This window comes from Carex rostrata, chromosome 28 (assembly GCF_964058835.1).
Source record: "Carex rostrata chromosome 28, lpCarRost1.2, whole genome shotgun sequence".
Taxonomy (NCBI): Eukaryota; Viridiplantae; Streptophyta; class Magnoliopsida; order Poales; family Cyperaceae; genus Carex; species Carex rostrata.
The window spans coordinates 5,142,039-5,210,634 of record NC_135945.1 but is presented as its reverse complement, the minus strand read 5'-3'; the positions used below and the strand labels follow the sequence as shown (position 1 = coordinate 5,210,634).

Genomic DNA, 68,596 nt, shown 5'->3' with positions numbered 1-68,596 from the left:
TACTGGGCAGTAACGGAAATGTTGAGTTTGAAGTTATGCCGAGGGTTGGAATTGGTGCAAGCCAATGAACGGACCTGATATCAACTCAGAGTTTGAGTTACTTTAGAGTATGGGACTAAAATTTTCTTCAAAATTAACGCAGAACTTAATTTTGTGTTACTTTATTTAGTTTTATATTTTAATTAAAGAAGAAACACCACACCATTATTGCAAATATTGGTGCAATTAATTGACAATCATACTGATCTGACGATTAATTAATGTTTTTGATCAATAAAAGAAATTACTATTACTTCACATTTGTTATAAATATTTAACTTGCGTATATTAATTGTCGCATTGCATGTGTTGGTTACATTCAATCTGATCAGGGACGTACAGTATTGAACAATTAATTAATATTTAATTATGTGACATAATTAAAAAACCTGGATTGAACATTGAGTACTAAACTAATTGGGTTTAATTACCCGTGGCCGTCTGCTATGCATTTATCCAATTACTTACTGTATCCAAATTATTATAGACTTTAGATAAATAAACGGGTTACTCTGGGTTCATACATTGCATTAGTCAAAAAAACAGTCTCAAAGAAACCAAACAGTAGGTAGAATCTCAGCACTTGAGTTTCCATTTATTGGAACTTCTAACACTGTGATTCTAAACAATTGTTGAATCCTCTCAGCCATAGCACTGAGCAATCCATGCTATGCATAGTATCAAAGTCTCAATAACTCATAAATTCACAGCCAAAGTGTAGAAAATCACACAAAAAGAAATTCTAGTATTATTCCTAATTTGTATATTTCTAAAGATAATACTAATTAAGGACTTGACCTTCATTCTTAATAATTTATTTTATTCAAATATACACAAGAAAATATGGTTAGATTGCATCAATGATGTCAACTTTTTTTTTTTAAGGAATAATTGGAGAGCGAGAGAGAATAATTAGATTATTTGATTATTGTCAACATATATCATTTGCTTGGAGATAGACAAATGAACACAATAAATAGTAAATGCATTTTAAAATAATTATATGAATCATTCTTGAATAATCCCTTAGGCTATTAACTAAACAAAATATCGATCGTTGTATGCCTACTGTTGAACAAAAACTTAAATTGAATTTTTGAGGCACTAAACGACATTTTTTTGAAATTTTGATGCTTCGGATGCTTGGGTGTAATCCTCCGGATGATATTCGAATCCGTCTCATCCCTCCCTTTCCAAAAAGTGGTCACACATGCAAATCCGACTTTTCTAGCCAAAGTTATGGCTGTTTAAAGTTTTTTCGAAAGCTAAACTTTGGAAATTCATAACTAACTGTAGAAAAATCCAAATAAATTGAAATTTATATCAATTATGTGTATTTTTGAATGCTCGACATGCTGGTGTAATAACTTTTGCTATTTGATCCATGTATCAATCCATACTTTCTTATTTACCAGCAAAGGTCAAATTGGATGTTTTTAGTGTATTGCACTATACCAATGGCCTTTGCCTAGTGCTTGGCTGCTGAGTTTGGACTTGGTACCATACCAGAGGTCAGTCTTGCATGGACAGAGATCTAATTTGAGATTTGAACATATTTTAGTAGCTCTAAACTACTGTTTTAATACCAGAAATAAAGAGAAGAACAACAAGCTGTGAGAGGTTGGAAATTTTGTAATCAAGGCCAAGTCCTTAATTAGTGTTAAAATTAGACTTGTGATATTCCACTGACAAATCAAATCAAAGTTATAAAGCGTTACGACATCACTTCATAAATATATCAAATGTCTTATTTTTTGGCATACAAGAAAACTTTTTTTCACAAAATTATTTAAATCAAAATATTAAGATCTCTATAAAAAAAAAATTAGAGGACCGCCCGGCCCCCAGGTAGTCTGGTCCCTAGTGGACCTCCCCTGACCCGGGCGGTCTGCTAGAGGATCTGGGCCGCCCGTGGGCCTGGTAGTCGGGACAGTTTAAAAAAATAAAAAAAAAGGATGTAGGGGCATTTTTAAAATTAAGTTTTTTTTAAGGGTATTAATAAAAATGGCCGGATATTTTTAAGTAACTTTTTGTTACATTAATCCCATAAAAATTCTGAAGCCCGTATAATCTTCATCTGAAAATATGCTTCAACATTCATATACAGTTTTCAATATGAAATGGATGCAAACAACCTGTTGCTCGTTGTGATATATATATTTTACCGTCTCAAAATTAAACTTTGTGTCTTTTAATTAATAGTTTACAACATTAATTCTAAAGAAGTTTAGAATTAAAAATTATCCAAAAATAAATTCATAGATTTTACAAAAAAAATATAGAAAAATTATTGTTTTGTTCGAAATTGAAAAATAATTTAGAAAGTCACTACTAGAATTTCCGTTTTTTTCAAGGGTAGCATCTATATTTTCAAGGATAAGAAGGGCCCTTGGAAATGAAATTGAGTTTGCTGACACATTTAACTATTTTCAAGGGTAGGCCATTGGAAATAGTAGCGCATGGAAATCCCTGATGCCAACCCTTGAAAATGCTTGCTATCCACCATTGGAAATACTTTTGCATGACCCATGACCCGCTAAACAGAACGAATACTATATTTTATTGAGAGCCCATATTATTTTCAAGGGACTACCCTTGAAAATGTTTTGGTAAGTCTGTTTATACTATTTTATAGTGAGGCTCATGGAAATGCTGAAGCACAATACCCTTGAAAATACTTTGTTGATTCAGTTTATATTATTTTATGCTGAGGCCCATGAAAATGCTGGAGCACACCCTTGGAAATGTTTTATTGATTCAGTTTATATTATTTTATAGTTGGACATAATATTTCCAAGAGACTACCCTTGAAAATGTTTAGCTCCTAGAGACAGAAACATTTTTGTTTATTTGAGATGCCCCTTTGAATGATGAAAATAATAAATCACAACAATAAAACTAGTACAATAAACACCCACAATTCCAATTAATAATACTAAATTATATAAAAAGATTACTAAATAACACGATAATAATATCATATTATCCAAGTATCATATTTACAAAATCAAAGTACCTCATTATTCAACACACAATTTCATGTATCTATGATCAGAAAAAATCCACCTACAATTTTTCTCAAAACAATAAAAAGTGTAAAAAAATCCACTACAATTTTTCTTCGTAATCTGATCATTTGTTCATTTCCTTGTATGCTTCCATCTCCAATTACTAGACTAAGAGGCAAAAAAAAAAAAAAAAAGCAATGTCAGCTCTCTCTCTTTTTTGAATAAAATGAGGTCATGGATAAGATAAGTTATTTCACCATGTACAAGATAATAAGAAGAAGACTTAAATTAGTAAGACACTAGTTTACCTTCTTTGGAAATGGTCAAATCTACAAAATTTCATACAAGTAATTCAATTGATTTTGCACAATTCTCCTTTCAAAATGACAAAATCTGTTTGTTGGTAAACTGCAGTTCTCTATTCTGACAGTCTGATTTGTGATTTTTGCTGAGAGCAATTGGCTGGGCCAAATTTGGAGTTTTTTATATGGAAATGACCATCAATACTTGAACTTTATGCCTAATTAATTTCAGAATGTTTATGGCTCAGGGACTATGATGAACAGGTGGTTTTCTAACTGACAAATTTCAGGCTGGTAGCAATTTTTCTGAACCAGTCCCAATTTCAAAAGATGAACTTCTAAAATCGATCATAAATCACAGAAAATTCCAAATCAAGAAATTCATTTTTCAATATATTCATATGAATGTCCTCCACATGTAGATGTAGCAGTTTGAACATATTTGAATTAGAGCTATGCTTTTCTATTTGTTTAGTGCATAGTGACTTGTAAATAACCAATGAGACAGTACTGGTACTGGCTCCTTAGTTGTCTCTCCTTTTATATCTTTATTTGTGCAAATGGCAAGTTTGAGATTCTGTTCTATACCAAAATTTTCTTCCTTGTCAAAAGTAAAATAATAAAAAAGAATATATAATAAAATAAACTTGTCTTGTGTTTCTCTTCAAGTTTCTCAGATGAATCAAATGACAGCTGATCTGTCAAATGGACCAAGGATAATTTGTGATAAAGTGAAAATGACCAACTTGTCCTTGAGGCATCCTCTTGCAGGTAGTAACAAGAGCCTCGCCAAAACTCCTCTAGCTGAGACTTCATAACAGCATTCATTTTGGTTTCTTGTGATGAATGTATAATATCTACTAAGTTCAGTAATCTCTCCATATCCTATATAAATTCAATTCAAAGCATTACAGTAATATTCATGGCAACTTCCAGTTTCTTCCTTAACCCTTCTTTGCAAATATTAAAAAAGATGGCAGACCATTTGATAATCTAGGCACCATTTGCAAAACTGTAATTTACATATTTTACTTGGTAGGCAGGGTAATTAAATATATTACAAGTACTGGCAAGGTATATCGTATTTGAAAGAGAAACCCCTATTTCTTCTCAAATTTGTGTAAACACGAAATGTTACAACCCTTGCAATTTATATACACTGGTGTAAGTAAAACAAACTTTAGATTACTTTATTACCAAAGTATTTCTTTTCTCAAATATGTTTTGAGAGAGAGAGAGAGATTACCCTTCAGAAGCAAGGATATTAACACGTGCCACAATTTCAAAATGTACCATAGCACCATGAAATCATCCTTTGGAGGTCGTCATCAGCCACTGTAACATTCATGAGCACCAGTGATTTGACAGAACGAATGCCGGTTAATTCTGATGGCACCACCAGCCTATAGGTGCTGATCTCCACCTTTACAATCGTGTCGCAAGCAAACACTGGAGAGGGTATCTGGTAGCAGCTATGGAAACCAGTGTTGGAGATAGGCAGCTCCTCCACACCAGCAGAGCAGACAACACTGCCAGGTAAAAATCATCAACATATAGTTCGCGTATATTTACCTCTGTGTCAAACTTCTTAATGACAGTTTCTCTCTCTCGGCTGAGACCTCTCCCTCCCTCTCTCTCTTTTTTCTTCTCACAAAACTGAGTTGGGGTGTTTCCACCTCTCTCCTCTTTTACTGCTCATTTCCATTTTTCTCTTTTACTGGTAAAACCCTAATTCAATTAAAAAGCCCCAATTAAACAAAAATTAATCAATATCAGTGTATAACAAAAAATGGTTAAAAAAATAGAGAGAAGAGAGTACCAGTTGCGGAGGAGGTGAGTGAAAGCAATCTCGGAGGGGGCGGTGTAACAGAGCTGCGGCGGCGAAGGATGGGACCGACGGAGAGGGGGAAGACAGCAGGGAGGGGACAGAGCGCATGGTGTCGACCTTGGGTTTCAGGCTGGGATTCGTCGGAGGAAGGGGAAGGGAAAAAAAGGTGGCGGTGGAGGAGGAGAGGAGGCAGAGGGAGGAGAAGGGGTGGTGGGAATGAGGATCGGAGGGGAGTAGAGAGAATGGAAATGCGGAAAAAGAAGAAAAAAAAGAATCGATATCGCTGAAGAAAGGGAGTCTGCATCGTCTGCAATAACTCAAAAAAAGAAAGAATCGATACCAGCCGTCCGATTATAAACGGAGTCCATCCGACCCTCCCCTAAAACATAGGGGTCTTTACTTTTAGTGCGGATCTAATTTTCACGACTATCAAAACAAATCAGACGGTCTAGATACTTAACTCAAAAGATTCATTTTTGAGTTAATGCAGAGGATACGAATTCGAAGAAAGGGACCCATTTGTCAGAGACGCTGTTTAATTCATTATACTGTAGCAATCATCAAGGATTAGATACATAGTATAGATTGGTCCGGATCTCCTGAGATAATGGAGATGTCCATTGACAATCAGGATGACACATTTTTAATCGAACGGCTTAGATTTACAAATGTTCATAGCCCTTCGATATCTCGATATTCCATCAGCCAGATGGATAAGTAAATGAACATGAAATCAGATCAAACTTTGCTATAAGGAAATAAATGCAGTGCTCTTTAATTTCAACGGTTCCGATCGACCAACGAACAATGTGTTTACGTGCGTCTTCATTAACTCACAGAGCAAGAGTTTATGTTCTATGAAACATATACTCTTGCTTTGTGAGTTAATGAAGGCACACGTATACATGTCGTCCGTTGGTCGATCGAAACCGTTGAAATCAAAGAGCACTGCATATATATTATTGCAGAAAATTTTGATGAAATTTTATATTTATTTACCTATCCATCAAGTCGACGGAATATCAAAACATCGAAGGGCTATAAATACTTCACGTTGGATCAAGGCTCAGATACAACAAAATTTCAAAACTTTTATGTTGGTTGTGTTTAATATATCTCCTTGATCATTTCAAAACAAATTTAGAATCATTTCATTGAAAATCAACCGTCGATCATTTATGTGAAAATGAACGGTCCGCAAATATTTGCTAAATTTGAAGGGGCAAATAATGATGAAAGTCTTTAAAATTGACACTTATAAGTATAATTTGGCCCTAAAAAACATAAGTAATTTTAATTTTAATTTTTTTCATATTATTTGATGTATATGCATTACATAATTAGCAAATATCAACCTCCAAGCCGTCTGATAAATAATAAATGGTGATGATGTACTTATTTGAGGTGATTTTATTAGCAAAGCAGTTTTAAATTATGCAGCGCACAACCTATATAATTTAAGGAGCTTCTAAAATATCTGATACACTGCTTGAAGCTAAAACTGCTCTGTTAAAATCTATACTTCTCAAATTTTTTGTTCTCCCATTTCATCCAGAGAAGATTTTTAGGCACCTACTCTCTCTAAAATTTTCCATTCCCTCCAATTTTATCCGCCATTTTCCTCTTCTTTTTTGGAAATTTCAAATGGAGTTGCCGCTATCACCAAACCTAATGCCGATCTTTTTCACTTACGATCTAACCACTAGACCTTACCTTCGCCCAATCCCACCACCAAACCCTTTTGCACACGCAAACTTCCATCTGTGCTCTCCATCTTCTACAATGCAGCCGCCGCGACGAGGTAGCAGAGGTGGCGACTAAGATGGCCGCGATGAGCAGTGGCTGAATTTGTGAATTTACGCATCTGATTGCAATTTAAATTAACACAAGTCTCTCTCTCTCACACACACGCACACATATGCGCACATAGAATTCTAACGCAATTGACCTCCTTCTGCCTAATAGGAACTCTGAAGAGGCCCAAATTAGTCGTGTCAGCACAGAAAATCTCGCTTCCTTCAGTGACAACAAGTTTAGTAGCATAGCAGGTATGCTACGGGGAACTGATGAGTTGATTAGTTATTATTGTCTTTCTTGTGGTGCACTTCAACTGTTTGATGAAATGCCTCTTTTGCTTGCTTATGCAAAATTGACAGTTTTTTACTAAATTTTTTGACAAACTTTATTAGATCTTCTTCATGATTTACAGTCTGGCTGTTATTTTTGGTGCTGGATTAGTAACCAGCTTATCCCCTTGTACATTGAGTGTTCTGCCATTGACTCTAGGCTACATAGGTAAAACAATTTCATAATGCATGCATTAGTTAAATGATAATGTTGAATGCAAAGTACATTTCCCTCTCATGCATTTCACTTTTTTTTTACTTTTCAGGAGCCTTTGGTGCTGGGAAAGATTGAGGAGAGGTAATGAAAATCTTTGTTTAAGAAAAAAAAATACCTTAATGGAGGCCCATATGAACCTCTAGTGAAAGAATGATGATATTAATATGTTTAGTCTAGTTTTCATAAAACTAGCTACTGGAGCACATCGGGTTTATGTGATAAGCTGCAAGAACAGTTACTTTATTAGGCGCAACAGTAACTGTTCTTTCTCATATTATTTCCAAAAAATTATAACGGGCAAGAACAGTTACTTTTAGAGAGAAAAAAAATAACTTAGGCGCAACAGTAACTGTTCTTTCTCATATTATTTCCCTATTTCTCACATTGTATCAATTCCACATTGGTTTTCATTATTAGGCACTAAAAACTGAATAAATGGTGAATTGCAGTGCTGAGGGGCTAATGGAGGCTCAATTGGTCATAATTGAATATTATTGTAGCCTTTGCCATATTTGCTAATATGCTACTATAACTGCTTGATTTTAGCTCTGGTCGAGTTGTTGTGTGCAATATTCATCTCCTACATGGGGTACGTATTTTGGATTTACTTTTTTGTTGGTATCCTTGTTTCATCATGTCAATTAGGCCTGCAGTTTGCTTGTGGAAGAGATGAATGCACACTTGGTTTTACATGCTGGCCTTATACTTGACTTCTATATAGGTGGCAATAGCATTAAGAGTGAGGCTATGGTACTATATATGCATAGTGCATATTGGTCCGTCCTACGGATCAATATTTTCATTTTTAAAGTCCAAATGTCAATCTGAGTTATTCAACATGATTTCTATATAAGAATGTACATGCAAAATTTATATTTTAATCCTTGGGGGATTATCTTTTGTATTCTTGGCATTTGTTTGATTAACTAATGTTGAATTGAAAACTAACTAATATTTTGGTTTTAGCTGAAAAACTTTAGTTCGATGATGACAAAAAGCAGTCCAGATTCATAAGCAAGTTAATGAACTTAAGGTACTTTCATATATACTTGTAGTTATTTATTCTATGCTTTTGGTGCTTGTAGTATTTGTTTTTTTATTTTTTAACAGGATCTTACCGATCTATTAAATTTTTCCACCTTCTTTTCATACAATGACTTGCTTTTTGAAAATATTTTGCTAAATGACTTGCAAGGTAACCTTCTCTTAAGTATTTTTTTTTTCGAAATTTTTGGCAAAGGTTGTTCCTCCATCTAAAGTAACTTCTCATTTTTTAGAAGTTAAAGCCTTAGTGATGTTTCACTTGTGCTTTTAATTCTCAATTGAAAAAATGCAGGTTTTGCTTTCTGACAATCCATAATTGTAGTTGTCAATTAATAGTAACTTATGCTTTTTTCATATTTATTATTTGGATAGGTAAACTTTATTTCATAGATTTGAGTATGGCTCATACAGTTACAGAGGATACAACATTGAGAATCATTTCAATGAATATGCTGGTTTTGATTTCGACTATATACAACCAGTAAGTTCAAAAATAATGATGAACTTTCTAGTCTATAGCCCAAAATTAAGAGGCTTTATTTGACAATTAATGATATTTGTAACTCTGCTTTAGATATCCATATAAGGAGGATAGTTTTGTCCTTTTTCAAAAGGTATCAGAGATTATATATCTTTTCAAGTCTGCTATTTTTTTATGATACTGGTATCAATATTGCTTGCCTTCTCTTCTATTTTCTATTATTTAGACATTGGTACAGTACAGGTACACTGATACAAATCACTTGATTAAAATTGTGAAAATGACGAGACATTGGTACAGTACCAGTACAGTACAGGTATGCCAATTTCTGAAAATGTTTCCTGCTTTGGTTGCTTAATCAAGTTTAAACTAGTATTTCATTATACCTATCCTTGCTTGTATGACCATAATTATATGCAAAGCATTTTTTATTAATTCAAATTGCACCTCATATCATTATTGTATTTGCATTGATGCCTACTAATTGTGTTTGTGATCATCATCGAACATTGGTTTATCTTAGCAATTCTAGTTTTAAAATTGCATATAAAGTGGTTAATTTGCCTCAAACATTTTGAATTAATTGAAAACTAGCCTCTCCACAAGCAGTTGATGTAAAGAACAAAAAACTATTATTTGGTTGACATCTGGTTACTTTTTTATCAAATTTACACTAGCAAGATGGTCAAGTTAAAAACACAACATGGAGTGATAATAATGAGATTCATTCTACCATAATTAGATACTACTTTGACAATTGACACACTGATCATTATAACCAAAGATACCCAACAAATTAACCTTGTCAATCTATTGTCTGTTTATAATGGTATGGCCATGTTAGTCCTGGGTACCAACATGTACTTTACATCCAAGATTTTATTTATTATTATTTAATTTTAATTATTGAAATTTTAGCAACTGAGATTTAACTTATACCTTCTACAGTGAGGATAAGTCAAACTATATGTCCAGGCAAAACTTACCATCGTCCATGATAAACAGCAGCAAGGTAGAGTACAATTTTTAGTAACTTATCACATTTTTGCAAAATGCATTTCCAAGCTAATAATAATAATATAATTCTCATAATTTATTTTCTTAATATTGTAGGTAACAGACTCGATAATTTCACATGGATGCTCACATGGATGTTTTCTTAATATTGTAGGTGGCAATCTACCTTCAACTTTAACCAGACCTTTTAGTGTCCGAAAGTGCACATTTTGGTGAATTTACAACCTCTAACATATCAACAAACTAGGTGGTAACTTATTATGTGAATTTTTGTTAACTCATAGCATAGTGGGTATATTTTGGGTATATTAGTAGTGTGCAAGTACACAATACTGTGTTGTAAAGGGTTTTTCACTTTCTTTTGATACAATGTGTTGATTATGCTATGTTAATGATTTATGCTTATTAAATGCTTTGCAATCTCTTTTCTCAATGTGTTTTTTATCGATTTGTAAGATGTGTTATCAGTTTGAATGAGAATTGGGAATTGTAAAGGAATATTGGGTTGGTACCGGGAGAATAATCCAATGAAAGCATTCTGGTACAAAAAAAAAGGAGGCTAGTATTTCCAGAGGTATTTCCATGGAAAAAAAATGCACGAACTCATTCAAATAATAGCACCAACATTTGACCAGGTGGGGCCCACTTTTGTTGGCCATGAATTTGCTGGGGTGGGTCCTCCATAAACTGCCCTTGAAAATACTCAAGTGGGTCCCAGGGGTGTCACCCTTGGAAATGTTCAAGTGGGACCCATGTTCCCTCCCTTTGAAAATAATCTGGTGGGCTCCACAATGCTTCCCTTGAAAATAATCTAGTGGGCTCCACGATGCTCCCCTTGAAAATAATGTAGACAGAAGTCAAATTTGAAAGTATTTCCAACGGTCCTTTTTTCAAGGGTAGTCTCTTGAAAAAAGCTAGAAAAGAGTATTTCCAACGGTCCCCTTGGAAATACTGACTATTTCCAAGGAGGGTATTATCAACGGTAGTATTTTCAAGGGTAGCGCTTGAAAATAACGATTTTTGGGCTTTTTTCAAGGGTAATCCCTTGGAAAAAGCCATTTTCGGGAGCATGAAAAAAGAGTGAATTCTAGTAGTGTTAGTCCTCTTTTTAAGTAGAACGTGTGGTAGTATCTTTGCTTGATATCAGGCCATTGTTCAACTAACGGGTTTGTTTTGTGCTTTCGGTCTTCATAACAATGTTAAGCTCAATTAACGGGTCTCTTTTGAACCAATTTCGAACTGAACTGGTTTGATTCAAAGTAGGGTTTCAAACAGGAGTTCGAGTTTAGTTAGATACGATTCGAACTAATTCAATTTGGTTCGTTAATAGTTTGAATTGAGACGAATCAGAGAAGAATAGGAAGAGTTAGAGGTTTTAGAACAATTCAGGCCAATTTCGAATCGAGCCAGACCAGTTTCAAACATCAATGAAATTAAATAATTAATAAATACTAATAGTTATATTATATTGACATGCGGGGCTAGACTTTTTTTTTTTTGCTTTCCGTAATTGAAAAATATTATAAATACTTAAAAATTAATATTTCTTGACATGATTTTTTAACTCATGTTGATTATGTGGCTCCTAATTAAGTGTACCGGTAACAGATGGCTCATGCATGCATGCCTTGGTGAACCAATTACGCTTAATTTGTACATTTGCCTGCTCCCGTGTCAAGCATGCATGAAGCAAATTAAGTCACCAAAAGATAATAAAAAAAAAGAATTTTGCTTTATTTGTTCATATTATTAAAAAATAAAGAATTGTTGAATAGGATCGAATTACAGAAGCATGAGTTATTGAAACTTCAACTCTAATTTTGTTTTTGTAATCTTCATTTAGTTAACAAATAAATATAAAGCTCAGTATTAAAAAACAAGTCAGAGTTGGAATGAAGATCAACATGTGTCAATTTTTTACTATTATTTATGATCTTTTTTTTCAAGACCATGTCATTCAATGAAAAATTTAATTTGGGCCATTTTACTTTTTAATTGGGAAGATCCCAACTCATGGATCTACATATTTCCAGTTTGACAACCAAAATTAAGTAATTAATCTCTTGCTCAACATCTTAACTACATTAACATTGTCTAACCAAATTAAACACAAAAATAATTCAAATATGACTATGGCTTGAAATTATCATCCTAAGTTTGACAGTAACATTTTTATCGTTGAAATCCCTAAGCTAAACAAGATTTTTAGGTCGAATTCCTACCAAAGCCCTAGACATTTTTTCTATAAAATTTCAACCTATCAACAAATTACTTGGCCAAGATATGTTTAAAGATACTCAAAATATAGATGTTGTAGATTCCTTTACAATTTTCCAGAAATTTTTTATTTAGCTAAATCCGAGTCAGTTTGAGAAAGATATGACCAAAATACTAACCTTTGATAAATCTGTTCAGGTTGTGTGATTTGTTTTTTTTTTTTAAATTCAACAAACTTCTTTACTTGTAACTATAATCAGAATATGAACTTAGTGGGCTAAACAAGGCACGAATGAGCACAAAAGAGTAAGTATAAAGGAACAAATATAGAATAAATATTCTCATATCTTTGTCACTAATCATCTCTTGCTGAGCATGCAAGGAACTAATATTTTACGTGTTAATTACACACTACTTTGAAGCCTTGTTTCATTTATGTTCCCTATCAAAGACTTCCTCAATAATCATCATCCAAATTCTTGATTTGTGCAATACCTCAACAGCTCTTTTCACCTCAGGCAGCATTCTATGGGCTCATTTTATGAAGGATTGTATACTTTCGAAACAAAGGAGGTTTCAACGCTTGCACCCCAGGGTCGATTAAATCAAGAATTGTTCAAAATAAAATCCTACGAAAGAATGTATACTATCAAGTACGGTCCCTTTACCCTGGGTAACATCAAATGGGAGATCCGCCTATTTCCGTTCGGAGAATTGTTGATATATTATCTCTGTTTGTTAGATGATGCAGTGGTAGTCAAGAAGTTTGGCTACATATGCTTGGTGCAGGATCACAGTAGCAATGGTGATTGGAAGATCCACAGATGGACAAAATTAAATGAAGAGAAGGGTTTCGAAGTACTCCCCTTTGCCAAGGTATTGGGCCTCCCCATGGTACAGTTAACATACTTCAGCAAATCAGAGCAAGAGAAATATTGTAAAGATGATTGCTTCTTGAACAAATTCGTATTATGGGTCATTGCTGACGATTTCAGGAAGGCGCCGGCAAATGCTGTGCACCTTCAACAGCCTCATCAACCCGAGTTCATATCACCAAATCTTTCTGTGCCTTCGACAGCCTCATCAACCCTCCTGGTAACTGGTGATTTTGCAGATATTATTTTTCTTGTGAAAAAAGACACATTTGCTGCCCATAGGTGTGTGCTTGCGGCTCGTTCATCTGTTTTCCGATCAGAACTTCTCGCCCTACAAAAGGATATTAATATGAGCATGAATAGTTTATGTGTATCCGTACGGCACATTGATGGACTCACATTTAAACACTTGCTCCATTTCATTTATACCGATACCTTGCCGCCTGACTTCGAGGAGGTTACCCCACCAGAGAGATACTACCGCATGTTTGTCGCAGCACATCGTTTTAAAATTGAAGGGCTCAAGTTAATATGCGAGCACAAGCTTACCAAGGTGGTTGCCGATGCCATGATAACCACAATAGATCTGTCGGAGTATCATGAGTGTGATCTGCTCAAAATTGTTCAGCATGATTGAAATAATTGCTTCAACTGTTCTGGGTACAAAAGAAGTCGACCACCTATGTCTATGTTAGGAGTAGTTGCAAGTAATAAAAGGGATTAAAGGATTGATGAAATAGAGAATGAATATTGTATTAATCTTGTGTATCAATTACAATTACAATGAAGTTCATTTACAGACTATATTATGGTTTATTTCTGAACATCTCCAATTAATCATCTCCTACCTACCACTCTTGTATTCCTAATTATTTTCCACATTATATACCCACTTAATCTCTAACAGGGATCGGAGTTTATCCAGTTTTTTGTTTTTCAAAGGTTTTGTTGTGATCTGTGTTTTTGTTAAGTTGTTCATGTTCTTTTATTGCTTGTATCATATTGGCAGTTTCCTTTTTTCTCATTTTAATTATATATATATATATATATATATATATATAGAGTAATGCTACGTTACTTTGCAAATTAATTTGGCTATTTTAATTCGCGTTTCTGACCCTCCGATTTGCTTCAAAAATAGTGTTGATCAGATCTAAAATTTGCGGAACTGGACATCTCCTGTAGGGCCCCCTTTACATATCCTTTTGAAATTATCGGAAATGGAGATCTCCAATTTAACCCCAGACCTCCCGATCCCTCTTCTTCTCTCTAACACGAAAAAGAAAAGAGGTGATCAGCGCCTCTCTAAGTCGCGAAGTCGCTTAGTCGCCTCTCTCTCTGAGTCGCTCAGTCGATCTCCCCTCTCTAAAGTCTAAACCTAGCTTCTCCTACCAGTACTTTCCAACTGTGATTTTTAAGCTCCTCAGTCATAGAAGGAAGGAGATCGTTTTTAATCTCGAATCAATTGCTCAATCTCCAACTGTGATTTTTCCAACCGAAGGTAAGCTAATATTGAGACCCCATGATAAAACACTTCTATTTTTAAATTTATTTATTCTCTTTATTGATGGATAGATGGATACATCATTTTGTTCAGTCATACGGGGATCTAAAGTCTAAACAAATGTATTTAGACCCCTCCATCCTTTTTTTTAGCTTCATGACTGAAAATTTGATAGGAATTTAAAACGGTGTCTAGAATATTTTAATAGAAAACACTTATGGGTACGGCCCTAGTACTTAGCATTAAGGAGCATAATTGCCCAAATTTTGGCTGAAACCATAACTAGCGGAGGAAACAAGCATGCTGTCTAGTTTTGTGCTGGAAACAAGCATCCTGTTATTTTCATTTATACATCTCAATTTTTATGTATGTGTTATTTGTCTTTTTTCTTCTGAAAAATAGGTGGGGCAGAACAACTGATTGTTGATGCGGCATGTGAGCTTGTTTCACATGGACATGATGTCCATGTTTCACTGCACATAATGATTTCCTACCACGGCATATCTTTTACCGCTTTCATGCCATATGTGCCTACATTCGTTGTATTTTTGTAGCTTTATGTGTAGTATTCTTCTGGTCGTCATTTGATGTAGTATTAGTAGATCAAGTCTCAGTTGTGATTCCTCTCTTCCGAATCAAACGAGCAACAAAGGTGCAACCAATCAAGCTAGTCTTGTGAAAAATTCAGTTTCATAATTTAGGAATTCTAGGTGTAAGCATAGCTTAGAATTTGAATAATACAAGGTTTCTAGGGTATATAACCTATGTTTTAGGATCTGATACCAGTTTGTGGTACCAGTAGCAATTGGAGAATTTTACAATATCTCTGGGATGTTTGCTATGATGTAAGGATACTTGTTTAATATTGTCCATGGGCTTTGAAATAATAAAAAAAAGTGTTGTGTATTTCTATCTTTTTTTTGTCAGAATTTAGAGATGTATTTGCAATGGCAGTAGAAAACTTGCACTGTGTGAACAAAAATTTTAATGGAAAGCATGCACTGTTAATTTGGCTTCTTTTTTTTATTTGTGACAGTGATGAAAGAGATTATTTCATCATGTAGCCTTTTGTGATTAATTGTATTGGTATGTAATCGATTTCTTAAGTGAAAATGATCTATGACAAAACTGGCTGGTACAGGAAACTAGCATAATTTTAAACTGACTGGTACAAAAATAAAGAACATAATGATTGAGCCAATGTTGACCGACAAATTTCATACATCAAATTGTCATACACAAGCACTACAAAACCTTACAGCATCTCTAATACATGAGAAATAACAATTATATAGAGATATTCTTCAATGCCCAAAATGAAACTATGAACTTTATAGATTCACATAACAGTAATACAGCAAGTTACAACATCAAACAATAATAGTAACAAATAAGAAGTGTTTTACATTAAGCTGACTTGCAAACTTCATGCAGATAATTATGATACATAAAAGCTGACACTTTACAAAAAAGAACAAAAAATATGAAAACCCAAAAGATTCCTGTACTATCCATCCCATCAAAACCCGCAGATAATACACACAAGTTACAACATCGACATCAAAATGTGCAACCCAATCAGTATGTCCTCTTGGTCATGTCGTTGCATCAGTTGGTTGAGTTCCAGTTCTGCCCCTACCTTGCTTGAGCCAATGACATGAATTTCCTGATCTAGTGCCAATGTATACAAATTTGGGTATCTTTTGCAAATTGGTCCCTGTAATCATGTTTCTTCTAGGATATGTTATCTTTGTATTTATTACACTTCTCCATCAGATTCTCTTGAAATGGTATTTTGCAAAGTGCCAATGTTCACTGTGCTGCCCCAAAAGCTCCAATTCAGCAACATCTATTCTCTGCATTATACCGTCACAGCTTAATAAAAGAGCCAATGAAATCACCAATTAATAGATCCAATTTATTTAGTATATAAAATTTCACAATTCATTCTTTCTTTGGCTTCAAAAGTTTGAAAAGGGCGTCTTCTCAGTAGGTCTAGTGCAGAGAAATTGGTGATTTTGTTGGAAACTTTGCTGATTGCAGCAGCCTTTTTCTGGTAAATTTTCTGGTACAAAAAACAGAGAACAACTACAATTTTCAACTATAAGCAACAACTTGTCATTCCTCACATTCGATTACAGAAGTTCAGTATTTAAAGTAACACAATATCTAAATTTAGAACCAACTACTCCCACTACAGACAGCTATATTTAGAACCCACTAATCCCAAAATAACGCTGCTATAACTAGCCTATAACCAACCCACTGCATGACAAACTAAATATAGAAACTACCCTTTTCTGCACACGTCTAAACAGAGAACGTGTCTGACTAAGAAGATTAACAACCTGGTTACAACTAATTCTTAACAGAAATAGACCTACAACTAAAAACGTAGCTTCTAGAAACTGCAGTTCTTATGCACCTTGCTGACTTGGCTGCTGACTTGGATTACATTCAACACTCCCCCTTAATCCAAAGTCATCTACGTCCATCATTCTTCGACACCAAATAAACTTCTCTCTTGCAAGAGCCTTGGTCATGATATCTCCAACTTGTTCATTTGTATTAACATACTCCAATTCGATTTCCTTTTGCTCAACCAACTCTCGGATGAAGTGTTGCTTTGTATCAATATGCTTAGTACGACTATGAAACACTGGATTTTTGCTCATTGCTATCGTTGACTGGTTGTCGCATAGTATTATTGTTGCTCCTGTTTGCTTGCAATTTAACTCTTCTAGCATGCGTCTAAGCCAGACCCCTTGACGTGCAGTTGAAGTCACAGCATTGTACTCTGCTTCAGCTGTGGAAAGTGCAACGGTTGATTGCTTCTTTGAATTCCAGCAAATTGCATTGTTGCCATAAAAGAACACTTGCCCGGATGTGCTCCTTCTATCGTCTAAGCTCCCTGCCCAATCGCTATCGCTATACCCAATTAAACTTGGATTCTCCACAGATTTGTACCACAGTCCATAGCTCGTTGTGCCTGCAACATACCTTAATATCCTTCTTGCTGCACCCATGTGTTGTTTGGTCGGTGTTTGCATGAACCTTGAGATGACCCCAACTGAGTGCGAGAGGTCGGGTCATGTGTGTGTTAAATACATCAAGCCTCCAACCAAACTTCGGAATCGTGTTGCATCAATATGTTCTGTGCCATCCTCTGCTGTGAGTTTTTCGTTGACATTAGATGGTGTTTGCACGAGATTGCATCCTTTCATACCGAACTTCTCAACTAGATCTTTGGCATACTTCCTCTGAGAAATGAACATATGACCTTTTTCTTGCTCAATCTCTAGCCCTAGAAAGTAATGCATCTTACCCAAATCTGTCATCTTGAACATACGCATCATTTGTTCTTTAAATGTTTGAACCATTCCTTGATCTGTACCGAAGTAGATCATATCATCAACATATAAAAAAACAACCAGCAGACCTGTGTTATGTTTGATGTAGAGATTCGGCTCATTCTTGCTTCTCGTGAACCCCAAGGTCTGAAAGCATGCATCTACCTTGCTATACCACACTCGTGGGGCTTGCTTCAAGCCATAAAGTGCTTTGTAGAGCCGATACACCCAGTTTTCTTTGCCTTTGATTTTGAAACCTTCAGGTTGCTCGACATACACCTCTTCCATTAGTTCTCCATTCAAAAAGGCAGACTTAACATCAAGTTGAAAGATTGGTTGCTTTAATTGGACAGCAAGTGCTAACATGAGTCGAACGGTTTCAAACCTCGCAACAGGGGAGAATGTTTCATTGTAGTCAATTCCCTGCCTTTGTGCATATCCTTTCACAACTAATCTTGCCTTGTATTTGAGCACCTCCCCATCAGGACCAAGCTAGGTTTTGTAGATCCATTTGACCCCGATTTGCTTGTGATCCTTTGGCAGCTGTACTAACTCCCAAGTGTTGTTTTCCTCAATTGCTCTCATTTCTTCTTTCATCGCTGTAACCCATTCTTCCTTTCCAGCAGCTTCTTCAAAGCACTCGGGATCAGCCACCAAAAGCTCTTGTGTTGTTGCATATAATTCTTGCAAGGTTTTGGTCTTTTGCTGTGGCGATTGGTTGCTTCTTCTTGTATAAACTCGTGATGGTGTTGGTATGTCTTCGTTTAGGTTTGTTTCAACTTGAGGCTGCTCGGTGTTTGGTTCAAATTGAGGCTGCTCGGTGTTTGGTTCAAATTGAGGCTGCTCGCTGTCCTCATCCTCCTCATTTTGTAAAGCAATCGGTACTTCAACACCTTCCGAATTCCATCTCCAACTCGTATTCTCATCAAACATCACGTTGCGGCTGACAATTGTCTTCTTTGTTTCAGGGTTGTAGAGTCGATATCCCTTCGATTGAATACAATACCATATGAATATGCACTTTTCAGATTTGGCATCCAACTTCTTTCGGTTGTGCGAGTTGATAAGAGTGTATGCAACGCATCCAAAGACTCGTAAGTGCCTCACGGTTGGTTTCCTTCCGAACCACGCCTCATACGGAGTTTTGTTCATGACTGCCTTTGTTGGTGAAAGGTTGAGAATGTAGACTTCTGTGGCTACGGCTTCTGCCCAAAAAGAATTCAGTATGCCTTTTGATTTCAGCATGCTTCTTGCCAACTCAACAACGGTTCTGTTCTTTCGCTCAGCTACACCGTTTTGCTCGGGGGTGTAGGGTGTGGTTAGTTGCTGCAAGATGCCTTCTTGTTCACAAAATTTCTTGAATTCGGTTGATTGATACTCACCACCCCGATCTGATCTTAACACTTTCAGTTTCATGCCGGTTTGCGTTTCAGTCATGGCTTTGAACTTCTTGAACATCTTAAATGCTTCGCTTTTATAGGTAATGAAGAATACCCATGTCATTCTACTGAAATCATCGATGAACAACATGAAATATTTACTTCCTCCCATTGAACTCGTCTCCATGGGCCCACATAGGTCGGTATGCACCAGTTCAAGTACTCGAGTTGCACGGAGAGATTGATCCTTCGGAAATGGCAATTTTGATTGTTTTCCAAGTATAGAACCTTCGCATAACCCGACTTCCTCTATCTCTGGTAGTCCTATCACCATATTTTTCTGGTTTAGTAATTTCAAACCATTAATATTTAAATGCCCATACCTTAGATGCCATAATCTGCTTTGACTAGGTTCTGTTATTGCAAGTGCAGTATCATCAACCTCTGTTATTTCCAGGGGAAACAAGTTATTTTGTGTCTTCCGGATGGTTGCCATCACATGCTTTGTTGATGACTCCTCAATTTTACAAGTGTTGCCTTCGAATTTGTTTGCATAATCGCTGTCCATCATTTGCCCAATGCTTAGGAGATTTTGTGAAAGTTGAGGGATGTAGTATACATTGTGTAGATACCTTGTATTGTTTGCAGTTTGGACAGCCACCTTGCCGATACCTTCAACTTGTATTTGTTTGTCGTTACCGAGACTCACAGGCTTCTTGTATGACTCATCCAATTCTTCGAAGAGATACTTGTAACCGGACATGTGATTAGAACATCCGCTGTCCAGGAACCAAACTTGACTCACGTCTGATTTCTCATCAGTTTTTGCCATGAAGAGCATGGTTTCGGTGCCTTTCTCCTCTACAACATTGGCTTGCTCTTCCTCACGCTTCTTCTTGTAGCAATTAGCCTGCACATGACCAATTCTGTGACAATAGTGGCATTCAACGCCTTGCTTGCCTTGTCCGTCTTCCCTCTTCTTCTTATAGCAATCTGCCTTGACATGACCGAACTTGTGGCAATAATAGCACTCGATATCCTTTTTTGTTGTTTGTTGTTGTTGACGGTTGCTGCTCGTGTCTCTTCCACGACCTCTACCGCTGCGACCTCTTCCTCTACTTGAGTTGCCTTTGGTGAGGAATGCCTTAGAATCGTCCTTCTCTTCAGATCTGAGAAGTCGTACTTCATGGGCTTGCAGCGAACCCATCAACTCGTCGAAAGAGTTTGTGGAGAGGTCCTTGGACTCTTCGATTGCTGCCACGACATGGTCGAATTTTGCTGTAAGGCTGCGGAGCACCTTCATAACCACGATCTTTTCTGTGAGATCTTCGCCACAACTCTTAATTTGGTTGACGATGGATGTGACTCTTGTTAGAAATGCTTGAACAGATTCGCCTTGATTCATGTTCAGCGTCTCAAACTCTCTTCTCAAGCCTTGTAACCTTATCTCGAGAACTTTTGAATTTCCCTGGAATGCGGTTTTCAGGGTTGTCCATGCCTCCTTTGCCGATGCCGCTGCTGCTATTTTTGTGAACACCGTGTCAGCAACGGCTTGTTGAATGAAGAACAGCGCCTTCGTATCTCACTTCACTGTTTCTGTTGGTGCGAGATCTGCGGTCGGTGCTCCCGTCTCCACCAATTCCCATAGACCTTGCGACTTGAGCAAAGTTCATATCTTGATGCTCCAGAACTCGTAGTTGTCTCCCTTGAACAGCGGAATCGATGGATTTGAAACGCTCATGTTCTCTGCCATGGTCGGATCTGCCCTGATCTCTAACCTTTGGCTCTGATACCAATTTGTTGGAAACTTTGCTGATTGCAGCAGCCTTTTTCTGGTAAATTTGCTGGTACAAAAAACAGAGAACAACTACAATTTTCAACTATAAGCAACAACTTGTCATTCCTCACATTCGATTACAGAAGTTCAGTATTTAAAGTAACACAATATCTAAATTTAGAACCAACTACTCCCACTACAGACAGCTATATTTAGAACCCACTAATCCCAAAATAACGCTGCTATAACTAGCCTATAACCAACCCACTGCATGACAAACTAAATATAGAAACTACCCTTTTCTGCACACGTCTAAACAGAGAACGTGTCTGACTAAGAAGATTAACAACCTGGTTACAACTAATTCTTAACAGAAATAGACCTACAACTAAAAACGTAGCTTCTAGAAACTGCAGTTCTTATGCACCTTGCTGACTTGGCTGCTGACTTGGATTACATTCAACAGATTTCAGATAATCTGGAACATAAAGTTCCTATCAGATTATCTGAAATGGTATTTTAGAAGCAAAAGCTCTTTTTACTTTCTGTCTCTTACTGCCAGCAATTGAACTACATAAAGTCGGATCAATGTGAACAAGAGACTACAGTCAGAATAAGGTGTTTCAGACTACCTTTGTGATGATGCATAGACTGTTGCTTGAATTCAGAGAGAGAGAGAGAGCACCTGGCAAGAGAGGCAGCGACTGAGCGACTAAGAGGCGCTAGGTTTAGACTTCGAGTGACCAGTCGGAGGCGAAGGGAAGTACTGGTAGGAGAGGTGAATGAGCGACTCTGATAGAGAGAAAGAAAGGAGAGGGAGCGACGTCGCCTCTTTTCTTTTTCGCGTGAGAGAGAAGGAGAGGGGTCGGGGAGGTCTAGGGTTTAGGTTTTCGCTCAGTCGCCAGGAAAAGGAGAGGAATAGAGGGAACGGGTCGCGTCTGGGGTTTAATTGGAGATCTCCATTTCCGATAATTTCAAAAGGATATGTAAAGGGGGCTCTACAAGAGACGTCCAGTTCCGCAAATTTTAGATCTGATCAACACTATTTTTGAAGCAGATCGGAGGGTCAGAAACGCAAATTAAAACAGCCGAATTAATTTGCAAAGTAGCGTAGCATTACTCTATATATAGATATATATATATATATATATGTGTGTGTGTGTTTTGAAAAGGACGATTTAATGACAAATCCGACAAATTAGCCACAGCCTATATATATAGAGTAGAATTAGGGTGTTCTTAAGCTCACCGACACTTTGGTGAACTTAACTCCAAAACCCATTAAATCGGTTTCAAATGACGAATCTGAACTGTTGAAACCAGCCAATCTTACGAGTGATGCGTCTACATGTGAAAATTTTAAATATTTGAATTAATTTAGTATAAAGTCAAGCGGTCAAAAAACGTTCAAAAAATGAATGCACTAAAATTAATTTAATGACCTTCTACTTTTGACCGATTGAATTTATACTAAATTAATCCAAACCATTGGAAGTCTAATATGATCTTTATTTCTTCTCAAAGAAAGGAATGGAGGTGGTGATCTTGCAAGTTCAATTCAGAATCCTATTAGTTGGTGGTGCTCTGTACATTGGTCAATTTGAAAGGAATATCAATTATGATTTTTTTTTTAATTGCTTGAATTTTTCATGCGCCAATTGGTTGTTTAACAAAACGGAGAAAGGATTCCATTATATACATATAATTCTCAAGCATTTATGTGCCAAAGTACAGAGCTGTAATTGTATTCTTGCTTGGAGAAAATCACCAAAATCTACTATATATATTCATGACCCGCTACCATTAAGAATTCACATCCTCTGAGATATCTCATATTTTGTGTGACTTTTTGGAAAATCCCAACCGTTGCAATACATTCTGCATGAATCTCAAAGGTCAAATAGCCACCAGACACGTCACCCCCGAATAGACACCGGACACGTCGGTCATGCAAAATATGAGATATCTCAGAGGATACGCACTCCTACCATTAATATACGCTGTTTGTAGAGAATTACCTATTTTGAACTCTGCTATAGCAGATATGAATCAAAGCTTCAGCACACATAGGGGAGCTTGAAAAATCAAAGGGTTTTTTATATTGTGGCTCGAAATTTACAAATATAAAATTAGGAATTGTTTAGGCCCAACTATTCTTAATTTATGTGTTACGGATGTAGACCCAAATACAAGCAGGCCTAAGGCCTCAAATCCAAATTTGGCAGCAACTAGATTTTCATTAGTACGGTCCGTACGGAATTGATGTGCAAAAGAAAAGAAAATATATATAAATTTATTCAAAATCTGTATGTTTTGACTTTATTGAATAGTAGATAACATGTTGCAATTAATAAACATATTCTGGAAGGAATATTCTCAAATCATTGTCACTATATCTCATGTCTTAGCTGCGTGCTTTGCACACAGAGAAATAGTCTTTTGCCTGTTAATTACGCCCTAAATTGAAGCCCTCTTTCATTTCTGTTCCCTATCAATCATCCTTCAAATTCTTAATTTGTGCAATACCTCAATGGCTTTTTTTTCACCTCATCCAACAATGGGTTCATTTGCTGAAGGAGTGTTTACAGTTGAAACAAAGGAGGTTTCACGGCTTGCACCGCAGGGCTGAATAAACGAAGAATTGTTGAAAATAAAAAATCCTTCGAAAGAATGTATAATACCAAGTATGGTCCATTTACCATAGGCGATATTGAATGGGAGATCCCCCTATACCCGGTTGGAGAATTCGTGTGGTATTATCTCTGTTTGTTAGATGATACAGTGGTAGTCAAGAAATATGGCTACATGTCCTTGGTGTAGGATTACAGTAGCGAAGCCGAATGGAAGATAGACTCTTTTATAAAAATAAATGAAGAGATGGATTTCAATGCAACCCCTCTCGGCGAGGGATTGGGTCTCCCCAAGAAAATTGCAATGAGAAAAGAAATGTACTTTCAAACTGTACTTTTGGAAATTGCAGTTATAAGAAGTTATTGGCAGTTCGAGTTAGTTATTAGCGGTTATTAGTGGTTATTGGCAGTTAGAGTTAGTTATTAGCGTCTGCACTGGGTTAAATCTTGTATACTGTAAAATTGAATCTTGTATACTGTAAAATTGAATCTTATATACTGTAAAATTGAATCTTGTATACAATAAATTTTTCAATTGAATCTTGTATACTGTAAAATTTTCAAACAATACTGTAAATTTTCAATTGAATCTTGTATACTGTAAAATTTTCAAATAATACTGTAAATTTTCAATTGAATCTTGTATACTGTAAAATTTTCAAATAATACTGTAAATTTTCAATTGAATCTTGTATACTGTAAAATTTTCAAATAATACTGTAAATTTTCAATTGAATCTTGTATATTGTAAAATTTCTAACTCTAAACCATAAAATAATACCATGTATACTGTAAGATAAAATGTAAAAAATGCTACATTTCAGCTTAAACTACAGCCTGCAAAGAATCATGTATACTGTAAAATTTCAAAATATAAACCATAAAATAATACCATGTATATTGTAAAATTTCTAAATCTATACATACATCCATCATCTGTTCACCAAAAATCTGTTCACCACACAAAAATCTGTTCACCACAAACAAAATCTGTTCACTGGGTTGAATCTTGTATACAGTAAAATTGAATCTTGTATACTGTAAAACTACAAAGTGAATACTGTAAAATATCCCGATTATGCTCCAGACCGTTCTTCTCTGAGCAAGTTAATGTCGTTGTCAAGGGCCCCTTCGTCCCTCTCTTCCTCTTGCTCCATTGTCGACCAAGTTAGCATCGATTCTTCATTGATTCTTCATATTCGATCTTGCAATGGTGTTTTAGAGGCAGAAGTAAAGGTCGATGTGATGATTTGATGATCAGAAGAGAGATTTCGGGAAGAGAAGAAAGTATGTTATGTCGAGATCAGATCTAGATGCAAAAGAAACGAGGCAAAAGCTAGTGTGTAAACGGGGCGAGATCAGATCTGAATCCATAAGAATGCTGAGAGAAGAGAACGGGGAGAGAGATTAGAAGAGAAAAGAGTCAGCGGAGAGATCGAAAATTTGTAAAATGGAATTGCTGGTGAGGAAGGAAGGTTTGTTTAAGGAAATCATTAGAAGAAGGTGGGGACCGACAGTTAGAACGAGAGTTGGATAAGGTTGTGGACAAATGGTGGACAAAACTCAGTGGACATAAACCTTTTCTCTAAAATTTTATAATATTGTTGTGTCAATAACAAATTTTGATATGTTGAAGGAGGTGATAGGGACTAGAGAGGGAAGGCAGAGAAATAAGGAGAAGAAAAGGAATTGGTCATGAGTACATGCAGCAGAGAGAGAAGAAGAAGAAAGAGACGTAATGAAAAAAATAAAAAGTCTGCTTCGTGTGATTCTCATTGGTCAGGAACGAAAAAATTCCATCCTTTTTTAGGTAATCGGAATAGTTATAAATGAGGGAATTGAAATAGTAGGGAACAAAGAATTACCGAATTTATTTCCTTTGTAATTTTGTCAAATGCAATAATTACTTTTCATGGAATCACAATGTCTAGAAAGTGCCTTTTAAAAGCACAAACCATGTGCTCTCCAATTTAGGCAAAAAAGACCAACTTATGGTAAGAAAATTGAGAGGAACAAAGAGAATGGTTATTTTTTTTAGTTTAAATTGCAATAGATTAAGTGAGAAAAAAAAAAACAGTGAACAATTCTTTATTTTTTTTTAAATTTGTTCCTTATTCTTAATATTCTTAGTCTTCATTCCTTCTATTTGAAGGATAAAAGTAATTTCTTTCATTATTTTCCAATTCAGAGCTACATTCTTAGTTTAAAAAAGTGGAATTGCAACTATTATCATAGATCTGTATCCTTAAATAACATTTTAAAAATTAAAAAATAGAAACAAATGAGAAAATAATGATATCTACATATGACGAGTAATGTGGTGAGTACGTGTTTAAATAAATTTTGATTTTTGCGTGTAGAAAAATATTAAAAAGTATGCATAGAATCCAACTAAGACAAACTATTTGATTGGAGAGTTGATATTTAAGCTAAAATTACATATTTTTAATCATTGTCGTTAGCGGATCATAATATTTTAATATAAGAATAGAGATAAGGATAAACTAGATGTAAAAATAAAAAAATTATTTCACCGCTTAATGTTATAATTATTATTAATCTTAAAAGAATACCCTCAAGAAAGATATCAGAATCATTAATTCACTGACTCAAATATAAAAAAAAAAATAGAGGAGGGCCCAAGTGCCACATTGTTTTATGCCCCAATCGTACTCCAACATCTTTATTTTCAATTTCAAAATGCAAACAAAAGATCTGAACTACTCAACATGATATCTACATTAAAATGTGCTTAGAGATTAAATTTTATATTTTTTAAAATTTTTTTACTATTTTTTTAAGATAGATACAAAATCAATGTTTTTTACTATTTTTTTAAAATAGATAAAATTTTTTTACTATTTTTTTAAGATAGATACAAAATCAATATTTTTCAGAAAATCAATATTTATCCTTTAAAATTTTAAAAGTTCACAAAACTATCCAATAAAACTCATTTGAAATTTATAAAGTATCCATTGTATCCTTTATTAAAAAAATAAAATATGCAGTATGTGAAAAAAAATGTTTCATCTTCTAACTGGTTGATTTCCGAGGACAATTAGTTTATTTTTTTGACTTGTGACACATATACAGTGACATTTTGGTATATTACTCTTGCGTGTGTGTCACAAGTAAGAAAATGATCCATTTGTTCTCACAACTGACCAATTAGAAGAAGAAAATGACCCATTTGTTTAATAAGGGTAAAAATGATACTTTATAAATTTAAAATGAGTAAACGGTACCGATTGATACCGTGTAGTTCAGTCTCTGATGTATCACATTGTGATTTTTCTTAGTTTAACCAAAGCCTTGACAGCTTCTGTCAAGTTTTAAAAAAAAAAAAAATTTAAATGAGTTTTAATAGAAAAGTCAATAATTGAGTAAATATGATATTATGAATTTTAGAGATATGTAATTTTGAGATTTCTGAGGGGAATACAGGAAATTCTCTTCTTTTATTGGCCAATTTATCCTAAATTTTGTCTCTGGTTCCTTCTTAGTTCATCTCTCTCTCTCTAAGTGTAAACACAAAAATGAGTGGATTCAGCCTAGATGAACATAAACCATGGATGGCCATGGTGGCAACACAGTGCATATATGCAGTAATGAATCTGGTCTCGAAAGTGGCATTCAACCATGGTTTCAGCACGATGGTTTTTGTGGTGTACAGACAAAGCATTGCTACTCTTTTTCTAATCCCTTTCACACTCCTTGCAAAGCGGTACGTACTGTATATACTGTATAGTTTCTCTTTAATCACCTTTTAGATAGCACTGACAAAACAATTTCATACAAAGAGGAATACCTTAAGTAAAATTAGATCTCCAATCAGCATTTTTAACTTAAAAGTCCCTAGCATGAAACAAATTGTCTATTATTTGGTACTATTCCTAGTTAATTTCCTACTAGTCATAGTTTGAATTTTGAATTTATTACTTATCAAGGCACAAGAAGGGAGAACATATTTTTTTTTCACTTATGTTTCTTTATTTATTTTTTTCGGGCCTCAAAACATGTATAACCATTATCTGGGTGACATATGTAATACCATCATTGAAAACCAGAGGCAAATTAAATATAGAGAGCAATAGAGAATAGTAGAGTCCATATTGATGGATTGATCATGCTGCTATTTCCAAAGTTAAAAAAAGAGTCATAGAGGATAGATTGCTAGATTTTTCCAAAAGTTAGTAGCTATATATATAAACGTAGTCATTATCAATTATCATGTGTTGATCTGAATTAATTTTAAATGTTTAAGCATCTCTGTTAACTTGAAATCATAGTAGGAATTATCGGTATCGGGATCGGGATCGGTCCCGGCCGATACCGATACGGGATTGGGGTATCGGATCGGTATCAGCTCAGGATCGGAGTTTTTTTTTGCTTTTTCTTTATGATTTTCTACGTGAGGATTGGTTCAAGATCGGATCGGGGTAGGCCGATAACGATACGTATCGGCCAATCCGTATCGGTATCGGCCGATATTTCTTACTATGCTTGAAACCTTTCAAATTTACAGGGGCAGGGATTCTGACATGTCTCTCAATTTTAAAGGCTTTGGATTGGTTTTCCTTGCAACTTTAGCTGGGTATGTATGAAATTACTTGAAATTCAATTAAGCTGGATTTTTTTTTAATGATAAGTTGGTGCTTTTGCAATGTCTTATATAAATACTCAACAGTGTCACCATGACTCAGTCATTGTATTATCAAGGGGTACATTTGGGGTCTCCATCAATGGCTGCAGCTATGGCCAACCTAATTCCAGCAATTACTTTTGTAATGGCTGCTTCTGTTGGGTATGTTTTATACTCCTAAAATTTTAATCTTATTTTATATGTGAAATTAAGAGACAATGAAATTATTTGAATTCGATCCTCATTTAAATTTGCATTTTACAGATTAGAGACAGTGAAATTAAGAAGTTTAAGAAGTTGGGCTAAGATACTTGGCACCATGATTTGTGTAGGAGGAGCAATGACAGTGGCCTTCTTTAAAGGACCAAAGCTTCTAAACATGTCTTTCCAAAATTTAATGGTGGATCTTCACACGAATATCGACAAATGGGTTATCGGTGGCCTCTGTCTCATGGGATCAAGCAGTTTGTGGTCTTTATGGCTTATATTACAGGTAGCTTTCATTAAAGGTTACAACAATATTAAATTGTGAATAAAAAGAATAAATAGAAAGAAAGTTGTGTACTCATGTTACTAAATTCCAAATCTTGATAAAAAGATTATTCTAAAAGTAGTGGTTCCAAAGAAATATGATAATTTTGGTCTTTCCCTTTCTTTGTAGGTTCCCATTTGCGAATCGTACTCCGACCCGTTATCACTCTCGGCATGGACATGCTTAATGTCAGCCCTACAAACAGCCGCCTTAACATTTTACATGCATCCTGGTGATTTGAGCATTTGGTGTTTCACTTCTCTGAGTGACCTCTTTGCTTGCATATATGCTGTACCTAACTAACCCTTTTGCCTTTTTTTCAGATCTGTTAGTTATTTAAGGGGAGCATATATAGATATAATTAATTGATCCATGATTTACAGGGTTTATTTGGATCTGCTGTGAACTTCTATCTGCAATCTTGGTGCATATCGGTTAGAGGGCCTGTATATTCTGCTATGTTTAACCCGTTCTCGACTATAATTACAACAGTTCTTTCTTGTATTATTCTTCATGAAGAGCTCCACGTTGGAAGGTAATTGTGTTCAAAATCATTCACAAAATTCATAGTCAGGATAGTTTTACAGTAATAAATACTCATTGAGAAACTTGATTGCCACCATAAATAATCAACAAATCAATGAAAAATCTATAAATAATAAGAAAAAGGAAATAAAGGAATTGGAATGACAGAGGTTGACTCGCAGGCGACGAACACTTATATCGGTTATTACAATTTATCACCAATATCTACTATTCGTATTGTAACTTCTAATAACTCTCTTTATTTCTTTTGATTCTAAGAGTTGACACAAATTATTTCTGCTAATTTCTTCTCCAGCTTTGTTGGTGCTACTGCCATTATTGGAGGACTGTATGTAGTGTTATGGGGTAAAGCAGAGGATTTGAAGAGAATGAAAGAACAGAGAGTTATAGATTATAAAAAGATTTCCACCTCAATAGACACTGAATCTCAAAATTGTGAAGCTGATATTGAACAACCCCTTCTGACAAACAAGTCAGAGTTGGAAAAATAGAAGATTAATGTGTCAATTTTTTGTTAGTATTTATGATATTTTTTATTAAGACCATGTCCTTCAATTAAAATATTAATTTTGGCCAATTTTTTTTTCAACTGGGGAGATTTTGTTTAGTTATTGGATATACATAACTACAATATGACTACCAAAATTAAGTAATTTGTATAGTCTGGTTTAAAAATGGAACACAGAAATCATTCAAATCTGTATAAAAAATTTCTGCAATCTGTAGTCTGGTTTAAAAATAATCGTTATAAATTAAACAAAAATAAAAGCCAGCCCAATTAGACTGCTTGGCCCAATTGGGTTTTCCATCAAACAACCAATTGAAATAAGTATCTGAGAATTCAATTGAAAAAAATAATATATTGAGTAAATTATACAAATATTTGTTAAAGTATATCTTATTTTGTATTTGGTACGAAATCTATTTTACTGCTAAGACAATTGAAAAATAAGATAAAAATCCATGTTTGTAAGTATGTATGTAAGTATGAATTTTCAATTAATAAAACAATGAAAGGTATTTTGATGCTAATATTTATTAAAATGATACTTAATATTTGAGATAGATATTAATTTGCAGGGGATGAGGCATCGACAATTGCGCAATGTATTTGCTAATTTGAACCAAGATGAATTGTTCAGGCCCAATTATTTCAATTGATGGGTTACAGATTCCAGGCCCAAATATTAGTAGGCCTAAGTCCAACAATCCAAAGTTTGCAACATATATAGATACAGCAAACGAAAGCCTATTGTGGGCTCTACGAGATGATGATCACTTGATCAGTACATTAATTGTAAAATTTTTTTTTAAAAACCATAAATAAAAAATAATATTTTACCAAACCAACTTGATTGCTTAACCATAAGAACCGAAATACAATTTTGGTCTAAAACACTTTTTTTTTGGGGACCGAAATGTCATTTTGTGTTTTCACAAGTTTTATTATCACTTTTTTTATCGAAATCTGTGAAAATGACTCGGACCGAAATGACATTTTGGTTCTTATGATTTTTATAAAAACTAAAGCAATCAAGTTGATTTGATAAAATATTGCTTTTTATTTATGATTTTTATAAAAAAATTCTTAATTGCATGCAAACTGTAATAGTGCCTCTATAAAAAATGTACAATGTACACCTTAAATCCTTGTTGTAACGTACGTTGTCTCTCTCTCTCTCTCTTTTGAAAGCTTCTCTCCCTCTCTAAGTGTAAACACAACAATGGTTGGGTTTAGCTTAGAGGGACAGAAACCATTTATGGCTATGGTGGCAACACAGTGCATATATGCAGGAATTAATCTGGTGTCGAAAGCGGCATTCAACCGCGGTTTCAGCACCATGGTTTTTGTGGTGTACAGACAAAGCATTGCTACTCTTTTTCTATTCCCTTTCACACTCCTTGCAAAGCGGTACGTACTGTATATATACTGTATAATTTCTCTTTAATCACCTTATAGATAGCACTGACACAACAATTTCATACAAAGAGGAATAACTTGTTAATTTCCTACTAGTCATAGTTTGAATTTTGAATTTATTACTTGATCAAGGCACAACAGTGGAGAACATTTTTTTTCCCTTATTTTTCTTTTCTGACCTCAAAACATATATAACCAATGTCTGGGTGACATCTGTAACACCATCATTGAAAACCAGAGTCAATTTAAATACAGAGAGCAATAGAGCATAGTAGAGTCCATATTGATGGATTGATCATGCTGCTATTTCTCAAGTTAAAAAAAGAGTCATAGAGGGAAGATTGCTAGATATTTCCAAAATTTAGTAGCTATATATATATAAACATAGTTATAATCAATTATCATGTGTTACAGGGGCAGGGTTTCTGACATGTCTCTCAATTATAAAGGCTTTGGATTGGTTTTCCATGCCTCTTTAACTGGGTATGTATGAAATTACTTGCAATTCAATTAAGCTGGAAATTTGTTATATTGATTTATCTTAATTTTTTTTATTTTTCCAATGTCTTATATAAATACTCAACAGTGTCACCATGAATCAGTCATTGTATTATGAGGGGGTAAATTTGGGGTCTCCATCAATGGCTGCAGCTATGGCCAACCTAATTCCAGCAATTACTTTTGTAATGGCTGCTTCTATTGGGTATGTATTATACTCTTTTGAACTTTTAATATTAGCTAATTATATGCGACTTGATAAAAAATATTGTGAAGGATATAAAGTGAACAATTATATAAATCTATCATTTTACAATTTACAGATTAGAGACAGTGAAATTAACAAGTTTAAGAAGCTGGGCTAAGATACTTGGCACCATGATTTGTGTAGGAGGAGCAATGACAATGGCCTTCTTCAAAGGTCCAAAGCTTTTAAACATGTCTTTCCAAAATGTAATGGAAGATCTTCACACGAATATCGACAAATGGGTTATTGGTGGCCTCTATCTCATGGGAGCAAGCAGTTTCTGGTCTTTATGGCTTATATTACAGGTAACTTTAATTAAAGGTAAAATAATACCAAATTGTGAATAAAAATAATAAATTAAAAGATAGTTTTTTGTACCAAATTCCAGACTTTGATTAAAAGATTATTTATACTAGCCAAATCTTGCTATATTTCACATGAAGATATATATATATATATATATAGAGTTAGGCTGGGGTGCTATGGATAGCATAGTGGACTCTATGCTACGGCTCAATATTCGAGTTTTCAAAATCCAAACTGTCGATCCGAACCGTTCATCTTATTCTCCATATTAATATCTGCTTGGAGACCAAATTTTATAATTTTCTGAATATTTTTACTATTTATTAAGCCACTTTGAAAATCGCTAATCCAACGGTTTTACTGTTTTGTGCAGCCACCGTTGGATCAACAATTTTGTAAAATACTTAATAAATATTAAAAAAATTCAGAAAAATGTAAAATTTGGTCTCCAAGCAGATATTAATATGGAGAATAAGATGAACGGTTCGGATCGACCGTTTGGATTTTGAAAACTCGAATATTGAGCCGTAGCATAGAGGCCACTATGCTATCCATAGCACCCCAGCCTAACTCTATATATATATATATATATATATATACTAGAAATTGTTGCAAATAATTTCTTTGTAGGTCCCCATTTGCAAATCGTACTCTGACCCGTTATAACTCTCGGCATGGACATGCTTGATGGCAGCCCTACAAGCAGCCACCGCAACATTTTACGTTCATCCAGATTTGAGAATTTGGCGCTTCACTTCTTTGAGTGACCTCTTTGCTTGCATATATGCAGTACCTAACTTGATTCCTTTGCCTTCTTTTAAGATCTCTTAGCTATTTAAGAGGAACATATATTGATACAGTTGATCAATTTTATGGTTTACAGGGTTTCTTTGGATCTGCTGTGACCTTCTATCTGCAATCGTGGTGCATATCGGTTAGAGGGCCTTTGTATTCTGCCATGTTTAGCCCACTCTCGACTATAATTACTACAGTTCTTTCTTCTATTATACTTCATGAAGAGCTCCACATTGGAAGGTAATTGTGTTCAAAATCATTCACAAAATTCATAGTCAGGATAATTTTACCATTATAAATACTCATGAGGAACTTGCTTTTAATAAAACCATAAATATAAGTAAATCAATGACATATTAATAAATAATAAAGGAAAAAAAAATTGGAACGGAAAAGGTTTACTATTAGTAGTGTAGATTCTAATAACTCTATTTCTTTTTTATTCTAAAAGTTGACACAAATTATTTTTGCTAATTTCTTCTACAGCTTTGTTGGTGCTACTGCAATTATTGGAGGATTGTATGTAGTGCTATGGGGTAAAGCAAAAGATTTGAAGAGCATGGAAGAACAGAGAAACTTAGATTTTAAAAAGATTTCCATCTCAATAGACACTGAATCTCAAAACTGTGAAACTGATATCCAGCAACCCCTCCTGACAAACAAGTCAGAGTTGGAATAATGTGTCATTTTTTTTCTAGTATTTATGATCTTTTTTGTCAAGTCAGAGTTGGGTACAAAAGAAGTCGACCACCTATGTCTATGTTAGCAGTAGTTGCAAGTAATAAAAGGGATTAAAGGGTTTAAGAAATAGACAATGAATATTGTATTAATCTTAAGTGTATCAATTACAATTATAATGAAGTTCATTTACAGATTATATTATAGTTTATTTCTAATTATTTCCCACATTATATACCCACTTATATCTCCAATTAATCATCTCCTACTTACCATTCTTGTATTCCTAATTATTTCCCACATTGTATACCCACTTATATCTCTAACAGGGATCGGAGTTTATCCAGTTTTTTGTTTTTCAAAGGTTTTGTTGTGATCTGTGTTTTTGTTAAGTTGTTCATGTTGTTTAATTGCTTGTATCATATTGGCATTTTCCTTTTTTTTTTTTAATTTTAATTATATATATATATATATATATATATATATATATATAGTATAGTCTCCGTGCGTTGCAACGGAGACATATTATAAGATTGAATATAATATGAAGAGACTTTTTATTTGACATGCATTCACACAAAATAAAAAAAAATAAAAAAAAGACAAATTGAAAAAAACAGAAATCCAAATAATAAATAACAATAAAATAAACAACAACAAATGAAAAAAAGATCTAATATAACATGATTTTTTTTTTAAATATCATTGCGATTTAATATATAATTTTCTCCACAAGTGAGATAGGTCATTAAACGAGTTAGAGGAGATGATATGTGAAGAAACAAATTTAAAAAATATATAATTAAATGATTCAAATAAGGATTTTCTCTACGTATATATTCTTCATGAAAATTATTTTAACAATAGAAATTTCTCTGCATATCATTTCTGTACACGAAAGTTTTAGATATTATTCATTTTCTCTTCAGAACAGAAAGATCTATTGTTTTTGTCAGCACAAGATCTGATATTTATCTATTCACAGAAATACAATAGCTCTAAACAAACTAGAGAAAAATATGATTGTTTTCATTTTCATTGTCGAAACTATAGAGGAAGAGGAGAAATGAAGGAATCAAATCTTCTGCCCACTAGTGGGTAGAATTTTCCTGCCATATATGAAAACTAACCAATCCTGGTCTGCCACGTTTTGGACCTCTCAATGATGGTTTTCGCAATAATTAAATACTTGGTTTGTCATTAATATTTCTAAGCATAGAAAAATTGACTGACGTGGTCAACAAAAAAAAAAAAAATTCGAGTTTTTCTTTATGAAATCTCCATTCTTATATTATGATACCACAAGTAAAATAAATTTATAAAAAAATACCATAAGATATTTTTTTATGAAAAAAAAGTAATTTATATAGAAGAGATGCATGTGCAATTTGAGTTATAAATTTTCAAATATAAATGAAAAAGTAAACTTTGAACATTTTATAGCACAAAAATTTAGGGAGAATTTTGAATTTTAAAAATTATTATTAAATAATATAAGAAAATTGATTGAGTACGTCAGATTTTTTAAAGTCTAGAAGGCTCTAAGTTAGTGATTTGAATTAAAACTTTGAAGCTGAATTAGTGGTTCCGACTTAAACTTTGAACCCAAATTACTAACTCAATTTCAAAATTTAAATCCGAGTTACCCACTCAGTGCATGCTAAGCCATAAAAAAATTAACGTACGGAATCTATATTCTTATATTATTTAATAATAATTTCTAAAAATAAAAAATTCTCTATAATGTTATGACATTTTGTAGCAAAATTCACTTTTTGTTTATATTTGAAATTTTTTAACACAAATTGTACATTAAATTTGTTATATTGAAACTCTCCTCTGGATAACTTCACATAAATAATAACTTGTGATATTCTTATTATTAATTTTTTTTATATTCATTATATTGATTATTCTCTAGATAAATTGTGGTATTAATAATTATTTCATAAAAGACATTGGATTGTATTTTAAAATATTTGTTCATTATGTGAGTTAATTTTTCGACATTTAAAAAACTTTCTATATAAGTTAGTCTACACATATTAATGACAATTGATTATTGTAAAAACCTTCATTGAGAGTTAACAAAATGTGGTATACGCAGATTAATTAGTTTTTATAGATGGCAGGGAAATGAAATGGAGGAAATGGAGAAACAAGGAAATAATTTAATTGGAAGAATAGAAGATAGCTAATAAGGAAAAATAAGGAAACGAATTGTTAAGGATTTATTCAATTTTAATGTGATAAACCATGCAGTAGTCTGTGTGTCGAGCATGTTTTTAACTAAATTTAAACTTCTACACATAAAATAGATGTATACAATAAAAAGAAGACAGATTATGTGATTGGAGGGTTGATATTCAATTTGAAAATTCATCTTTCAATCTCAGCCATTGGAGGATCAGGACTTTCGGTAGCACTTCGGCCGAAGTGCTACCGGTCCAAATTTCAAATTTCACATTCCAAAAAGTCGATCTGAACCGTTAGATGTGATCTCTATATTGAAATTAGGGTGCTCCAAACACCTTCAATTTGTATTAGGGTCCAAATTTCAAATTTCAAGGTGGTTGCCGACGCCATGATAACAACAATAGATCTCTTGGAGTATCATGAGTGCGATCTGCTCAAAATTGTTCAGCCTGATTGAAATAATTGCTTCAACTGTTCTGGGTACAAAAGAAGTCGACCACCTATGTCTATGTTAGCAGTACGTAGTTGCAAGTAATAAAAGGGATTAAAGGATTTAAGAAATAGAGAATGAATATTATATTAATCTTGTGTATCAATTACAATTATAATGAAGTTCATTTACAGATTATATTATAGTTTATTTCTAAACATCTCCAATTAATCATCTCCTACCTACCACTCTTGTATTCCTAATTATTTCCCACATTATATACACACTTATATCTCTAACAGAGATCGGAGTTTATCCAGTTTTTTTGTTTTTCAAAGGTTTTGTTGTGATCTGTGTTTTTGTTAACTTGTTCATGTTGTTTAATTGCTTGTATCATATTGGCATTTTCCTTTTTTCTCATTTTAATTATATATATATATATATATATAATTAAAATGAGAAAAAAGAATGGAGGTGGTGATCTTGCAAGTTCAATTCAGAATCCTATTAGTTGGTGGAGCTGTGTACATTGGTCAATTTGAAAGGAACATCAATTATGATTTTTTTTTTAATTGCTTGAATTTTTCATGCGCTAATTGGTTGTGTAACAGAACAGAGAAAGGATTCCATCATAATTATATAATTCTCATGCATTTATGTGCCAAAGAAGAGAGCTATAATTGTATTCTTGCTTGGAAGAAAATCACCAAAATCTACTATATATATTCATGACCCGCTTCGTAGAGAATTTTCTATACCTTGCAACTTCCATACAGGACTCGAACTTAAATGAACCAGAAAAGAATTGAAACTAATGGTGTATTTAAGTATTTATCAATTTGAACTCTGCTATAGCAGATATGAATCAAAGCTTGAGCACACATAGGGGAGCTTGAAAAATCAAAGGGGTTTATATATTGTGGCTCCAAATTTACAAATATAAAATTAGGAATCGTTCAGGTCCATCTATTTTTAATTTATGTGTTACGGATCTAGGCCCAAATACAAGCAGGCCTAAGGCCTCAAATCCAAATTTATCAGGACTAGATTTTCACTGGTACGGTCTGTACGGAATTGATGCGCAAAAGAAAAGAAAATATATATAAATTTATTCAAACATCTGTGTGTTTTGACTTTATTGAATAGTAGATAACATTGTGCAATTAATAAACATAATCTGGAAGGAATATTCTCAAATCATTGTCACTATATCGATCTCATGTCTTAGCTGCGTGCTGAGCACACAGAATTAGTCTTTTCCCTGTTAATTACCCCCTAAATTGAAGCCCTCTTTCATTTCTGTTCCTTATCAATCATCCTCCAAATTCTTAATTTGTGCAATACCTCAAAAGCTTTTTTTTTTCAACACAGCCAACAGGGTTCATTTGCTGAAGGAGTGTTTACAGTTGAAACAAAGGAGGTTTCACGGCTTGCACCGCAGGGCTGAATAAACGAAGAGTTGTTGAAAATAAAATCCTTCGAAAGAATGTATAATACCAAGTGTGGTCCCTTTACCATAGGTGATATCGAATGGGAGATCCGCCTATACCCGGTCGGAGAATTCATGGACCATGTCCTTCAATGAAAATATTAATTTTGGCCATTTTTTATTTTTCAACTAGGAAGATTTTGTTTAATTCATGGATCTACATAACTACAATATGACTACCAAAATTAAGTAATTAATCTATAAACAAAATTTAACACATAAATCATTCAAATCTGTATAAAAAAAATTCTATGATCTATACTCTGGTTTAAAAATAATCGTTACAATTTAAACAAAAATAAAAGCTAGCCCAATTAGCCTGCTTGGCCCAATTGGGCTTTCCATCAAACAGCCAATTGACAAACTAGGAATTTTTTTGGTTTAAAAAATTAAAATTAGTATCTGAGAATTCTAGTTGAAAAAATAAAAAATAATATATTGAGTAAATTATACAAATATTTGTTACAGTATATCTTGTTTTGTATTTGGTACGAAATCAATTCTACTGCTAAGACAATTGAAAAATAAGATGAAAATCCATGTTTGAATCTAGGTCATGATAATGTCTAATATAAGAATGTATGTAAGTATGAATTTTCTATTAATTAACAATGACAGATATGTTATTGCTAATTTTTTTTAAATGATACTAAATATTTGATATAGGTGTTAATTTGAACCAAGATGAATTGTTCAGGTCCAATTATTTCAATTGATGGGTTACAGATTCCAGGCCCAAATATTAGCAGGCCTAAGTCCGACAATCCAAATTTTGCAACATATTTAGATACAGCAAACGACAGCTTATTGTGGGTTCCATGAGATGATCAGTACATTGCATGCACACTATAAAAAATGTACAATGTACACCTGAAATCCTCTCTCTCTCTCTCTCTCTCTGTTTTTTTTTTTTTTTTTTTTTTAAAACTTGACAGAGGCTCTCTCTCTCTCTCTCTCTCTCTAAGTGTAAACACAACAATGGGTGGGTTTAGCCTAGAGGAACAGAAACCATTGATGGCCATGGTGGCAACACTGTGCATATATTTAGTAATGAATCTGGTGTCGAAAGTGGCATTCAACCGCGGTGATCAGCACGATGGTTTTTGTGGTGTACAGACAAAGCTTTGCTACTCTTTTTCTATTCCCTTTCACGCTCCTTGCAAAGCGGTACGTACGTACTGTATATACTATATAGTTTCTCTTTAATCACCTTCTAGATAGCACTGACATAACAATTTCATACAAAGAGGAATAACTTAAGTAAAATTAGGAGATCTCCATCGACTACATACTTTCAATACATACTATAAAGTATGAACAGATCAGACATTATTCAAACCAACCTAAATTGGAATTGCCTGAGACCTATGTTACATCAACACTTGTAAAATTGTGCTGCATATATCTGTGTTTGACACGATAACGATACTCAAGTCTTTATAAAATTTGAACATAAAATGACATGTCGTGATATACACTCCTATCGTATATCCGTTCGATAGTAGCGTTGGTTTTACTCAGCAGCATCCATAGAAATCCAATTGATCTGAAACTAGCATGAAAACAATTAAATTGTCTATTACTTGGTACTATTCCTAGCTAGTTAATTTCCTACTAGTAATAGTTTGAATTTTGAATATATTACTTGATCAAGGCACAACAATGGAGAACATATTTTTTTTTCACTTATGTTTCTTTATTTATTTATTTATTTTCTGGCCTCAAAACATGTATAACCAATGTCTGTGTCACATATGTAACACCATCATTGAAAACCTGAATCAATTTAAATACAGAGAGCATAGTAGAGTCCATATTGATGGATTGATCATGCTGCTATTTCCAAAGTTAAAGAAAGAGTCATAGAGGGTAGATTGCTAGATATTTCCAAAATTTAGTAGCTATATATATAAATACTAGTAATCGTACCCGTGCACAGCAACGGAAGCAAATTATGTAGTAGAAAACACTATGCTCCTTAATAAGGATGAGAGATAATTTAAATCAAATTTGTAGAGAAAAATAGTTAAATACTATATTTATCTACAAGATAACACATGTAAACTCTAGTGTAGTGGTAATAATTTTGGTATCAACAGAATCCAACTGGGTTTGAATACCGCCTTCAGCAGAAAAAATGAAAAAGAGTGCGCTGTGCACAGACTCGGTTCGCAGGTGCCGTGCGTGGTTCAGAGGCGCGCGGTCTACGGGCACTGGGATCATATGCGGCGCGACCAATGCATACTTAAGTGTTGAAGCTCATAATTTGGAAAATTCATCTATGTGCGATCTGGAAATTCAACGGCTGAGCATCATTCCAAAAAAAAAACAGTAAATCAGGACCCTTGCAGGATCTAGACATTAAGCTCCTTAATAAGGAGGATATATATATATATATATATATATATATATATATATATATATATATAAACATAGTCATTGTCAATTATCATGTGTTTATCTGAATTAATTTTAAATGTTTAAGCATCTAGGTTAACTTGAAACCTTTCAAATTTACAGGGGCAGGGTTTCTGACATGTCTCTCAATTTTAAAGGTTTTGGATTGGTTTTCCTTGCATCTTTAACTGGGTATGTATGAATTTCAATTATAAGCTGGATTTTCTTTTTTGAATGTTAAGCTGGGAATTTGTTATATTGATTTATATTAATTTTTTTACTTTCCCAATATATGTCTTATATAAATGCTCAACAGTGTCACCATGAATCAGTCATTGTATTATCAAGGGGTAAAATTGGGGTCTCCATCAATGGGTGCAGCTATAGACAACCTAATTCCAGCAATTACTTTTGTAATGGCTGCTTCTATTCGGTATGTATTATATGTACTCTTTTAAACTTTTAATCTTAGCTTATATGTCACTTGATCAAAAATATTGTGAAGGATATGAACTATGAAGTGAAAAATGATTTAAATCCATCATTTTACAATTTACAGATTAGAGACAGTGAAATTAAGAAGTTTAAGAAGCTGGGCTAAGATACTTGGCACCATGATTTGTGTAGGAGCAATGACAATGGCCTTCTTCAAGGACCACCAAGTCTTTCCAAAATTTAATGATGGATCTAATTCACACGAATATCGACAAATGGGTTATTGGTGGCCTCTATCTCATGGGAGCAAGCAGTTTCTGGTCTTTATGGCTTAATTACAGGTAACTTTAATTAAAGGTAAGATAATACCAAATTGTGAATAAAAATAATAAATTAAAAGAGAGTTTTGTGTACTCTGTGTTACTAAATTCCAGATCTTGATTAAAAGATTATTTAAACTAGCTATATACTAGATATTGTTGCAAATAATTTCTTTACTGTAAGAGTTATTCCGATGAAATATGATAATTTTAGTCTTTTCATTTCTTTGTAGGTCCCCATTTGAAAATCGTACTCTGACCCGTTATCACTCTCGGCATGGACATGCTTGATGTCAGCCGTACAAGCAGCCACCGCAACATTTTACGTTCATCCAGATTTGAGAATTTGGCGCTTCACTTCTTTCAGTGACCTCTTTTCTTGCATATATGCAGTACCTAACTTGACTCCTTTGCCTTCTTTTAAGATCTATTAGCTATTTAAGAGGAACATATATTGATACAGTTGATTAATTTTATGGTTTACAGGGTTTCTTTGGATCTGCTGTGACCTTCTATCTGCAATCGTGGTGCATATCGGTTAGAGGGCCTTTGTATTCTGCCATGTTTAGCCTGCTCTCGACTATAATTACTACAGTTCTTTCTTCTATTATACTTCATGAAGAGTTCCACATTGGAAGGTAATTGTTAATTTTTGTAAGAGAGAGATGTAAGGAAACAACATAGTATTGCAATTTTATTTTGAGATTTACATGTATATATCTCTATTTATAGAAGAAATTTAAAAACTAGCCGTTGTGCTATTAATTACAACTACCAACTACTAACCACTAACCATTATCTCCTAACGTATTAATTACAAGACACTACTCCCTAAACTAGCCATTACAATTCAAAAATCATAACTAGCTGTTATTTTTAAAAGTAACTGTGTTCAAAATCATTCACAAAATTCACAGTGAGGATAGTTTTACTGTAATAAATCATCATCGAGGAACTTGAATAAAGCCATAAATATAAGTAAATCAATGTCATATTAATAAATAATAAAGGAAAAAAAAAGAATTGGAACGGAAAAGGTTTACTATTAGTTGTGTAGATTCTAATAACTCTATTTCTTTTTTAGTCTAAAAGTTGACACAAATTATTTTTGCTAATTTCTTCTACAGCTTTGTTGGTGCTACTGCCATTATAGGGGGGCTATATGTTGTGTTATGGGGTAAAGCTGAGGATTTGAAGAGAATGGAAGAACAAAGAAATTTAAATTATAAAAGGAGTTCCATCTCAATAGGCATTGAATCTCAAAATTGGGAAACTGATATCCAACAAGCCCTTCTGACAAACAAGTAAGAGTTGGAAAAATAGAATAATGTGTCAATTTTTTGTTAGCTATATATGATCTTTTTTATCAAAGACTATGTGATTTAATAACAAAATTTAATGTCTGCTATTTTATCTTTCAATTGGGAAGATCTGATATGCACAGTAAACTAAAAGTTCCATTGTTTAGATCATGGATCTACATATTTCCGGTTTGACTACCAAAATTAAGTAATTAATCTCTTGCTCAAAATCTTAACTATATTGACACTGTCTAAGCAAACTAAACGCAAAAATAATTCAAACATGACTCTGGCTTGAAATTATTGACCTAATTTTGACAGTAACATTTTTATCGTTGAAATCCCTAAGCTAAACAAAAATTTTAGGTTGAATTTGTACCAAAACCCTAGACATTTTTACTATATAATTTGAACCTATCAACAAATTATTTGGCCAAGATATGTTTAAAGATACTCAAAATATAGATGTTGTAGATTCCTTTACAATTTTCCACAAAATTTATGTTCAGCTAATAAATCCGAGTCAGTTTGAGAAAGATATAACCAAAATACTAACCTTTGATAAATCTGTTCAGGTTGTGTGATTTGTTTTTTTTTTTTTTAATTCATCGAACTTCTTTACTTGTAACTATAATCAGAATATGAACTTAATGAGCTAAACAAGGCACAAATGAGAACAAAAGAGTAAGTATAAAGGAACAAATATAGAATAAGTATTCTTATATCTTTGTCACTAATCATCTCTTTCTGAGCATGCAAGGAAATAATATTTTACGTGTTAATTACACACTACTTTGAAGCCTTCTTTCATTTATGTTCCCTATCAAAGACTTACTCAATAATCATCATCCAAATTCTTGATTTGTGCAATACCTCAAAAGTTTTTTTCACCTCAGGCAGCAATCGATGGGCTCATTTGCTGAAGGATTGTATACTTTCGAAACAAAGGAGGTTTCAACGCTTGCACCCCAGGGTCGAATAAATGTAGAACTGTTCGAAATAAAATCCTTTGAAAGAATGTATACTATCAAGTACGGTCCCTTTACCCTGGGCGACATCAAATGGGAGATCCGCCTAGTACCGTTCGGAGAATATTTCTTCTATTATCTCTGTTTGTTAGATGATGCAGTGGTAGTCAAGAAGTTTGGTTACATATCCTTGGTGCAGGATCATAGTAGCAATGGTGATTGGAAGATCCACACGTGGATAAAATTGAACGAAGAGAAGGGTTTCGAAGTACGTACCCCCTTAGCCGAGGTATTGGGCCACCCCATGGTACGGTTAACATACTTTAGCATGTCAGATCAAGAGAAATATTCTAAAGATGATTGCTTCTTGAATAAATTTGTATTATGGGTCGACATTGCTGATGATTCCAGGAAGGCGCTGGCAAATATTGTGCGCCTTCGACAGCCTCATCAACCCGAGTTCATATCACCAAATCTTTCTGTGCCTTCGACAGCCTCATCAACCCTCCTGGTAACTGGTGATTTTGCAGATATTATTTTTCTTGTGAAAAAAGACACATTTGCTGCCCATAGGTGTGTGCTTGCAGCTCGTTCATCCATTTTCCGATCAGAACTTCTCGCCCTTCAAAAGGATATTAATATGAGAATGAATAGTTTATGTGTATCCGTACGGCACATTGATGGACTCACATTTAAACACTTGCTCCATTTCATTTATACGGATACCTTGCCGCCTGACTTCGAGGAGGTTACCCCACCAGAGAGATACCACCACATGTTTGTCGCAGCGCATTGTTTTAAAATTGAAGGGCTCAAGTTAATATGCGAGAAGAAGCTTACCAAGGTGGTTGCCGACGCCATGATAACCGCAATAGATCTCTCGGAGTATCATGAGTGCGGTCTGCTCAAAATTGTTCAGGGTCATTGAAATAATTGCTTCAACTGTTCTGGGTACAAAAGAAGTCGACCACTTATGTCTATGTTAGCAGTAGTTGATAAAAGGGATTAAAGGATTTAAGAAATAGAGAATGAATATTGTATTAATCTTGTGTATCAATTACAATAACAATGAAGTTCATTTACATACTATATATTATGGTTTATTTCTAAATATCTCCAATTAATCATCTCTTACCTACCATGCTAGTATTTCTAATTATTTCCCACATTATATACCCACTTATATATCTAACAGGGATTGGAGTTTATCCAGTTTTTTTTTTGTTTTTCAAAGGTTTTGTTGTGATCTGTGTTTTTGTTAAGTTGTTCATGTTGTTTAATTGCTTGTATCATATTGGCATTTTCATTTTTTCTCATTTTAATTATATATATATAATTAAAATGAGAAAAAAGGAATGGAGGTGGTGATCTTGTAAGTTCAATTCAGAATCCTATTAGTTGGTGGAGCTATGTACATTGGTCAATTTGAAAGGAACATGAATTATGATTTTTTTTTCTTAGGAAGCAGCTAATAGTTTTCCAACTCCAGTCTCTCAAAAATTTCTCAAATATTTTCAAAGATCTTGTAAACTAATGGAGCAAATTCGATAAACTTCAATACTAAATCCTGTAAAATAATTCAATGAATTCTGTCAACATAAAAAACTTCTCATTTCTGTGTGATCCCCAATAACCACTTTAACTTTCACTTTAACCACTTTAACTTCCAATTCAATCTCCACTGTAACTTCCATTTTTTTTCAAAAAAAATTTTCCAAATTTTTTTTCCAAATTTTTTTCCGAAATATTTTCCAATTTCTTTTCCGAAAATTTTTTCAAAATTCTTTTCCAAAATTTTTTTCCAAATTCTTTTCCGAAATTTTTTTCCAAATGATTTTCCGAAATTTTTTTCAAATTTTTTTTCCGAATTTTTTTTCAAAATTTCTTACATAAATATTTGTCAAAAAAAATTTCCGAAATTTTCTTCCCAATTTTTTTTTCAACTATCCTTCTAGATGCTACTTTCAATTATTTTAAATTCTGTAAACCTTATCACATAACTCTATAGATAATTTCGTTGAATCCTGTAAACTGATAAATATTTTTTTTTCAAATTTTAATTTTTTTTCAAAATTTTATTTTTTTCAATTTACATTTAAATAATAGTTTCAATTATTTTGAATTCTGTAAACATAATCACATAACTCTGTAGACAATTTTGTTGAATATTGTAAACTAGTAAAACAATTTCAAATTTTTTTTGTTTAAATTTGCATCTAGACGCTACTTTAAATTATTTTGAATTCTATAAACCTTATCACATAACTCTGTAGACAGTTTCATTGAATATTGTAAACCGGTAAAAAAAATCCAATCATAATTTTTTTTTAATTCTATAAACCTTATCACATGACTTTGTAGATAGTTTGATTGAATACTGTAAACCACTAGATAAAATTCAATTTTTTTTACAATTTTTTTATTCTACATCTAGATGCTACTTTCAATTATTTTAAATTTTATAAATCTTATTATATAACATTGTAAACTGTTTATTTGAACACTGTAAATCTAATACATGAATTCAAGTACAAGCATGTAATGTATACAAACTATAAATCATTCACTCAGCCTATACATCGGTTCTGGCATCAACCATAATTAAGCGTCTCCTTATAATTCAAAATTGAATTTAACCTCTGATTCTTGAGTTGCTTCTTAAACCGATTGATGAAATCATTGACACTTGTCTTGGCATCAACCAAGCAAAAACATAAAGGGTACGCCATCATGCCATGATCTTGATTTTTAAGGGATTGAACCAAGTTGATTTTACCTTTGAGATTGTGCCAAGGGAAGCACAAGTCTCCACATAAGGGGGTCGGATCCAGCACTTGTCCAGATCACCACTAGCCATTCAATGCATGAATATTTGATTGCATACCCTACAAAGTATGCAAATTTATGATTATGGCCCAATGACGATGTTTTCAAGATCCAAATTAGAGAGTAAAAAAAAAAAAATCAAACTTTAAAGCCTATGTTGGTAAGAAAGTTGAAAGAACAAGAATAAAAAAAATATATAAAAAATAAGATTTTAAGGTTTTTTACCTACTGATAAACACAAGGTTCAGCTTTTTGGGGGGAATCTACAGGAAAAAAAGAAAACAAAAACGCCTTCCAACCAGAAGGACAAAAAATCAACACCAAAATTAAATAACAAATTTCTCCCAATGACCTCCAAAAGTTGGTAAAACTTACTTACCTGACCCTTCGAATCTTGCTTTTTTCTGTGTGTCCCTGAAATATTAAGTTGCTCTATTTCAGGAAATCTTGTTGATTTGTACGAAGTTCATGATTTACAACATTGGTGCCGCCATTTTACTTCTGTTAGCATGTCCTATCTGTACTAGATTTGTGCCCTCCCCATATAGTTCATGCTTTACAACACAAAATATGCCAATTCGATAATTGTTGCAGCTCACTTAAAGGAAATTAAAACCCATTAAAAAAAAAAGGTCACATATCCTGTATTACCCATTCGATTTGACCAAACCTTACCAGGATCTAACTAAAGAAAATTAAAAATTAACCATCCCAAAATATTGACCCAAAACATGAATAAAACAACCTAACTGTAATTATAAATTGAAATTACAAATTGAAATGTACTAACCCTGTATGAACCTGAGCAATTATAAATTGAAACTAACATAACAGAAGCATTACATGAAACTCTTATTAAATCTCTAACCCCAAAAATGCTGAACCACAACTAAAGTCAAATTTGTATAAAATTTAATCAATGCATGTAACCCATGAAACCTGATACCTGCAATTAAAACTCGACAATACTTGGCATATAAAGCCGGTAACAGAAACTACTCAGAAGGGAGATGCCCAAATAATCAACCTGTGCTTAACCCTGATTTGCCTCATCTAGTTGTACTACATGATTACGCTTAATTTTTCATTTTCATTGGTATAGGTTCTGGTATGCAACTGTACTGCTTAATTTTTTTTTTTCATTTTCATTTTCATTGGTATGGGTTCTGGTATCCTCGAATTCAACTGAAAAATGTCTGTAAACTTCTTCACTAGATTTTGTACACTTCAATAATAAATCTTGTAAGACGATTCAATGAATTCTGCAAACAAACAAAAAGTAAATAAATTTAAACCTCAGCGAATCCAGTCAGAAAAGCTTGATCCGTGGACCATAATTTAATCCTTGTTCAAAGCAATTTTGACAAAGTACTGAAAATTCTCTAGTGGTACATTCCCTAATTCTCTTATAATTTGCCAGTAAAAACCTAAAAAGTAATTGGTACATGATAGTAACTTGACCTGGTCTAAGGATGATGTGCAAGATACTGCTTGGCACCAATGTGTAGGATAATTAGTCAATTTTGTTAAAATTACATATACTGCTATTACAGATAATGTGGTATGGCTATCGTTGACAATATTGTTGTTTATTCCAAAGATTTGGTAGCAGTAAAGTGAGCATCTCCTTTTCTCCAATCATGATCCTTTGCTTCCAGCTTCTCCAAAATGTGACTGAAAAGATTTCTTCTATACCAAAAAATCATCACAAACACCTCTCACTATACTTCTAATCAAATCAAATTACTTCAAAGCAGCTTACGAAAGAAAAGTTCAAATGAACACACAAATTCAAACAAGCCCTACCTAGCAACTAAGCCCCACAGTAAATGAACTAAAAAATGGAAGTACGGAATCAAAAAGAAAGCTTAATGGTATACTCAGTTGCCTCCGTCACCACAATTCTCGCATTTGAACTGTTCCACGATCTTACCAGAGAAAATCGAGGGTGAGAAAGAAAAAGCACGAGCAATTTAAATCGATCAAAAAGAAATCCACCATCAGATACCTTGAAGTGGTGAGCTCGGAGAGAATCACGGACATAGACAGATCGAGGCCGTCGGAGGGGAGGTTGTCAGAGAGGAGGCCGTCAGATCGGGATCGAGGCCGTTGAAGGTTCAGATACTTGTCGGAGCAGTGGCCGTCGGAGGGGAGGTTGTCGGAAAGGAGGCCATCGGAGGTTCAGAGACTTGTCGGAGCGGTGGCCGTCGGATGGGAGGTCGTCGGAGAGGAGGCCGTCAGATCAGGATCGAGGCCGTCGGAGGTTCAGAGACTTGTCGAAGCGGTGGTCGTCGGAGGGGAGGTTGTCAGAGAGGAGGCTGTCGGAGGCCGTCGGAGGGGAGGTCGGGTTGGATCTATGTGATCAAAATTTTTGACGAGAGAGCAAAGAAAACGGGAAAATAGATCAGAGAAATTGGATTTTTAAATAAAGTAATTTGAAGTTGAACAGTTAAAAAACAGTTGAAATCTTATCCAAAACGGTCCGGGAGTTTTCGGGGGATTTGACTTGGGGACATTACCTTTTCTCTTTTTTTTTAATTGCTGAATTTTTCATGCGCTAATTGGTTGTGTAACAGAACGGAGAAAGGATTCCATTGTAATTATATAATTCTCATGCATTAAGTACAGAGCTATAATTGTATTCTTGCTTGGAAGAACATCACCAAAATCTACTATATATATTCATTACCCGCTTCGTAGAAAATTTTCTATACCTTGCAACTTCCATACAGTACTGGAACTTAAATGAACCAGAAAAGAATGGAAACTAATTAATGGTGTATTTTAGTATTTATCAATAATTCAATTTGAACTCTGCTAAAGCAGATATGAATCAAAGCTTGAGCACACATGGGGGAGCTTGAAAAATCAATGGGGTTTATATATTGTGGCTTCAAATTTACAAATATAAAATTAGGAATCGTTCAGGCCCAACTATTTTTAATTTATGTGTTACGGATCTAGGCCCAAATACAAGCAGGCCTAAGGCCTCAAATCCAAATTTGGCACCAACTAGATTTGCCTGAGAACTATATATGTTACATCAACACTTGTAAAATTGTACTGCGTATGTTTGTGTACACAAACATACGCAGTACAATTTTAACTAATTATGTGTTGTATGAAATTAACTAATTATGGCTTCAAAAGGATTTAAGCAGTGAATGTGATTATGATCTATCACCATATCATAACTTTGAACAAGATGATGATTAAGCCCTTGTTATTTTTGTGCATTGCTATAGCTCTTGTCTTAATTTTAACTTGTATTCTTATCTTAATTTTCAGAAAAAAGAAAACAAACAAACAAACCTGATCATAGACTATTGTTTGGGAGCCCTTATCAACAGTCGGAATAATTACACGACCTATTTTTCAGGCAAGGTAAGAATGTCATGGAAAAAGATCTTATACAAAAAAGAAAACAATTAATTTGTGTACCATAGAATTAATTTGATTTATTGGTGGATTTGACTTCTGTTTGGTACCAAAGAAAAATATACATACACATGTGCAACTGGTACAAATAGAAATATATTTTTTGTTTGTGCATGTTGACTTTTTATAAAATTAGAAAAATATTTTCAGCTTTTAAGCACAGATATTTTGTGTTGTTTGACAGTGATGGCACTTCTGTTCAAAATGGTTAATATTATTTTGATTTCATTTTTGTAGTTGGTATTATTGTTCCAGCTTTGGATTTGAAAGTATTTCACTTGAAGAGAAACAGAGAAGGAAATAGCCTTTAGTATAGCTGACAAGTGTTGTTATCACCATAAGCCATAAAAGGATCTGGTCGGTTTTACTTCTGGATTTTATATCATAAATTTGTATGAACATGAACAATTCTCATATAAAGCAAGCTTTAAGTTTTTGTAGGTCACTGCTGGCAAGTAATCATTTATTTGGAAAAATACTGTTAATTACTTCATTCCCATTTTATGTCAAACTTTGAATATCTTTGAATGTATTCAATAAAGAGGAGTTCTAATTACTTAGCAAGAGGAGTCAGTGAATTTTTTGATACTTGATGGTAAATTCTTGGTACGTATCAATTACATTGCTTGTGAATTATTTGATATTTAATGTTAAATGCTTGATATGTATCAATTAAATTGCTTGTGAATCGTCTGATATTTGATGTTAAATGCTTGTGAATATTACGTTTTGTACCAATTGAAGTGAGAGAAAAATATATGAATAGAATGGGTTTAATATTATATTTGTTTGTTACAGTTCTTACTAATTGGAAATAAAAAAAATAATAAAAAATAACAAAAAAAATAATAATAAGCTTCTGCGACCGATTTGGGAACCTTTCGTGACTGCCCAGTCGGTCTCTGATAAGTCTCTAGCCATGTCAGCATGTCACACTAGGGACGGATCTAGTCGGTCGCTGAAGGGGTCATCTGCGACCGGTGCCATAACCTTCAGAGACCGATGACGTCAGCAGGGCAGTCATCAGTGACGGAGCAACTGCGACCCATTTTGGTCATCTGGGACCGGCGCCCACCTTCTGCGACCGGCGCTTCACCCATCTGCGACCCATTTGACCGGTCGCAGAAAGGTATTTCTGCTGTAGTGTGTTTGACACATCATCGATACTCATATCTTTATAAAATTTGAACTTAAAATGACATGTGTCATGATATGCACTCCTGTCGTATATCGATCGGTTCAATAGTAGCGTTTGATTTAATCAGCAGCATCCATGGAAATCCAATAGATCTGAAACTAGATTAAATTGTCCATTACTTGGTACTATTCCTAGTTAATTTCCTACTAGTCATAGTTTGAATTTTGAATTTATTACTTGATGAAGGCACAACAATGGATAACATATTTTTTTTTTCACTTATGTTTCTTTATTATTATTATTATTTTTTTCTGGCCTCAAAACATGTATAACCAATGTATGGGTGACATATGGAACAGAAAGGGCACGTTCAACCGCTTTCTGATGTATAAAGGGTAGTAGGTCCAACTTTAGCCCAACAAGAAGGGCTATTTTTTTCTTTTAATTCGGCCCATTGTAATTCAAACTTATTTAATTTATGGCTGGAATTTAATTGTCCTCAGTTTTAAAATCACGCACGCGACCTGCAATTAATCAGCTATATATCCTCGACAAACTTGTGTTACTTTAGAGGATATGACTAAAATTTTAGAGTTTGACTGTACCGTTAGCTACATACAGTACTTGAATTGAAAATTAGTCGGTAATATATATATGAGGAGGGATCAAGTTACAACAAGTTACCACAATTATTTTCTACATTTTCAAAGTCTAAATCGTCGATTCAAACCATTAGATGTGATCTCTACAAAAAAATGTGCTTGGAGACCAAATTTTACATATTCAATGGTATGAATTTATTAAGATGGATACAAAATTCAATGGTCTGAATTTGACTAGTTTTTGTATTCATCTTAATAAATGGTAAAAGAATTCAAAAAAATGTAAAATTTGGTCTGCAAGCACATTTTACTGTAGAGATCACATCTTACGATTTGAATTTTGAAAATGTAAAAAATGATTGTGGTAACTTGTTGTAACTTGATCCCTCCTATATATATATATTTGAAACTCTGTCTTAATTTAGTAACGTTATGAAAACAATGAAATAATTAAAAACCTCAATATTTGGATCTTTCCAATCGACCAACTCATTAATTTACTCAAAATTAAGGCGAGATCATTTCCCTGTACGTATATTTGTGACCTTATGGTTTGAGAAATTAATTACATCACCACCCCTTTGATCATAAGGCAACATTAATTACTTTCAAATTAATATATATAATTCTAAATTCTATATTTAAGTATTTCTCATCAATCCAATTGAGATTAATTAAACCTAAATAATATAATTATTCCATTAATTGAATAAATACACGAGTTATTAAATTTTTTAATGGTAAATACATAAGTTTGTAATTTTTGAGTGGTACATCTGAAACTATCCCACAAATTAATTTTTTGTAGCCAGTTGTTAATTTTGATATAACGAGGGAAATACAAATTGGTGGCAGCTTTTTAGTGTATTTCACCATTATTTTATTTCTTCATTTCTTTTTGGATCTAAAAATGTTGAATATAAAAAAGGTAAAAAGAACACACAAAGAAAAAAAACACAGAATTCCCCAAAAGAATAATTATATTTCTCATTTAACCATGCAAGCTTCTATCAAGCAGTAATATATCAAGCACCAGTAACTAATCAAAACTAAATGAGCAAATAAATAAAAAAGAATCCTTTCATATACTCTTCTCTTTATATTCAAAAAGGTATCAGATGACTTGTTTATTGGTATACACCATAAACAGTTAAATTGCAGTTTATATCATACACCATATATTTTTTTTTTTTTGAAAAGTAGTGGATTACCACCGATTTCATATATGAAACCAAAAGTACTTCTTAACATGGTATCCAAAATGGAGACCAAAGTAAGAAGTAGAATGTCATACAACAAAACAGGAATAAAGCAGTAAAAGAAACAGACATATCATACACCATATAACTAACCTCAATAATTATATCTGGAAAAAAAATATATTTACAAAACACCCTCATTGTGTCCACATCCAAAAATATTTGTTTTTTTGTTTCTTTTTAATTCATCAAACTTCTTTACTTGCAACTATAATCAGAATATGAACTTAGGGAGCAAAACAAGTCACGAATGAGCACAAAAGAGTAAGTATAAAGGAACAAATAATATAGAATAAGTATTCTCATATTTTTGTCACTAATCATCTCGATCTTGCTGACCATGCAAGGAACTAATATTTTACGTATTAATTACACACTACTTTGAAGCCTTCTTCCATTTATGTTCCCTATCAAAGACTTCCTCAATAATCATCATCCAAATTCTTGATTTGTGCAATACCTCAAAAGCTGTTTTCACCTCAGGCAGCGATCGATGGGCTCATTTGCTGAAGCATTGTATACTTTCGAAACAAAGGAGGTTTCAACGCTTGCACCCCAGGGTCGAATAAATGCAGAATTGTTCAAAATAAAATCCTACGAAAGCATGTATACTATCAAGTACGGTCCCTTTACACTGGGCGACATCAAATGGGAGATCCACCTAGTACTGTTCGGAGAATATTTGCACTATTATCTCTGTTTGTTAGATGATGCAGTGGTAGTCAAGAAGTTTGGCTACATATACTTGGTGCAGGATCACAGTAGCAATGGTGATTGGAAGATCAACACTTGGATAAAATTAAACGAAGAGAAGAGTTTCGAAAGTCAAGTAACCATCTTAGCCCTGGCATTGGGTCTCCCCATGGTACCGCTAACATCCTTTAGCAAATCAGATCAAGAGAAATATTCTAAGGATGATTCCTCTTAAATAAATTCGTATTATGGGTCATCGCTGATGATTCCAGGAAGGCGCCGGTAAATGCTGTGCACCTTGGACAGCCTCATCAACCCGAGTTCATATCACGAAATCTTTCTGTGCCTTCGACAGCCTCATCAACCGTCCAGGTAACTGATGATTTTGCAGATATTATTTTTCTTGTGAAAGAAGACACATTTGCTGCCCATAGGTGTGTGCTTGCGGCTCGTTCATCTGTTTTCTGATCAGAACTTCTTGCCCTTCAAAAGGATATTAATATGAGCATGAAGAGTTTATGTGTATCCGTACAGCGCATTGATGGACTCACATTTAAACACTTGCTCCATTTCATTTATACCGATACCTTGCCGCCTGACTTCGAGGAGGTTACCCCACCAGAGAGATACCACCGCATGTTTGTCGCAGCGCATTGTTTTAAAATTGAAGGGCTCAAGTTAATATGTGAGAAGAAGCTTACCAAGGTGGTTGCCGATGCCATGATAACTGCAATAGATCTCTCAGAGTATCATGAGAGCAGTCTGCTCAAGATTGTTCAGCATGATTGAAATAACTGCCTCAACTGTTCTGGGTATAAAAGAAGTCAAGCACCTATGTCTATGTTAGCAGTAGTTGTACCACCGACAAGTATGTCGGAAAGGAGTCCAAGTAATAAAAGGGAATAAAAGATTTAAGAAATAGAGAATGAATATTGTATTAATCTTAAGTGTATCAATTACAATTATAATGAAGTTCATTTACAGACTATATTGTGGTTTATTTCTAAACATCTCCAATTAATTATCTCCTACCTACCACTCTTGTATTCCTAATTATTTCCCACATTATATACCCACTTATATCTCTAACAAGAGATCGGAGTTTATCCAGTTTTTCTTTTTCAAAGGTTTTGTTGTGATCTGTGTTTTTGTTATGTTGTTCATGTTGTTTTTGTAAAGCTTGAGCACACATAGGGGAGCTTGAAAAATCAAAGGGGTTTATATATTGTGGCTCCAAATTTACAAATATAAAATTAGGAATCGTTCAGGCCCAACTATTTTTAATTTATGTGTTACGGATCTTGGCCCAAATACAAGCAGGCCTAAGGCCTCAAATCCAAATTTGGCAGCAACTAGACTTTCATTAGTACGGTCAATCTATTTATTCAAACATCTGTATGTTTGACTTTATTGAATAGTAGATAACATGTTGCAATTAATAAACATAATCTGGAAGGAATATTCTCAAATCATTGTCACTATATCTCATGTCTTAGCTTCGTGCTGAGCACACAGAGAAATAGTCTTTTCCCTGTTAATTACCGCCCAAATTGAAGCCCCCTTTCATTTCTGTTCCCAATCAATCATCCTCCAAATTCTTAATTTGTGCAATACCTCAAAAGCTTTTTTTTTTTTCACCTCAGCCAACAATGGGTTCATTTGCTGAAGGAGTGTTTACAGTTGAAACAAAGGAGGTTTTACGGCTTGCACCGCAGGGCCAAATAAACGCAGAATTGTTGAAAATAAAATCCTTCGAAAGAATGTATAATACCAAGTATGGTCCCTTTACTATAGGCGATATCAAATGGGAGATCTGCCTATACCCGGTCGGAGAATTCATGTGGTATTATCTCTGTTTGTTAGATGATATAGTGGCAGTCAAGAAATATGGCTACATGCATGTCCTTGGTGCAGGATTACAGTAGCGATGGTGAATGGAAGATCAACACTTTTATAAAAATAAATGAAGAGATGGATTTCAAAGCAACCCCTCTCGGCGAGGGTTTGGGCCTCCCCATGGTGCCGTTAACGTACTTTACACTAGTACAAAAAACCCCTTTACCGACTGTTCAAATACCCTTACACTAACTGTTATAGCGGCGTCAGTAAAGCCGGTGCCAGTGAAGGTTACCTTTTACTGACACTTGAAAAAGAGTCAGTGTTGAACACAACACTGACTGTTTTTAGAGCGTCAGTGTTGGTGTTCAACACTGACTCTTTTTAAAGCGTCAGTGTTGAACACCAACACTGACGCTCTAAAAACAGTCAGTGTAGGTCCTAAAAACAGTCAGTGTTGACATAAAAATTTTGGCACGGTTCTGCTTGTATCGAGACTAGCCTCCATATTTTGGTAGCCATATAACTATTCGACATTCATTGACATTAAATAGAATATCATGCAAATAATGTAGACAACATAAATAAAATGCAACACAATTTAACAACATAACATATTCATTCACAAAAAACCACACTATAGCAAAATTTACATAACCCATAAAAACAAAATATGCAACTGAAATTAACAACATTGTATTTCTTTTAAATAGGTTAGAAGTTGTCCAAGAAAAATATACAATTCTTGTAGTTGACTGGACTAAGCAAGGACACGAGAAGTCTAATTACCCAAAATTGCTCCAATTATCGCTTGACAAGAGAGGCTTACTTCATGTGTGCTTTGACAACAAACTCAGCAATTTTGAAAGGTACCTTGCAAGGATACGATCAAGCAGTTGACCTCCTTTGCACAACCTGTATTAACAGAATGTCATTAATCACCTCCAAATATCCACACTGAAATTTGGAAAGGACTAAGCATTTCACGCAATATACAGCCCACTGGTTATTGATTCATCACTATTATAATGAAATAAGGCCTACTATTGGTGTAGAAGCACAAATCACGGAGGATTAGGACTTTTAGTTTGGAACTAATGAATAAGCATTGCTAGGAAAAAGGTGAGTCATACGGACTGATTTCTCTCAGTTCAGGGATGTCGGAAAAATATAATTCAATCAAATAAAAATAGAATCAATCAATGAGATTTTTTTTCCTTTCTTAAAAGGAATTGTTAAGGATAGGGAACCTATAGATTTAGGAATAAACAAAGTTGTAGGAGATTGAAATTCAGTATAGTGTGTGTGTGTTTTTTTTTTTTTTAATTAAGCAGGATTGGAAACCCCCAACTATTACCAAAAAAGGAAAGAAAAAGAACATGTCGTGACAGAAGCCTACTCAAAAGTTAATTATTATTTTTCAAATTCAATAAAAATACAAGGTACAGAGTGCAAATATAATTTTAGTGCAGTTGAGATGTGTTTTGTTCTATTAGGAAGGGAAACATAATATTTCACAAAAAAAATTATAATCAAGTCAAACATCATACCAGTAACCAGAAGCAAGCAACTTTCCACCAACCAATTTGGGCGGTTTTCCCCAAATGAGAGCATACCAGTAACAAAGAAGAACCAATACAACAGCATAAAGTAAAATAAAATGAAATGAACAAGCTAACAAACAGAATATAAATAAATTATGTACAGGTTTTAGCCAGCCCAACTCATATTATCATTTTTTAAGGAAAAAAAAAATAAGCATATGGATTTAAAAGATCGTTTGACCTACTTTTAGTGTTGATATTTAAAATAGGAAGAGAGGTGGCTGTTGAAGAAAATCTTTGTAAATATTGGTTCCTAAAACAGTTCCTACCAAACTTTCAAAGTAAATATTGGTTCCTAAAACAGCTATATATCAGGTGGTACCTAAGTAATTGAATACAATAAATGCAATGCAATAACATTAATTAACCTGATTGATAACTTGTTCTCTGACAAATTTGTGATGCTCTCGCATATGGTAGAATTGGTCTGACAAGGCCCTAAACTGCAAAAAAGCACCATATATTTAACAAATTATTTTATGTGCTCAAAAGTAAATAAAAATTATCAGAAAACCACATGAAGTAATTGTAATTATACTGAGTAATTATACTGAGTAATTGTAATTACAATAATCTTCTTATATTACAGTCTTTTTCTCATGTCACAATAAATTTTTTTGCTTGCTTCACCATCACCTAGCCTCACCACGTATCAGGCTCCTTCCATCATCCATCGAATTTAGTATGCCAGTTTACCAGAAACTCCAAAACTAATCGGTACCTAATGTACCATCGCCAACACTGGCTATAGAAGGGCTACAGAACCAACACGGCTCAACTACATACGATATTCAACACATCCAATTCAAGGGTTCGAGAGTCACAAAGGGCTTAACCACATACACACAAATCAGAACCGAGCCCGATAAGAAACAAAAACAGACGCAGTTCACAATTTAATTGATAGAGGGGATCGGTCCTTATGCCATATAAGGCATCACAGAAAAATCAAGCAAGAATCGAAAAGGGGATTAATTTATTACCCGACATGATCGAATCTGTAGAAGCCAGTTGGTACCAAGGTTGTGGATAGCGACTTCCCAACCCCGCCTCTCGACCGTCTTCGAGTCCAAATTCACGAATTAGTAGGGTAACCTTTTGATTTTGCATTTCCAGCCTCGTCGTCTTCAAATTGCAAAGGAGGTGACCTCCCAAATACTGGTTTCTTGACTCAGTACCTTGAATTTTTAACACTGCACTCTTGATAAAGTCTAATCTAACTTCAATTTAACAAATTACACAAACCATTAGCCACCACATCAAAAACATATGATAAAAATACATAATATACAGGACAGGGATTTGTAGCTTGTAAGCTGGATCAAGATTGAAATAAAGCAATCAATCTTGAGAGAACTCTTACAGTTACAACGGTTTCTTAATAGAACTCTAATTTTGGCCTCCATTTAGGGACTTTCCTGATTAAACCATATAGAGATGTACTCCCTCAATTTAGGGGTTTTCTGATTGAACCCTAAATAAAGCCAAGGCCTTGATTGGGCTAGATATATAAACATGCTTTATTGATTTAGGATTTTGTCGATTGAATACTTAGGAACTACAATATTTTTTAGGATTACAGCTCCAGTGCATGTCTGAGGGTCAGTTAGAGAAACTTAATTCAAGTAATTTGCACAATTATAGTTTACTGGCCTAATTTTTTGCAGATGATAATTCTATCAAACCCTAGTTAAGGATTCATACTTACAACAGCAAAAAAAAGAACCCAAAAACTTTTCGAAACAAATATTATACTGGAATTTTTGTCTATCTTTGCTCATTCGCAGGCAACGTAATGTATTTACCTCAATAATAACAAATCCATAATTACCATTAACAAGCTTTAAAACTACCCATTCCTAACAAATCAATTAACAAAATAGAAAACTAACCTAACAGTGGAGAAGAACGACAGGGCGGAGTTGTGGAGACTGGAGAGCCGCAAGGACGGTGATCAGCAGCCGGCGGAGGCGCGGTCGACGGTCAGTGCGGAGTAGCGGAGGCCGGAAAGACACAGTGGCGGAGAGCGGTAGGGGTCAGGGATTCGCAGAAGAATCGGGGCGGACTGACGGAGAGAAAGAAGAGCGACAGAGAGAAAGGGGTAGGCTGGGCTCGGCGGAGAGCGGTAGGGGTCAGGGATTCGCAGAAGAACCGTCGATTTCGAGTCTGAGGTGGCGCAGAGGCTGAGATTGCGGGAAGCTATGCCGCTTGATGTGAATTGGAGATGTACTGTGGGGGATCGGGGATGGAGGGATGGATGGCATGAGGCAGGGGTGCGGGATCTTGGCAGCGAGCCCTTTTTTCCATCAGGGTTTCGATTTTTGGCGGAGAGGGGTATGGCGCTTCATTTTTTCTAGCCGCGCGTTTTTTCCAAAATTTCAGCGGCATTAAACAAAAAATCACTGACGGTTTTATAAAAAACAGTCTACACTGACTGTTTTTTATAAAAACAGTCAGTGTTGATGGTGTAATAACATGTTATTGCAGCATCTTTTCTATATGAATTTTATAATTTAAATAGTTAATCTTTATTTTCTATGCAAGAAATTCTTGATCTTAGTTTGCATTATCTTTTATGCATGAATATTTGTTGTTGGGTATTAAGCCCTTAATTAACGGATCCAAGTTTGCATGAGCATGTGTTACACAATTCTAAGTTTCTAATTAACATATTTTTATTTTTATTTTCTTCAGCATAAATTAAATTATCATATTATTTATTTATGTACATACTTTCTTAACAACTAATCAAAGTTTAAAAATATATTATAAATTTTGGAAGACTTAATTGTATTATAAAATATTCACAAATTACTTAATTGGATTCCCTTCTAATATTTGTCAACGGACACAAAATCCCAGTTGAAATCACATTTCATATAACCTATGATTTTCTTTAGGATTCTCCATCTTCTTGCATTTTCTTGTAATTATTAAATTTGTATTTCTAAAAACTTGAAATATTTGAAGTCTTAACTTGATTTTATTAAATAAATTAATGTATTACATGTGTTCAATGAAATGTTCAAGCCAAAATAGTATATTTTTAATTATTATATTTGAAAAAAAATAATTAAGGAAAAAATATAAATTAGAAAGGAAAATGAAACAAACAAAAATATGAAAAATATACATAATTGTTAAATATCTTACAAATTTAGACAGATTTATAAATACAAATTTATTATGTAAAATAAAAATCATATTGTATACGATAAAAAAAGCTTAATAATTTTCTACAGAAATAAAAAATCATTCATCTACAAAATAAAAAATAATTCCTCTACAGACACTTCATCATTTTCTAGTTTATGTTTCATGTTCACGATAGAAGATGTGAGTCATATATGCAATATGCATGTAATGTTATATAATATAATGTGTTAAAATCATTTAATTAAGCAATAAACATGTTATAGCATTAATTATTGTATAAATATTACTAATATAATTTTCATTACAAAATATTTTCTAAAATTAAAGTCAAAATTTCATGTTAATTGTCTAAATTTCACTAATCATGTAAATTACTAATCATACTTATTAAATAGAATATGTTCATTCAAATATACATGTATTATATTATATATACATGTATATACATATACATGTATTATATATACATATATTATGCATATATTATACATATATTATACATATATTATACATACATAGCCCATGCGGCGCATGCGGCCGCAAATGCTCAAAGCAAACCAAAATAAATTAATGTATTACATGTGTTCAATGAAATGTTCAAACCAAAATAATATATTTTTAATTATGATATTTGAAAAAAAAATTAAGGAAAAAATGTAAAATAAAATGAAAAATGAAACAAACAAAAATATGAATAATAAATATAATTGTTAAATAAAATTCACCTAATACACATAAATTATTATTTTTAAATAAAATTCAACCCTAATAAATTATAAATACTGGAGCCAGACCCTCATCGTCTCTTCCCGGGAATTGAATTCCTCTTGATTTCAAGCTCTATGAAAAGATGTCCAAAGCAAGCATGTTAGCATATACAGTTACTGTGATTGTGTTAATTAGGAAGACATTTATAATCACTTGTAAGTTCTCAAAATATATTTAAACAATTGTTTCAGTGCACTTTATTTACACAGAACATGTGAGAACTACACTAAAATGAAGTCACTGTTTTTTCAAAATTTCAGTGGCATTAAAAAAAAAAAATCACCGACTGTTTTTAAAAAAACAGTCAGTATTGAACGCCAACACTGACTGTTTTTAAAAAACAGTCAGTGTTGAACACCAATATTGACGGCTTTTAAAGCATCAGTGTTGGTGCTCAACACCGACGCTCTAAAAACAGTCACTGTTGGTGTTCAACACTGACTGTTTTTTAAAAACAGTGTTGAGCACCAACACTGACGGTTTTTAAAGAAACAGTCAGTGTTGGTTATCAACACTGACGGTTTTTAAAGCGTCAGTGTTGAGTATGAACACTGACGCTTTTTAAAGCGTCAGTGTAGACAACCAACACTGACTGTTTTTTTTAAAAACCGTCAGTGTTGATAACAAACACTGACTGTTTTTCAAGCGTCAGTGTTGAGCAACAACACTGACTGTTATTTAATAAAAGGGTTAGTGTAGGTATAGCAACACTGATGCTTCGGTTAAAACAGTCGGTGATTAAGGGTCGGTGAAGGGGTTTTTTGTACTAGTGTTACCAAAGTAGATCAAGAGAAGTATTCTAATGATGATTGCTTTGTGCATAAATTCTTTTTATGGGTCAATTTTGATGGTTCCAAGAAAGCACAGGCAAAATCTATTCGCCTGCGACGGCCACAACAACCCCATGTAATATCAACAAACCCTTCCGAGCCTTCGGCACTTCACCAGCCAGATGAAGGAGAAATGGTAATATCACCCCCGTTAGACATAATTAGTACACTCCTAGATACCAGGGATTTTGCAGATATTATATTTGTTGTAAAAAAGAACACATTCGCTGCCCATAGGTGCGTGCTTGCGGCTCGTTCCTCTGTGTTCCGATCAGAACTTCTTGCTCTACAAGACAATATCAATACGAGCCTGAAGAGTTTATGTGTATCCATACAGCATATGGATGGACTCACATTTAAGCACTTGCTCCATTTCATTTATTCGGATTGGATTGGGTTGGGTTGATTTGAGACAGCTGGTTAAAAAAGAGACCCGTTGCTTTTGTTAGGGGGAGAGAGTGAAAAAAGCGGCCCAGCCCAGTTGGAATAAAATATGGCATACGTGATAGCTAGAGTTCTTTGAGAGTTAATTAATTTTGTACCGGTAATAGAAATCTTGAGTTTGAAGTCATGCTGTCGAATGAGAATGAGGATTGGAATCGGTGCGAGTAAAGCTAACAAACGGACCCGATCCCAACTCAAAGTTTGAGTTACTTTAAGAGTATGGGACTAAAATTTTCTTCAAAATTCATGCGGAACTTAATTTTGAGTTACTTTATTTAGTTTTATATTTTAATTAATTAATGAAATTCACACCATTAATAAATTAATGAAATTTTGCTCTCTATCTCGCTTCTCACAGTGCAAATATAATATTGGTGCAATTAATTGACAATCATATTGATCTGACGATTAATGTTTTTGATCAATAAAAAAAATTACTATTACTTCACATTTGTTATAATTAATTAACTGGTGTATATTAATTGTTGCATGTGTTGGTTACTTTCAATCTGATCAGAGACGTACAGTACAGTATGGAACAATTAATTAATATATATTTATGTGACATAATTAAAAAACCTGGATTGAACACCATGATCACATAACTAACAATGTCTAATTGAGTTAGGTACGGATTTGTGCTTGATTTGTGTGTGATAACTAGTGAGTTTTTTGGTTCACTATGTTAAATGCTGGATTTGTGCTTGATTTTTAAATTTTCATGTCTTTACTTGTGAGAATATATATTTGGCTAGATTTGTTGAATTGTTGTGTGCATTAAATTTTTTTGTTCTTTCTCATTGAGGTAAGTATGTCTTGGAATCTGCCATAAATGTGTACATATTCCGAATCAGTTTCTTAGAGAGAAGCTTAATTTTGTCTATTAGCTAGGTTTGTCTTGTTTGTACTTGCACAAATGTGGATGCATTTTTATACAAGCATGAGGCATTACTTTGAGCGTTAAATGAAAAGGTCACACTGTCATTTCCTTTAATTTGTTTATGAGTTTTGAGGAATCTAGTTGAGGCATGTTTTTTTTGTTTTACTGGTATTTGATCTGTACATGTCTTGAATCTCTCCAAAATGGTAATTAGATGCACATTCCTGTTTCTTATTTTGTCAAGAAAATTGACGGTATCAATATCACAGTGTCATATTTTTAGGGTTATTTTAATTCTCATTAATCAATGTGTATAACAATATTAACATCTCTAATAAAATTACTAATAGTGGAATTAAAAAGGTCGTTAGATTCCTTTTGATTTCTTGCAAATTAATTTCAGTTACTACATTCAATGCTCTCTTTAGGGTCAGATTTTAGAGAAGGGTCAGAGTTTTGAGAAATCAAGTTGACGCATGTTTTTTGGTTTTACTGGTATTTGATTTGTACCAGTCTCGTATCTGTACCAATCTTGAATTGTTTTGAGAAATCAAGTTGTTTTCTTTCTTGCATAAATAACTAACCATATACTATAAATCAAAATAATTACAAGGAAAGATAAATCAGACATGATTCTCAGATTAAATCATACTTGTTTATGCAGGAAGTATAGGCATTTTTTGTTGGTCAATCTAGTATGGCATTACATAGTCAACTTGTCCTAGATGCTTCCTTTTAGCCTATTGTGGTGCTTAACTAAATTATAATAAAATAGTGGTATAAAGGTCCTGCTATTTTCATTGGAAAATAATTCTTTGTACATGTCTGAGTTGTCTGTATGTTTGCATGTACCTAACAGTCATCAGTTTTTACATGCATGAAATTTTGAAATTCATGCCAGATAGATCATATCCAAATGTACCAATTATATATATGTATAGTTATTTTCATCTGTGACCTCGATTACTATATATGTATATATGTTTTTCATCTGTGCCATCTAGTACTATAGCAACATTGTTTTGTTATCTCATCTCTAGATATGGCACCGAGTAGAAAGGGAAAGGCGCCGGCGGAAGACGAAGGAGAGTCTAGTGAGAGAAATGTTCGCGGTCGAAATGCATACAAAGCGCCGCCTTCAGATCCGAGTTTGCGACCAGTGCTTCGGTTGGCGGGTTTCAAGTAATATTCAATTTTTTTGTATGTTGTAATTATGCTTTAATTGTAGTGATCGTAATAATTATTTCTATTTGCAAGACTTTTGATGCAGGGCACCCGGAGAAGACAAAGGATGTCACCAAAATTATTTCACAGGAAGTACGAAATAATTATCCTGGCCCGTACTACAGATACATGGATTTCCCCCAGGATAATAAAGATATTATCTAGACAGATTTTTTGGTAAGTAAAATTTTCTGAAATAAAACCTCTAATAATAAGGATATTATCTAGGAATTACGATATTAATTGTCCACTATGCATTGCAGAAGCACTATCAGTTTGCATCGGATGTAGTGGTGCGTGAGGCATGGACTACATTTAGAAAAATAGCTGATGTACGGCTGAAAGATATGCTTAATAAATGCAAGGGGGCAGCAAACAAGCAGTACGGAGATTCAATGCTTGAGTGGAAGAAGCGTGGGGCTGCTTCTCACTCCTACTGCGAATGGATCAAGCCAGCGTATTGGCCCGGACTCGTCGATCATTGGTGCAGCGATGATTTTACCAGTCAGAGCAAGCAGAATGCAGAAAATAGGGCCAATGCCGAAGGTGCAGGGGCTTCGACGGGCTCTGTGAACATGCTTGTTCACAAACAGCGCTTTGTAAGTTGTTTTTCATTAAATTAATATATTTTCATTCTTATTGAATATAATCGAACTAACCTTGATAATCTTTTTTTAAATGAAATTGTCTTTCAAATTCTTAATAGGAGCAAACACAAGGGCGCGAACCCAGATGGAGCGATGAGCTATTTCATCCTACCCATACGAACAAGAAGACTGGGGAATACGTTAGTACTAAGGCTAAAAATGCACAGGTAATAGTACTTTCGAATCGTTGTATAAAATATCATGGTTCATGTTGTACGTAACATTATTGTTATATTTTACAAAATTTGCAGTTAAAATATGAGAAAGCTATGAAGGACAAGTATGGAGAGGATAAAGAGACATAGCCCAGATATGACGCCGATCTCTGGTTCACTACGGGCGTTGATGATCAAAATACCCACGGCGATAACTACGGTCTCGGTACTCTAGGTAAAATAAACATTTTTTGAAATTTTAAATTTATTTTAGTTTTGTCAGATAATACTAATTGTCTTACTTTTAATGTTTCAGGCAAGATGAGAAGCATGTTTCGCTCTGGTGGGTCTAGCAGTGCTCGGTCGCACTCGTCACAGTCATATTCTTCTATGCCGCCATCGACGCATCTCACAAAAGAAAATATTGAGAGGATATCTTCCCGGGTACTTGATAAGATGGAGGCTCGCATTGAGGCTCAGGTGGAGGCTCGGTTGGAGGCTCGGTTCAGAGCTCCGGTACGAAATTCAATATTTCAGTATGTTTTAATTGTGAAATGTAAACCCTAAATCATAATTATCTAAAATACCCTTTTACAACTTCACAGGGAGGTTCAGGCTCGCAGTCGGCCTCGATTCCCGCTCCTCAGGATGACGAGGATGATGACGAGGATGACGGCGACGATGGTACTGTTTAGTTTAGTTATTTATATCTTCTTCAGATGTTGTCTTGACATTTAGATTATTTGTTTATGGTACTTGATTAGATTATCTGTTTATGTTATGCGACATTTAGATCGATATATTACTTGACATTTCGATTTTATGTTTGATCGATATATTATCGGTTTTTCGATATTTATGTTTATATCTATTTTTTATGTATCGATGTTTTGTATTTATGTATTGTATATATCGATGTTTATGTTGTATGTTGGTACGTGTCGTATCAATTATTAAATGATGCAAATTTAAATAATAAAAAAATTCTAAAAACCTGACAGAAAACTTTATGCGACCGTTACTTTGGTCGCTGAAACTACTTCCTGACATCAGCAAAAACAAATAGCGACCAGAAAAATTTGGTCGCAGAAAATGTATCAGCGACCGGCTGACGTCATTCAGCGACTGTTTACGTCAGCAGAAGAGTATCTGCGACAGTGCTTTCTGTGACCGGTCTATTAGCTACCGATGTTATGTTCTGCGACCAGAATTCCGGTTGCAGAAAGTAATTTCTGCTGTAGTGAATCAAGCATTGAAACTACAACAATAAAAAAATCAGTAAAGCAGGATGGTACGGACAAGTCCCAGTACCATTCAGGTGGTACAGGTGGTAGAGTACTCCGTAAAGAAGGTGTATATATTGGTCAAATTTATTTTCAAATTTAGATGGTACACAGAAGATAACCCGCCTCAGATTTCAATTTGGCCTAATGAGGCCTAATTTAAATCAAAAAATTCAACTACTTGGTACTGATATAAAGCAGTGAAGTGATAAAATTATGCTGCACAAAAAATATTATTCCTAAAAGAGTTGCAATGAACTACAGTAAACTGATTCATTTGCTTTCACATGGTTAAAGAAGTATTATCAGGGGCAAATTATCAAAAGGAAGACAATTCCTACAAGTACAGTACACCATGTGTAATATCAAAATACCAAATATGCCCTTTATTCAATCTATATAATTAAAGACCTGATAAATCTATCCAGGTTTTTATATATTGGACCAATTCAACTAATAAAGTAAGTAATTGATATAGTACTAGAAGGGCCCACCTCTCTGAAGGATCTTGCGCCTCTCTTTCTCTATCTCCAGGCATTAACTGGTACAGGTGATTTTCTGGTGCCTTTCGTTAGTTTTTCATCTTCATTAAACTATAGTTCCTGCAATGGAGAAAAGTTGGTTTACTTCAATTATACCAGCAAAAAAAAATAGAACATTCTGAAAATCCAACAAAATAACAAATGTTAAATGGTCTAGAATTTTTATATCAAGTGAAGAGTAATGGAACTCATTGTTGGCTTTTGGAGCTCTCGACTTGCTCGTTTGACTAGATTTGCAAAACATACATAATTGTTAATGAATAAACTTAATTTGCCATTAAATTCGTGACTGCACAGTAGACATATTTTGAGGCTGATTAATGAGAGAATTTGAAAGGGCAATTCTAGATCAGTCTAGACAAATGAGGAGTCTATTTGACGTGTCTTTGAGTCTAGTTTCTGGTGGTTCAAGTTTTAAGTTGTTTGGAGTTCCCTATAAAAAGTTATTGCAGTTTTAGTTACCAAGGGTCAGAATTAAGGGCTGCTGTTTACAATTCTGTTTTTCATTTATTTTGTGTACGAATTTTAAGAGTTTACTTTAATGTTTAAGAGTCTATAAATTGAGTTGTGTCCTGTGAAGAATGTAAGAGAAGAACATTTGTTTAAGAGTTAATAGAAAGATAATTGTGTTCTTGTTTTCTCTTCCTCCAATAGCACTCTCTTTTTATCAAACTGGTATCAGATCCGATGGAAAATTCCGGGAGAATGTCAGTGGGGGGTATGCCACTGCCACGACTCACCAAGTCGAACTATGACAATTGGAGTATTCAGATGAGTACATTGCTCAGTGCGCAAGACACATGGGAAGTAGTCGAAGCCGGCTATGAAGAGCTGACTACAACGAGCAATCAGACCGCGAATCAGATGAAGGCGTTGAAAGAAATGTGTATGAAAGACAAGACTGTTCTCTATTTCTTGTTCCAAGCAATGGATGAGTCAGGTTTCGAGAAAATTGCTGGTGCAGCAACTTCAAAGGAAGTGTGGGATACTTTGCAAAAGGTGTTCAAGGGCGCTGACCGAGTAAAGCAAGTAAGACTCCAAACTTTACGAGGCGAGTTGGAGGCCATGAAGATGAAGGACTCGAAAGGTGTATCTGACTACATCAACATCATGCGTGTGCAAACAGTGGTAAATCAACTAAAACGAAATGGAGAAATCCTAACTGATGCAAGGGTGGTGGAGAAGATTTTGCGATCATTGACTGAGAATTTTGAGAATGTTGTTTGTGCAATTGAGGAGTCGAAAAATTTGGAAGAGATGACCATTGATGATCTTGCTGGTTCTCTTGAGGCGCATGAACAACGAAAGAAGAAGAACGAGTCGCTTAAGGAAGCGCTGCAAGCCAAGGTGTCTATCAAAGACGAAAAGGTACTCTATACTTGAAACTTTCGTGGTAGAGGGAGAGGTCGTGGAGGTCGCAGCAATGGTCGCGGTGGTGAAGGCCGCGGACGTGGAAACAGTTATGAAAAAAAGGGTGAGTCGAGCCAACAGAATTGGCATGGTCAAGGACGTGGTCGTGGGAGAGGCAGCCGGTCAAATAATTCAAATGTCGAGTGTTACAAATGCGGCAAGTATGGGCACTACGCAAAAGAGTGCAAATCAAATGTCGAGTGCTATATTTGCGGTAAGTATGTGCACTATGCAAAGGAGTGCTATTCCGAGAAAAAGGTAGAAGAAAACACGAATCTAGTCACGGAAGAGGAGACAAGAGAAGATGGTGTTCTCATGATGGCCTACAAAAATACCGTTCCCGACAGCGACACGGTGTGGTAT

General features: G+C 34.2%; 2 protein-coding genes, 2 long non-coding RNA genes and 1 pseudogene across 4 annotated transcripts; 3 read left to right on the top strand and 2 right to left on the bottom strand.

The window, feature by feature from the left end:
- Positions 1 to 12,918: 12,918 nt before the first annotated feature.
- On the top strand, positions 12,919 to 13,791 carry LOC144545649 (BTB/POZ and MATH domain-containing protein 1-like). Its single transcript, XM_078294209.1, has one exon. It carries the CDS (start codon positions 12,919 to 12,921, stop codon positions 13,789 to 13,791), a length of 873 nt encoding a protein of 290 aa, XP_078150335.1.
- A 3,245-nt stretch (positions 13,792 to 17,036) lies between these two features.
- LOC144545855 (uncharacterized) lies at positions 17,037 to 21,170 on the bottom strand. Its single transcript, XM_078294421.1, has 2 exons — positions 20,049 to 21,170; positions 17,037 to 17,422 (listed from the first exon to the last, which is right to left on the bottom strand). The coding sequence occupies exons 1-2, from the start codon at positions 20,790 to 20,792 to the stop codon at positions 17,399 to 17,401; spliced, it is 768 nt and encodes a 255-aa protein (XP_078150547.1). The 5' UTR covers positions 20,793 to 21,170; the 3' UTR covers positions 17,037 to 17,398.
- A 6,140-nt stretch (positions 21,171 to 27,310) lies between these two features.
- On the top strand, positions 27,311 to 33,963 carry LOC144545648 (WAT1-related protein At4g30420-like; annotated as a pseudogene).
- A 5,111-nt stretch (positions 33,964 to 39,074) lies between these two features.
- LOC144545585 (uncharacterized) lies at positions 39,075 to 40,870 on the top strand. The gene is made up of 3 exons (XR_013508560.1): positions 39,075 to 39,244; positions 40,598 to 40,666; positions 40,791 to 40,870. It is a non-coding gene; the product is annotated as an uncharacterized LOC144545585 (long non-coding RNA).
- A 15,005-nt stretch (positions 40,871 to 55,875) lies between these two features.
- Positions 55,876 to 56,931, bottom strand: LOC144545550 (uncharacterized). The gene is made up of 2 exons (XR_013508546.1): positions 56,841 to 56,931; positions 55,876 to 56,205 (listed from the first exon to the last, which is right to left on the bottom strand). It is a non-coding gene; the product is annotated as an uncharacterized LOC144545550 (long non-coding RNA).
- Positions 56,932 to 68,596: the final 11,665 nt, after the last annotated feature.

Excerpts from the sequence above, each read along its gene's own strand:
- LOC144545649 (XM_078294209.1), top strand. The coding sequence starts at position 12,919 with ATGTATACTATCAAGTACGGTCCCTTTACCCTGGGTAACATCAAATGG.
- LOC144545855 (XM_078294421.1), bottom strand. The coding sequence starts at position 20,792 with ATGAATCAAGGCGAATCTGTTCAAGCATTTCTAACAAGAGTCACATCC. Across the intron at positions 17,423-20,048 it reads AAGTTGAAGGTATCGGCAAG|GGGTCTGGCTTAGACGCATG; the intron begins GTGGCTGTCCAA and ends CTGCACGTCAAG.